The 70,590-nt window shown below is 38.4% G+C and overlaps 6 protein-coding genes across 8 annotated transcripts in view; 3 read left to right on the plus strand and 3 right to left on the minus strand.

Moving 5' to 3' along the window:
• Positions 1 to 1,959: 1,959 nt before the first annotated feature.
• Positions 1,960 to 19,123, plus strand: usp53b (ubiquitin specific peptidase 53b). The gene is made up of 15 exons (XM_069666146.1): positions 1,960 to 2,118; positions 2,648 to 2,740; positions 2,938 to 3,072; positions 3,587 to 3,700; positions 3,946 to 4,028; positions 4,914 to 5,019; positions 8,937 to 9,083; positions 9,606 to 9,755; positions 9,861 to 10,029; positions 13,047 to 13,169; positions 13,325 to 14,039; positions 15,506 to 15,567; positions 17,582 to 17,660; positions 17,748 to 18,562; positions 18,987 to 19,123. The coding sequence occupies exons 1-15, from the start codon at positions 1,975 to 1,977 to the stop codon at positions 19,061 to 19,063; spliced, it is 3,012 nt and encodes a 1,003-aa protein (XP_069522247.1). The 5' UTR covers positions 1,960 to 1,974; the 3' UTR covers positions 19,064 to 19,123.
• A 3,374-nt stretch (positions 19,124 to 22,497) lies between these two features.
• fabp2 (fatty acid binding protein 2, intestinal) lies at positions 22,498 to 24,191 on the minus strand. The gene is made up of 4 exons (XM_069666150.1): positions 24,101 to 24,191; positions 23,435 to 23,607; positions 22,932 to 23,039; positions 22,498 to 22,684 (listed from the first exon to the last, which is right to left on the minus strand). The coding sequence occupies exons 1-4, from the start codon at positions 24,165 to 24,167 to the stop codon at positions 22,634 to 22,636; spliced, it is 399 nt and encodes a 132-aa protein (XP_069522251.1). The 5' UTR covers positions 24,168 to 24,191; the 3' UTR covers positions 22,498 to 22,633.
• Positions 24,192 to 27,263: 3,072 nt separating this feature from the next.
• gucy1b1 (guanylate cyclase 1 soluble subunit beta 1) lies at positions 27,264 to 40,632 on the minus strand. The gene is made up of 13 exons (XM_069665813.1): positions 40,529 to 40,632; positions 40,137 to 40,210; positions 38,251 to 38,351; positions 37,988 to 38,106; positions 37,216 to 37,413; positions 35,903 to 36,133; positions 35,240 to 35,356; positions 34,533 to 34,666; positions 33,519 to 33,716; positions 31,808 to 32,045; positions 30,948 to 31,088; positions 29,458 to 29,612; positions 27,264 to 29,186 (listed from the first exon to the last, which is right to left on the minus strand). The coding sequence occupies exons 1-13, from the start codon at positions 40,529 to 40,531 to the stop codon at positions 29,039 to 29,041; spliced, it is 1,857 nt and encodes a 618-aa protein (XP_069521914.1). The 5' UTR covers positions 40,532 to 40,632; the 3' UTR covers positions 27,264 to 29,038.
• Positions 40,633 to 41,591: 959 nt separating this feature from the next.
• On the minus strand, positions 41,592 to 51,676 carry gucy1a1 (guanylate cyclase 1 soluble subunit alpha 1). The gene is made up of 8 exons (XM_069665812.1): positions 51,437 to 51,676; positions 51,150 to 51,217; positions 50,184 to 50,272; positions 49,375 to 50,090; positions 46,700 to 47,185; positions 44,815 to 44,958; positions 43,189 to 43,343; positions 41,592 to 42,863 (listed from the first exon to the last, which is right to left on the minus strand). Exons 1-8 carry the CDS (start codon positions 51,674 to 51,676, stop codon positions 42,725 to 42,727), a joined length of 2,037 nt encoding a protein of 678 aa, XP_069521913.1. The 3' UTR covers positions 41,592 to 42,724.
• A 7,942-nt stretch (positions 51,677 to 59,618) lies between these two features.
• On the plus strand, positions 59,619 to 63,637 carry ufsp2 (ufm1-specific peptidase 2). Of its 2 annotated transcripts, none has more exons than XM_069666249.1 (12): positions 59,619 to 59,696; positions 59,915 to 60,005; positions 60,451 to 60,634; positions 60,725 to 60,791; positions 61,121 to 61,275; positions 61,353 to 61,545; positions 61,658 to 61,804; positions 61,933 to 62,097; positions 62,184 to 62,308; positions 62,404 to 62,480; positions 63,025 to 63,149; positions 63,252 to 63,637. In XM_069666249.1, exons 1-12 carry the CDS (start codon positions 59,694 to 59,696, stop codon positions 63,336 to 63,338), a joined length of 1,419 nt encoding a protein of 472 aa, XP_069522350.1. In that variant the 5' UTR covers positions 59,619 to 59,693; the 3' UTR covers positions 63,339 to 63,637. The 2 variants fall into 2 exon arrangements, with proteins under 2 accessions (XP_069522350.1, XP_069522351.1); XM_069666250.1 differs by having other exon boundaries at positions 62,184 to 62,282; positions 62,408 to 62,480.
• A 2,246-nt stretch (positions 63,638 to 65,883) lies between these two features.
• The window catches only part of cfap97 (cilia and flagella associated protein 97), a 6,123-nt gene continuing 1,416 nt past the window's right edge, over positions 65,884 to 70,590 (plus strand). For both annotated transcript variants that reach the window (XM_069666232.1, XM_069666233.1), the window contains exons 1-4: positions 65,884 to 65,939; positions 66,435 to 67,408; positions 67,833 to 68,113; positions 70,350 to 70,512. In XM_069666232.1, coding sequence (XP_069522333.1) covers positions 66,445 to 67,408; positions 67,833 to 68,113; positions 70,350 to 70,512 — 1,408 coding nt within the window. In that variant the 5' untranslated portion in view covers positions 65,884 to 65,939; positions 66,435 to 66,444. The remainder of the gene's footprint in view (positions 65,940 to 66,434; positions 67,409 to 67,832; positions 68,114 to 70,349; positions 70,513 to 70,590) is intronic.

Consider the following 70,590-nt stretch of genomic DNA (forward strand, 5'->3'; position numbering starts at 1 on the left):
ATGTATGGTCATTTTGTTCCTCGCTGTAACATTCTGTAGATCATTGAATAAGTGATGAAGCAATTGTAACAAAAACTAAAATCTAAATGTATCCGAACATCTATAAGTCGTCCATTTTATTTGAATGTAATCATGTTTTCAGACCAGAAGTTAAGCCAGTTGGCTCTTCTCTGTAAAGTGTGTAAAATATTAAAAGATGTTGTCATATTCTTGCATCAGCCCGTCTGCTGGTCACAACGCAGACTGATGTCAAGACATACAACAGTATTTATTATTTCTGGCTTGAGAATGAACTCCAGTGAAATTTTATTTTAAATCAGAGTTTATCTGCTATATTCTGCCGTTCTCCTCAGAAGGGCTTAATTTAATGTGGAAAAGCTTTGCGCTGAACACAGATTTGTATGCCTTTTGTATATTTCAAGATGCTGGACATTTACTTTGTCAAGCTTTAAATGGCTGTTCTGCTTTTCAGGCTTGCTAGCTGCTCTGAGGACTTCTACTGTGTGTCGATACATTTATAATTTACCTCATCACTACTGTCCGTCCTCAGATATTGCCCAGTTGTTATTCAATGTCCAGTAGCACACTGCTGAGGCTGCCCTGTGGCTGATCCTGACGATGCTTTCCACGAACCGCTGGGGAGGTGCGTGGGGATGAGATGGATGGAGCCCATGGCCAGACCAACGCACCAGCTCCCACCTCCCAGCATGTCCAGCCGCAGCAAGTCTCCCCCCAACTCTGGAGAAGGTAGATAACATGATTCATCTGGAACAGAACCCAAACAGCCATTTGGATTAGTGATGTAATTAAAAGGTGTCCAAGATGAAATGGACTTTCATCCAGGGTTGTATATTATTCCTCTATAAAAAAATCATGAGCAAACGAGGTTTGAGAGAGAGGGTCAGAGTTCAACTTTTACTTATAAGATCAATTCAATTTTAAATGACACATAGTTAAATGTTTGGAATACTAAATATACACAACATATAATAACATTATTTAATAATTTCAAGGTTACACATGGGGTGTGAATTGCTTTAACACACCATTTTTACTCTTTTTATATTTTGTTGAAATAAATCTCATGTAACTATAGGATCCTAACTTTTACTTAATGTGTGTATATTTTATTCTAACTTTGAGTTTGGATTATTTCTAACTGGAATGACCATAACATATTAAGCACATTTATTACAGACAGTATATCATTTTAGTGTTTGCTCCTTTTTCCAGCTCTTGCAGATACGAGTCATTACCTCGCAACAATTGTTTAACTTTATATGTTAATGCAAAGCTTAAACCTTGAGCTTTGAGATAAAACCGAGAAGGAAACTGCCCGCCAAAACTACCTGATGCTGTGTTTAAGGGAGCCCACTTAGAGAATACATTCATTAAAATTTTACATTTTAGCATGGTGTTTAGATTATCATTTTTCAGCATGCTTCTGCTTGCTAAAACTAAATCAGTTCGTTTCGCTGCAGTTTAGAAAAATTAAAAATTCCTTGAAGTTTTTTATGTTTATAAAGATTTTTAATGCATAGAAAAACATCTTGGTGAGGTTTTTTATCCTAAGATCCAAGGAAGAATAAATTAGTTTTTATTTTTCAAAGAAAATAATACATATAATCTCATGTGATCTCATATAGATTCTGTGGTTTTCATTTAAGTTATGTATTCTCACATTCTTTAAAATATACATTTTGTGTCCTGATGTTTATCACAACCCTTTCTGAAACTTTACCTATCCTAACATTACAGATGTATTTATTCTAAGATAAAACTGGTAATTTTAATTATATGTGAATAATGTATGAACAGTCAGAATGAACTGCCATGGCCATTCTAGTATTCATTGAATTCTGGTAGTTTAGATGTTACAGACAACACAGGCAGCACCGTCTCACTGAATACCTCACAGGCGAAACATGTCAAATCCTGATGATTTTTCTTTCCTCAGTTGCAGGCTCTAACTCCATGGCATGGGTGAAGATGTTTAAGAAACCCGGAGGAGGCCTGAAGAAATCCTACCAGCCTGGGAGCATGCTGTCTCTCGCGCTCACCAAAGGCCTGCTGAATGAGCCCGGCCAAAATAGCTGCTTCCTGAACAGCGCTGTTCAGGTGAGAACCATTTTCTATCAGCTCTAAATAACTGACAAAAACTCTGCTGAAAGTGTCACAAACCAATCTTTCTATTGGTGAACATTTAAGGAAACATTATATTAACATTAGTCAGCAGAATGAAGCAATGTGGTAGAATCCCTGTTTTTCCATGCGCCCAAAACTTCTGAATAAAACATCAGTTTGTAGCTGGTACCTTTTTTTTTTTTCAAACTCTTTGTACTGGCATTGTCTCAATGACGTGTGTGAGCTGGGCATGTTTATTTTATGTGTGGGTTAGTGAGGGATGCTGGGACTCCACATGAACCAGCAAACCAAAAATAATGAGCTGAAAATGATTTTAAAGCTGAAAAAAGCGACAGAGTTAATTTTCAGTGGGTGTGTCGGTGCTACCAAACCCTTCATATTACACAAAGGCATTTAAAGGATATTCTCTTCAACTGGAGCTTCTGAAAGTCTTAAATAAAAAATAAATTGGTTTGAGTTCATGTCAGTCTTTTGCTGAGTGGCTGTTGTTTAACCCTCGCAGGTGCTTTGGCAGCTGGACATTTTCCGGAGGAGTTTGAGACAGCTCTCAGGTCACTTCTGTCTCGGTGATGCCTGCATTTTCTGCGCTTTGAAGGTTTGTACTGATTCTGTACTTTGAACTCAATCTGGCATTATTTATAGGATTATAGAATAATACTGGCAATCCATGTATATTTTATGCCTTTGATGCTATAACAGCTGCATATGGAAGTAGAAAATAGTGTTGAAACAAAGGTAATTTACAAATTCTTTTCTTGAGGGCAGCAACTAATTACTGTCTGTCTTCCTCAGAGTATCTTCAGCCAGTTCCAGCAGAGCAGAGAGCGAGTGCTTCCCTCCGACAGCCTGCGAAACGCTCTAGCTGAAACATTCAAAGATGAGCAACGCTTCCAGCTCGGCCTGATGGATGATGCTGCTGAGTGCTTTGTACGTTGACACGGTGCCTTTGGCTTTTAATCAAAGTAATATTCAATGGAAGACCTTTTCAGAGTAACTTTGTATTAAACAATGTTATGGTGCTTCTTCCTCTGTGACACTGAAGGTAAAGAGAAGCAGAGGCTACTGACATTATTGTTCTTTTTAAACTATATTTTAAGTACATACAGGAATTTTTGCCTCTTGCTTCTTAAACCATAGGCATGTTTATTTGACGTAATTTATTAGATTTGCCTTTTGTTTGTTAAATGTTTTTTGTTGTGCTCCATCATCTTAAATTTTCTTATAGTCCTGTATAATGTTCTATGTTGTTTAGATTGAGCTCATTGTAAAAAAATCCAGTAGTTTTAATGTGAAATTCAGTGAGCATAAGTGTTATAGAATTACATTTTTTAAGGTGTGGACAGACAGAATCGGAAATGTTTGTGTTTATAACTGCAATAGTCCCGTGCAGCATGTGTGTTTGCATATATTCAGTGTGTTTCTGCTCTTATTTCTAATACAGGAGAACATCCTGGAGCGAATTCATTTGCACATTGTTTCAGACGCTGCGACTGATGCTTGTTCATCCAAGTCCTGCATCACCCATCAGAAGTTCGCAATGATGCTTTATGAGCAGGTAACTGTTGTCATTTTATCTGCTATTATAAACCACAGTACTGAACTTAGATGGGTATTCATGTAAAGTACACGGGCACACAAATCCGATGTACATTTTTTACAGTAGAGAGAGTATTATTGTATGTAGAATAATAGTAATAAACAAAAAGCTTCCCACACTAAATGTAAGAGTTGATGTCAATGAAAATGAAATGCAAACAAAAGCTGTAACCTGTAAAATAATGTGCATCATGTCTTTTACAGTTTGTGTGTCGCTGTTGTGGCGCATCTTCAGACCCACATCCATTCACCGAACTCGTACATTACGTCTCAACCACTGCTTTATGGTAAGTACTTGATTTACTGCCATGGCTTAAAAATTTGGGAAACAAAAATCAGGCCAGAGTGCTAATCCTGATTTAAATGTCAAAGTATTAAGTAAGGTTACTAGATAATTATTTGATTGCAATTTTAAGCATCTTAGATCAATTTCCTTCCTGTCTTTTAACAGATCAGATCAGAGCTTGAGTCTCTCATTTTTGTGTTTTTGCTACATACAATATGAACTAATTCCCAAAGTATAAAGATGACCTTATACTTGTTTGGTTTCCTTTTAAGTTCTAATTTGTGGCTACTTTTTTCTTTTGTGCAACAAGTTCACCACGCAGGCCCAGCTCATTTTCTGCATACATGTTTGCTTCAGTCCTGTCAAAGCAAAGAGTGAATAAATAAGGATAATCTGCACAGTGCAAAAAGTTATTGGGTTTTCATTAAATGGTATCAAAGCTCATTGGAGGATGATCGTCAGCAGGATCAACTATATTCATTTTTATACAGCTGTTCAAAACATATAGATATTTAAAAAATAACTTTATAAATCTTAATAAAACTGTGGTGCATAATATAATGTACACTCAGTGTCCCTTTTATGAGGTACACCTGTCAGATTAAATGCTATACCACACAGAACACATACATACTTTCTACATGTAGAATTTGTGGCAGATCTATTTAACTGGATTCCATAAAATGAATCAGTATGCCTTATAAAGTGGCCAGGAAATCTACACTACAATTCACAACATGTCAGTGTGATAACTGGAACACAGTTTCTGTTTTTGTCAAACGTTGAATATACAAAGACTGTCGTTGTGAAGTCTATCCACAGAGTTAAAGATATAATATGTGGGACAGTGTTCTACTTTCTACACAGTCTCTGTTTTTGTTCACAGCCAACAGGTTGACCGCATGATGGGGAAGAGCGAGCGGCTCAGGTCAGACATGTTTGGAGAATTGCTGCAGGCAGCAAACAACACAGGTGACCTCCGAAGCTGCCCGGTATGTGATTAATTGTTCTTGTGCGATTTAATGTGACGCTTTTCTCAATAAGTGAAACATCTTTAAAAAGCGGTGGCTCGGTAACTTTCCCTGTTCTGCTGTTTTCTCAGAACATTTGTCTTAACTGAACCATTTAGTAAATGCTGATTCTTTAAAGTCAGCTATAACTGAATAATTTAGCTTAACAGTTAGCATGCCACTGTAAATTGGACACAAACTTGAATCTTGCAGCTACGCAGAGTACACTCTGTACTTTGTGCTGTGACACTGCACTTGAAGCGGCCGGGAGGAGACGGTGCCAGACTACTGTTAGGATATAAATAGCAGTAAGGGCATATCCAGTTTTTCTCTCATCTGTATTTTCTAATGCTGTCTTCCTCTACGGCGTGCATCAGTGTGGTGAAGCTGAGTGCTGTTTTACTTTAACTCATTATGTCCGACAAGCTGTGAGCTACATACAGAGTTAATGATACTGATGTGAGGATAACACATAGTCTCTGGCTCTTTTCCATCTTTGTATTTGTTGTAATTGTAAGATTTTAAAGTGATAAAGTCTCATGAGTTGGAGAGCTGAGACAAAGCAACAACCCATTGCTCTGACCTTTCGAGAAATATCCTAATTTATTTATGACTGAGACATAAACATAAAGGATAAGTATGCTTTATAAAAGAACACATTTATTTCACTTTAATCTCAGTGGGTTCAATCAGAGATGTAAAGGAGAATACTTGAGGACTTGGGAAAAGACAGCCGCGGTGCTAGCACAATCCAACACTAGGCTGTGTAAATGTGATGCAGATTAATGTGGTTTGGTTGTGGTGAAGTTATAGTGTTCCAAAGATGGCCTACTTTAAGCAACCTTGAGGAACTTTTTTTTGCGTCGACTTTGGCTGCACATGTGGAGATAGCAGCATGTTACCTCTATGCCCATCCTGTCCTGTACATGCTGTTATAATATATTCATACTAACTGGCTAACATAGCACTCAGATTGATACTTTGCTGTAAACGAAGGCACTTCTGGTCTGTGAGATGTAAATCCCTTTGTCTCACACTGACCTAGTGGCAGTGGTTGTAGGCATTAAAAATAACCAGAAAGAAATAAGTCATTTTCTAGCTGATTTTATGGTTTGCTTTTGTCGGTCATATTGAAGCACCCGTAATAAAACTAAGTGTGTTTCATAACCAGTTCAAAACTCATCAAATTATATATAAAGCACATCTAAGATGATGTAGATAACCCAGTGAAAAATAATGATGTAGTAATAGTTACATGAACCAGTGCGGACCCTCAGGTCCTCTGGCAGGGTCGGTTAGTTGTGCCAAAGATAGTGAAACCTTCAATTTAATACAGAAGCCTTATTTTATTTTACTGTTTTTGTTCATATTGATATTATTACACTTTTTTATGTCTTATTATCAGCTTGTTTATCATGTGTGAAACGACTTTGAACTGAACTAAGCTGTTTAAAAGGTGCTAAACAAAGTTTAATGGATTGGGTGATTAAAGGTTGGAATTTAAATCAGGCTACCACACTCTAAAAAATAATACACTGGCTCAACTTAAAAAAATTAAGGTAACAATTTGCATGGATCTTTTTAAGTACTTTCAACTAAGCCATTATTGAGTAAATCCCACGAGAGTTAGTCTAGTACAATCAACATGACATTTCTTGTCCTCAACAAGGTTAAATAAGTTGAACCAACTGAATTCTAATTAAAACGTTTTGATGTTTTTAAGTAGTCAAATTATTCAATTTAAGTTATTCCTACTCATTTATTTTGCCTTTATTCTGCTCATAAAAGTCCATTTGTTTGCCCTTTTTTTGTGTACTAGTAACTTAATTTACCTAAGTTAAAATAAATTACACATAGAAATTCCTGTTTTATGAGCAAACCGTTTATTAGAAAACTTAAACAGTAAATGATTTTCATCATTTTGAACAAAAACACATGCCCACTTCCAATAATAATTAGACAAAAAAAAATTAACCACACCCGAATGAGTGTTAACTTAAATCGTGTACACAAGCTCCAAAAACTTGTGAAGTTACACATATGGCTGCTGTTCCCTCAAGCACAATCTTTGCACTGGCTGGATCAGATGTTGTGGCACCTCTGTTAATGACAATCTTCATCACTTCATCGGTATTATCTCCTCCACCATCCTGGCGTAAGTAGGTCAGAGAAAATGTTAGTATTTATAGGTCATAATATTTAAAAATGGCAGTAAAACAGAGACTATACTATGAAATTAAGTTTTCAATTTACCTACCAACTGATCTTTAAAGAGATCTTCCTCCTTTTCTCTGAGATACACCACTAAGCCTCGGATAGCCACCTCTCTCCTTCTTTCCACAGAATCATCCTGTGAATAAGAAAAATAAAAAATGTTCAGTTGAACCTCAATGAAGATGAGCTTTTTATAATAACATCACTAGGAAAGAGAGTGAAGGATGATGTTTCCAATGCCTGACCTATACCAATTACCTATCTCAACTGTATATGTTAGATTGATCATTTTAAAGATTGCAATCATGAAATAACAAAAGAAAAATAATTTCACAATTAATTTGTGCTCTGCTTCTAATGAATAATAATTAATTTAATGTACGTTAATTGCCAATTAACATCATTCTCCAAAACAAAACAAAACAAAACAAAACAAAACAAAACAGAAAGACTCAGCTAGCTAGCACAAACAAACGTTAGCTTAAAGTCTACCACATTACAATAGCTTAATGAACAGTTAACTGAAAACCTGCTTTTAGTATTGTGTAAAAAACGATTCCTTGCACTGTGTGTTTAAACAGTCAGTCATTAAGTGTTGCAAATTAAACAAAGCAAAAAGTGCTCACCCAGTAACGTTAAATTAGATTGAAATGATGCAACCTCTGTTTCTCTCCCTCCACTTTCTTGCAGCAGGCGTGGCCTTTGGGGAAAACAAGTGCGGGCAAATCCAGTCTTACTCAGCTTTTAAAGGATGCTTAATAGATTTACAAGTTGCACTAACTAAATATTGTCTCTTGCTGAGTGGACACAGAAATGTCCATTCGAAATGAATATATTACTGAGTTAAGACAGATTTCTATATTCTCAGTTTGACAAACTTCTTAAAATAAGTTATTAACTGAATAAAACATGTATATGTAACAAACTTACCTTTTTTATGTAGAAAAGGCTCTTGATTTCAAGCTTTACAAACTAACCCCATGAATCATTTTTCTCAGTGCAGTCACATTGAGAATGGTTGATTAAACTTACACCCACCTTCCTCTCCACTCAGACTTATGTACAGGAATCCCAATAAGCATGATTATATGAAAATAATGGTTACATTTTTAATTGTATATTGTAAACTGCTGACTGGTACATTGACCATAACCCGTTCTTACTACTGCTGCCTTTTAACCTTCTAAAGACCCAACGCACAATGCAGCAGCATGGCCATTGCTAAACGTGTTGGGAGGGAACTCATTTTGGTTGATTATTTGAACATAAGGAGGCGAGCCTTTAAAACGGCTAAATCCCCACAAAATAAAATGCCACATTAGACAGTGTAAAGAATGGGTCTATTGAAGTTGGGAATGCTGCTTGGGTTGCGGTGACCACTGAGGGTCATGTGGTAGGTGAATTATAAGTATTGGGACGAGGGCACAAGGGGAGGGGTTTCTTCACTGAGCGCTTATCCTTATCATTGGGGCGCAAGTATCTTGTGTTTAATTCAAATACAATGTATACAACATAAGGATCAAGGACATTCGGCCTGGCTTGTAGCAAAATCCAACTCTTTCTAAGAATGTGCCGTTTTTAGCCCGTAGGTTGACGCTAGGTAGCGTTACCTCTCACCACTTACTATTCTATATGTTTGTTGGTATTTAAATGGAGCTTCATATGTTTTTATTTTTATTTTGCAGAGCAACTGTGGTCAAAGTATCAAGATCCGCCGTGTGCTCATGAACTGTCCAGAGATCGTCACAATTGGATTTGTATGGGATGCTGAGCAGTCTGATCTTACAGATGATGTCATTCGGTCACTTGGCCCACGTTTGAACCTGTGTGGGGTAAGAGCTGAAGCACACCTTGCCAGACAACAAAAATAAATTAATTATGTCTGGGGGTGGCACGATTTCAATTCTGAATTTATCAGGCCTGTTTTGGGATATCCAAACAGAATATGCTGCTCACATGCATGCATCTATATGCTTCTATTTGCTATATTATGTTTATAATATCCACTGTTCCTGAAAAGGACTCGTATCAAATATTCATCTTGTCACATTAATAATAATGGTGGAAAATGAGGTTATAATTCAATTGTGCCCACTCAAATAGCGAACAGTGCAAATCAATACCCCAGATAGACACCCCTATCTGTCTGCATCACTCGGCTACAGAGAGGAGTGCCAGTTCTGATGTTAGAGAATTGCTCTAAAACTTCCATAAATCTCTACATGATTGCTGTGACCTAAAAAAAAAAGTATTTTATAGGTCATCAAAAACACACATTTTACGCACATAGGATTTGACATCTACCAGTGAGCAGTATGTGGAGATCAAACTTATCTCAATTTGCCCTCTTTCAGCTTTTCAACCGTGTCACTGATGAAAATGCCAAACGGAGTGAGCTACATCTGGTGGGGATGATCTGCTTTTCCAGTAAACATTACTCAGCCTTTGCCTATCACACCAAATCTTCAAAATGGATGTTTTTTGATGATGCTACTGTAAAGGAGGTCAGGAACTCTGCTATTAATCGGCTTTATCCCAGTTCAAAAGTGTATTACCTGTTACTGTGGGTCAAAGGCTCATACAGTATGTCATGCTTTCCTTTTGCTCAGATTGGATCCAAATGGAAAGATGTCGCCTCTAAATGTATCAGGGGACATTTCCAGCCACTTCTTTTGTTTTACACCAACCCTGAGGGCTCTCCAGTTTCTAATGAAGATGCGCCAAGACAAACCAGCATGTGTCCTCGGTACAAAGCCCAAGTAAATGGTGACACGACAGGTGAGACAATCCTCCAGGTATCAGCACATCTAACCTTCACTTGTGAGACGCTTTTTAAGATGTAAGTGTAAATTCAGGCATCAAAATAAAAACAGTATGTACTATTATAGAGATAAATTTCACAATGTATATGTTGTAATACGTTTACTTCTATTTTAAACATTATCATAGATAAGATGTGAACTTGCCTTTTAAACTATAGTTAAAGTTTTTCCTCTTAAAATTGGTAGAGGTAAAAGTGCAATAATCACATTTGCCGCCATTTTTTTTTTTTTTACTAATATCAGGAACCTTTGTCATGCATTATTGCTTACTAACATAAATCAAACATAAACCTCACTAATGATTATTCTACTTAGACCCAGTTAGTTGCCAAAATAATTACACAACACTCTGGTCTGCTTTTGAGCCCAATTATAGGGTCTTTTTTTTTTTTTGAGGCAACGGATGAATTATTTTATTATTTTTAATTAAAGCTCAGTCAATATAGTCATCTTGCACAATAAGATGTAAAGTCATGACTAAAGCTGAAGTTTGTTCAAATGTTTTTATAAGCATATGTGTCCAAGTGGATGAACTCGTTATCCCTTTCGATTTCCCGCGACTTTGCATGTGTAGCTTGGTCCAGAGTACCCCAAGATTATCAAATAATAATTAAACACATACATATACTTTAAACATCTATATGTATACTTATATTTTTACATCATTATCATAGTAAACACAACTAAAATTTGTAAGGTGCCAAAAAACTATTTCTAATATGCCAATACATTTTGCCACCAAAAAAAATGTATAAAGTTATAAAGTCTCACTGTAACATGGTGCCAAAAGTGTGAAGTAGCATTATGCTGCTGCTATCTTAGACAGACTTAAGGCTATACAATGGTTTAAGTGAATACAGCTGTACACACATGATCACAAAATTCAAAAGGTGCACATAAACCTTGTACTCATCTACAAATAAAGAATATATGGGTTATCTATTGGATTCGTACAATTTGTTACTTTTTTCCATTAATAGAGGCAAGTTGCTACCAGACGGCAATCACAGTAATTAAGATAATCCTTTGTGATGAGTCAGGTAACTTGAGGTGAAATGAAACTGCTACATAGTGTATCCTGTATCAGCAAATAATAAGAGGGATCAGAGTGTTTCTCAATTTCACTTTGTCTATTAATTTCCTTTCCATGAATTTAAATCTATTATAGTATCTGAACATTTTCCATAAAGTATCACTAAGTAAAATTAAATTAAAAAAACACTGTCAGTACGACAACAAACAAATTCACTCTGCAAATTACAGTTACGATTTGAATTGGGATTTAGAGAGTGCTGTTAAACCGTGGGTAGAAAGATTGTCCTGCCCTGTGTGCTGGCTTGAACTTGACATGAGGATGATGCCTCTGTTGCACGCAGATTACCACCCACGCCTCCCTCCCTAATCCCTACTCCTGTGGCCAAGCGCACTCATGCTTCTGCTCCACAGTTCTCACTCCTCCCTTAGACGTTTTCCATGTTGGCATCCATTAATTTATCCGCTTGGTGTTTTGGCAATGGCACCTTTGCCTGTTTAGATGGATTGTTTTGCTTTAGTGTGTTACCCAGACTCTTTGACTGGCATGGGACTGGATTCTTGTTTCTATGAAAATATGTGTAAGTTATTCTTTTGTTCCTTTTTGAGTGAGATATGGCTATGGTTTCTTTTTAAAGAGTAAGTGTTGAATGCATTATCTACTGTTATATCTTTGGTTAATTGGTTTATGTTGTGGTTTAGTGAAGCCATGTTATTTGCCCTGTAGTTCATAGTGGTGGTAGCTATCATGTATCATCGTTTATCCTAGCTACTATTACATTCAACATGCAAAAATAACTGTCCTGCAATGTTATACTTGCATTAGTAAGCCTGAGAGTCACAGTAGAGCTTGTGGTTACATGGCGAAGTGTGTATTGGTAAATTACATGGCAGTTGTGTAAGGTGTACTAAAATTAGTATTTGTTCAATATCAGCATTAAGCTACATGATCAAATCTGGAAATCCACGCTTACTCACTCCTGTTACTCTTCTCTGTTGTAACATTGACTTGCACACGGTTTTATGCATTTTTTTAAAGAAGTGTTTTCAGTGAGATTATTTATTATATTGTTATAAATCTTCCTTTAGTGCAGTATTAATAGAATAAGGACACAAATAAAAAGCAGGAAACAATGCTGTAAAAAGTTGTCCAGGAGGAGTTGAGTGTATGTTAGTTGTTGGGTAAATGTGTTATGTGGTGGCAGATGTTCACAGCATTTCTGTTTTTCACAGTGACCTGCTTGCTGCAGTTAAAGAAACACGCCACAGGGTTGGCAAATGTGGCAGCAGTAGTGTATTTTAAGCTAATGATCCACTGGAATCTGTCCTTTTTTTAGGTCTCTTGCAGTGCTGCATTTGAATTTGTAGTAACAGAGGAAGAGTCAGATTCACCTTGCTGGATAGACTTGACCTGCGTTTCTATAGCAGGAACTTTGCCCAGGGACTAGGGACTTCTGGGGGGCTTTGGATCATTTCTACTGCAGGGACCAGGATCTAAAAAAAGTCCCAGGAACTGCTCTGGTGATCGTACTTTCCAAAAGTCGGGATTTGTGGGGGCCTTGAGCGCTGAACATTTTTGATTATTGAAGCACAGGTGTAGCTTTTAAACAAGTCATTGGGCTAATTCGCCTCATCTTCACATCTTTCCTTAAAAAAAACCTTATACTTACTGGAAACACGGCTATTGTCAGAAAGCCAGAGAGCTGACCCTGTCACTTTAAGCTAAATACCTCAGTTTCAAAACCCTGCCAATTTAATTTGAGCCCAGCACGTGTTATTAGTCATTAATACCCAGTGATGCTTTATGCATTTAAAGGAACTTGGGGCTAAGTATTAATTTTCTTTTTCCTTGACTGCTGTCACCAGTCAGAAAAGGTTACTTAAGAGCACCAAAAAGTCTGAACAATTACTCATCTGCCAATGTGTTATTTTTTTCCTCAGTGAAACATCCACTTGGAAGTCCCAAGAAATTCCAGGAGCCTTTTACAGAACATTTGAAGAGGCCAAGTGACACATCAAAAAAGGATAGGGGGCATCGGAGAATGGACCCATCGCAACACAAAGGTAAAGCATTGTGCCTGCACCATAGGTGTAAGAGAAACTCTAAAAATAAAGAGGCAAAAAAAGACAAATGGGGCAAGCCAATGTTGCTAACAACTGTAGGTCAGTACATGTTTGAAATGGTCATTCTACCAATAATCCATGTCAACTCTCTCTAGAAATGGCACATGCAAGATCTTCATCTCCAGAAAATGGTCCTAGGCCTACGATGGACCAAAAATCAAAAACACATCCACGCACTGAGAAGTCATCAAACCATTCAAGCAGAGGATCTCAGGAGCCACGTGGAAACTCCTTTGGTACACAAGGTGCTGGGCACAGTCGGAAGAATAACACATCTCCAAGTCGCTACGATCAGGACAGCTGTCAGGAGCCATGGGAAAAAGGTGGAAATGAAGGGAGCCACAATAAATCCAAGTCCACGTGGAGACCCATTCGGGAGGTCTTAAATGTGGACACTGTACTGAACGAACTGGAACAGCGTCGTCAACAGCAACATGACAGCCCGCGGCACAGTAAGCCTTCATCCCAGGAAAGAGTGCACAGTGAACAGAGCCGAGACCGGGAATATGTAAGAACCAGAGAGGATCGTAAGAAATGTTTAATGACAATTTATGAGGACGAGCAGCGTCATGAGACTGAGAGCCACAGCTCTGTGGAGTCAGAGAGCAGGGCCAACCAACAGAGAGGCAGCAGACTTAAGGGTGGCCCCAAGACGCTGCTGCGTAGTGATACCTGGACCATCCAGAGGACAGAGTCTGGCTATGAGAGCAGTGATAGACTCAGCAGTGGCTCGACCAACCCAGACTCGCCTGGCGTTGATTGCTTTGTTGTTAAAGACCAGAGAACAACTCCAGAGGCACATTTGCAAAGGTAAGAAACAACTGTGGGTTGAAGTGTTTGATTGAAATTTTCATAAAAAATGAAGCTCTCGTATTCTATACCTTTAAAGATAATTAACATGCAGGAAGCAATTTTATATGCTTACGAAACTGTATACTTACATTATTATTTAAGTTGGTAAGTAAGAGTATTCACCTACCTCATTGAAAGCACTACAAAAGTGTTATATTTTCCTTGAAAGCCCCTGTAAACCCATAACCACAATAACATTCTAATTATGTAATTTAAGGTCTTGTGTACAGTACTTAGCATCTTTATTTGAAAATAGTTGTAATACAGGCTTTTGTAAACTTCCCTGATATTGGTTTTGAATTGGGTGTGGTTGTGCAAATAAATATAAGTGGTCCCGTGAAGGAATCATAAACTATTTGGCCGTTTACACCAAGATTGATCGTCCTTCTCCGCTGAATATTGACAAAAGCGAGTGTTGTCTGTCAACCACAGTTGTCTATTTTCGGCAGGCGAGGTTTAGTGCAGGTTGTTGTTAATCTATTTTTGTCAAGGGTTGTTGAACATTGGCAGAGGGAGTTTAGCTCCATAAAAATACGACACTAGCTCAAGATACAGAGCCATCATTAAGCATTAAAGTCTTAGCTTTGAGAACAAATTCTCAGCCAACGTGTTTGCAATCTACTCTACTCACAGCTAATATGGATAGAACAGCATTTTGTAACTCACCGTTCACTGATCAACTAAAATAAATACTTCCTCTGATTCTGAATTAGGCTGTTATAACATATAAATTTAGACAACACTGATTGTCCATTGCGGTATAGCTGTATACAGAGCCAAGAAAACCAAAACGCCCAGGCTTGAGAAATTATCTAAACAGAAAGCTTTTATTAGATAAAATTAAAATATAATGAATAGTTATCAATGTTTATTAAGTTACGTTTTTTTGAGGAGACTCTTAACTTTGATATCATTTATACATTCTAAGTATTTTAAACCAAATTTCCAGAAGATTTAAATGGATGTAATTGGAATTGTCCAAAGATAGGGTAAAAAAATAAATCACTGGAAGATATCAGAAGTTTTATTGGTAATCAAGCTGGGAGTTATAACTCTTGAATTTGATGTACTTTATGTGACAAAGAGGGCAGGGTACTAGGGAGTACAGGTAATAATAGTGCTCTCAACTTAACTTTATACATTGTTGTCTAATCATCGTAATTAAAAATCTAAATTTAACTCCAAATTTAATGGAAGACTTTCATTTCAAATCTTAAATTAACCACCGTCACCGAATAAAAACGTAGCTAGCACCAACATCTAAACTGTCCTCAAGGCCTTTTAAAACAACAATAATTAATACAATGATTAAACAAGCTTTAAAAGACCTTGAAAGTTTGTCAGTTGTTTCTGTTTGAGTAATTTTGAGAACATAATTGATTGATAAAATGCTGAGAATAATTTCAGTGTTTTATTTTTTTTAGTCAGCTGCACCAAAAAGGAGGCGATGCCAAATCAAGTGTAACGTCCTCACCATCACATAATGGTAAGTTCCAAGACTTTATTACCTTCCTTTCCATTTTCCAGAAGCAGTAAATATTTAGCTTGTGATAAGTTCAGTTTGTGTAAAAATACCTCAACAAATTGGTTAGCGTTTCTACTGGTAATGTGTCTTTCTTGAGTATTAAGCTCAGTTAATGTCCAGTTTAGATGATATAATCATCTCACACTTTAAACGCTAATGTTTAAAAAAAGATAAGAAAGAGAAAGAATGAGACACACCCAACAAAAATAGCATGACATGAAAATGACAACTTGACGAAGAGCGTAAAGGAAAGAAAACACGTCACTGCTCGGGGTCGGTTACAACTCTTATTTAATCTGCAAATACTTCCAGGAATAGATTTACAAGGAAGTAAGAATTAAGTCCTGCAGTCCAACAGATTGGTAAACACAAAACATACTGTACACACTGGGTTGTTTCAAGTCAGTGTTCATGTAAAAGCTACACAATTTGAATTTAAAGAGTCAGAAAGGTTACTTTTCTCTTTATGTAAGTAGGTTCCAGTCACAAGAAAGCCAAACTCTCCACGGGAGGAGTTTGTTTTTCTCTTTTCCTTTATTTCTGTTTGTGTAACAGATGAAATGTGAGCTGCCTCTGACACCAGTAAAGTCAGCATAATTGACGATTGATTCATGTCTGAGTTGTTTTATGAGCTTGGATTGGTTTCTTTCACCTCTTCACCCAGTCAGCCAAGCACAGGCAGTAATCTGATGATAATCCCACAAAGCTCATTGAGATAGCACAGCTGGACATAACTGCTGGCATTGTCATAAATATCTTCCTTTTTCATTCAGTACTCGGAGTGTGTTACACTTTATTGAGGCTATGAGCATCTTGAGCCAGTGTTTCCAACCAACAGCTACAGCTTTTATCCTTGCATGGACCTCTCCAGGGCAACAGCAAAGAAAAAAAAATGACACATCTATTTTTAAAGGGAAGGAATTCAGCACCACGCTGCGCTGGTGCTCAGAGCGCGTGTGCTGACTGGTTTATCCAGCTGTGAGAGATTTAACAGTCTGCTGCTGCCCCCCTGTGTCCCGAGAAGACAATGGTTTCATGGCCGGGTGTGTAGATGACTTTGTCTGCTTGGTCTTTTGATGAGTTTTGCTTTGCTGTACACATGTGCATCTGTTTGCCTGGTTCATAATTAGGGAAAGGATAAGGAGGAAGTGAACAAAGTGGTGGAGCTCTGCTATTTAAGCAAAATAATTCATACTACACATACAATGCTGACTGCTCTACTCTTGGTAAAGAAAAACACATTTAGATATTACAGGAACATGAAGTTAGCAGCTCACTTGCCCAGGGGAAGAACAACTTCAGGTGGATGTAATGATAGCTTTATCTCTAAAACATAAGCCACTAATTATTGCGTTTATTGACAGACAGATATAAGCCCGTCTTGCTTTTGTTGGGTTACGTTGCAGTGTCAGTGGTTGTTGCTAATGCTGGTGTAGCAAAGATTTCCTGCCAATTAATCATGCTTTCATTTTCACCTCACTTTTCACCTGAAATAACGTGTGTATGCCAGCTTTAATCTTGGAATTCTGAGAATCTCAATTTTGAGATTAAAGTCTAAAACCTGCAATTTAGTTGCTTTTTCACTTCATTCTCAGGATTTTGATTTAAACCTCAAAATTCGGCAAAAACAAGTTATTAATCTCAGCACTCAGGCTCTAATCTTGTTCTTCGTATCTATTGTTTTATGCCCAATGTCTTTCATTTGTTGTTTTCCTAATACTTTCCTATATAGCACTGCACATTAGCAGTTTCGCACATTTACACATGCTCTACTTAAATTAACTCTGCAGAGAAGAAAAGGTCAGAAGACAAAAATACATCAGGCTACTTTTTGCTCTAATTACAGGATGTGAAAAGCTACTTGTCACAATAGAGCAGACATATCCACAGCAGGACTGCTAAACAGCTTTGTAATACTTATGTATTTTTCAGCGTCTCATTTGCTTTCATTTTTTTAATCTTCTTTGTATTATAGGTAAACATCAACCCAAACCTCAGGGAAAGAACCACGACCAAGTTTCACATTCCCATCTAAAGTGCAGTCCAAGTTCAAGGTAAAATAAACTATATTCAACTTGTTGTAATGAATAAAATTTACATTATATTTAATGATCATTCTCTACAACACTTCTCTCTAGTAGACGGAAATCAAAGTACACTTCTAGTACCTCCAGAAAAGCAGCGTCTTCAGAGAGGGACTCCAATGCTTCAGATAACCGGCAGAGTGAGCAGCACAGTGGAGAAAGTACAGCCCTGAGGCACATCACAAAAACCAGCAGCTCAGAATGGAACAGCTCCGATGATCTGGCTCTCTCTGAGCCCGAGGACAGAGAAAACTCTTACCGCTCTAGCAACAGTGAGTCCGTCACCTCCGAATCCCAGTGTCCTCACATGACTCTTCCATACCACCCTCCCAGCAATGTGACTGCAGAGCCTCTCCAACCGAACAATCAGCGCCAGCCGGGCACAACAGGGTCGCCTCACCTCCGACCAACCCAGCGTATCCCTCCTCACCAGGGTGAAACAAGCCACGCAGTGTTTCGTCCAAGGATGCTTCAAGAAACCTTTCCGTCAAGCCCTCGTCTTTCCTCCACATCGTTTGTCAGTCCTCACAGGAAGCCTGACATGTCAGGCCTCAGAACCCTCTCAGATGCAAGCTCCAAGTCGGGCTCGGACCCAGAGAGGAGCACCCCGTCATCATGTGACAGTGAGGAAAGACTAACCAGGTGCAGGGGCGAACAGGCAGTGCCAGCTCAAGAGGTTTCTCTGACAACGTACTTCAATGTGGATAACTGTATGACGGAAACATACCGTCTCAAGTACCACAACCAGAGGCCTCTTGTCCTCTCTGCCACAGTGCCACGGACAGTGGTCGTGACTGAGCGCAGAGATACCAGCCACACACTCCCACCTGACACACACTCACAAGATGTGCCAAAAGCAAGACCTGAAACAAGTAAGCCTCTCTCGCAAACCTCAGTTCAACCACCTGAGACTTAATCATACTGTTTATGCTGTAGCTTTTCCTTTCATATCTGGTTGTTCTCGGCCATTGAGGACAATGTTGCAAATCAATCAGCAGGACAATGGTAGGGCATGAATAGATTTTCATGATTTCTACATTATTATTATAAACTGCCTTGATTTGTCAGGTGCATTCCTGTCTGACATTTTTAAAACCCTTATTTTACCGTATAAACCACAATATCATCTTATAAAACGACATAAAATATTTTTTGTATTTTTCCCACTCCTACCGGACACTTTTTGAAAAAGACAAAATGATACAAATGTTTTCTTTCTTTATGTGTAAATGTACACAGGGTGAACCATAAAACATAATTTAGATTTTCATTTCTTTTTGTTTTGTTTCTTTACAGGCCATAATAGCAATAAACCCACTGCAAAATGGAACCCAGTGACAGCCAAAGGACTGGATGAACGTGGTTTTTTATGAGTGTTACTTGGTGAAGTTTGTTTACATGGATGAGCAGCGGTCAGTAGAGTACCAACTGGATGCCAAAGAGTTTACAGAATGGAAATATGTCCTGAAGCCAGACATCTCTAAACTAAGTGGAATATGTTTATGCAAGCTTGTCACATGAGTCAAAGCTATTTCTAAATGCTGTTGCATTTTGTTTGATGGATTATCAACTCTCGTGTATACTGTCTTCCATTATCCCGCAGTATTGCTGAAAGCAGGTTTTGTTTCAACCAAACTGTTTTCAGTTTGCACAAAGGTGTTTATTTTTGTATCTGTAAAGCAGTTCTGCCGAAGCGTTGCAGAATTGAAGATCTACCGATATATTGCAAGAAAGGCATGAGAGTTTACGGTGAGCCACAGTTGGATGAAGTGCACTGTGGTCTGTACAGTTATTATACCAAGATGAAAGTAGGAGGTGTGATGAAAAATCCCAGCATGTTGACATAAAAAGATGTTGAAGATACTTAATATGATGTCATTTTAAACAACAAAATAAAACCTACAGACCGAACGTTTGCAGCAGCAGATTTAAGGTTGTTCATTTAATACAAACTGTCAAAGGAGTAATATCAAGGCAGCCAAATTAAATTTATGCATGTTGAGGGCTTAAGTTCACCAGGGAAGAGACATTGCAACATTTCCGTATATTCAGTTACCGATTTGTTTTAACTGTTATCATTTATCAGTTCTTTTACAACGTGTGTGTTAATGAGTGACTGAGAGCTGCCCCGTAGCAGCCAACCTCATTGGCTGCAGAAATGTGTTCACAGAGATCTTTGTTCTTCTTTTTTTATTTCTCATGTTTTCATTTTGCTGGAACATTATCAGCAGATTTCATGCCACCATGCATAAATAAGTATAGCTCTATGTGACAGTCGAGCACTCTAATATTCAAACTATAATGTTCTGAAGTGGGGGCAGCCCTCGGTTTATTTAATAGGTCACTATATACTGTACGACCATATCTCCTAGTGTACTCTACCTTCGATTGTGCTGGTTCTTGTAAACCTTTTTTTGTAACTCGCAGTGATGTCAAAATGTATTTTTTCAGTCTTCCTTTTAAAGTAGACGGATTTAAACAGGTCTGTATTTGCAGGTATTTTCATAATGACGCCAATATAATTAATATGCCTATCTGGTATTGACCATACAACACAACAATTATTCTTGTTCATAGGACTAATGTTCTGAAACCTGCATGTGGCCTTTACGAAGTCTCACTAGCTCTGTGTACAGCATAAGCATGAGCATGATAATACTGGACAGAAATTCTATTGGATTTAACTTATTTGTATTAAATTCATTAAATAGTGATTTTTAATTATAGTTTTGGAAACTCTTCTCTTGCCCATGCAAGGACACATACTTTTGATTATGCATCCATTGTATATATAAACATATGATGCAAACAGTACGCTGGAAAACAACCAACTGTCCAAAATATACTATGCATTGACTCGAAATTACTTTAAGATTTCTTTAAAAAAACAGGTTTTGGTACTTTTAAGGCTTTGTATTATGTACATCAGACATTCCCGAGAACATATACAAATCAGTGTTGTTCAAATATTGATACTAACTTTCTCTTGTGCTCACTAGATTGCCAAGTCTTTTCCTAAACACCCTGCCACTTATTTTGTTTCCACTCAGCACTTTTGTCTATCCACGATAACCTTTATCCAGGTATTTCTCTGACTATTCCAACCGGACACATTTAATCTCTAAATTTGCTGTGTTTGTGTGTGTTGTGCTTGTGCTGTCTGACACCAAAAGACGGTGTGAAATTAATGTTATCACACTTAACGGATGATTTAAGCATCTGCTTGCATTGGTCATGGTTTATTTATTGACACTGTTTGAATTGAAGAAAATGAAGGCATACAATGAAACTGACCTATAAGGAATTTATTTAATGAAGTAGTCTAATCTCTCAAATAAGAGAAAGATGCCTTTACACAAGTTGATTGTGCTTGAGTAATAATAAAACACTCATTGTACTCTAATTTTAAATATATCTTATATATTCACTGGATATCCAAACTGCTAAACTATTGGATTAGATGAGGTTCAGTCTAAGTATATGAATCAGATTAGCTTCATGTTGTCTCCCTGCAAATTGGTTTTGTAGATTCTTACGTGACTAATGGTTCTATCATTTATTCACAGTATCTGTCCTGTTATTCAAGTATTTTTGTTATCTGTAAAAATAGGAATTTGTTGTTTTTACTCGAGCTGTATTTTAGATTCTGAATTTTGTGTCTTCAGTTGTATCGAGAGTGCCTTGACATTTTCTGTGGGACGTGTTCTTTGTTAGCGAAACCACAATGATGGATGAGGGCGATGAATGAAAGGGATTGGAGGATGTCATGCAAAACTTTTAAATATGCAATGCTAAAAGTGACATATCTGACCAACATTGTACTGTATGTGTGTGTGTGTGTGTGTGTGTGTGAGAGAGAGAGAGAGAGACCGGGGAGGGGAAGGGGGCTCAGGGCTTAGGATTCGTGCCAGGGCCAGTATTCCAGAAGTATCCCTAAATGCCCTTTCAGACTTGGAAGCTACGACCACAGTGGTAAGCGGCAAAACTCTCCATTGACATGCTCAAATGTCAGCTGCAGAGTTGTGTGCTTGAAGTAGCGAGTGCATCCCACCTCATGTACGACAAAGCTTCCCAGTTTGAAAGAATGTATAATACCTGAATTTCTTTCAGTGCTAACTTTACTATTATCAAATATGCATGCATGCCTGTGTGTTTGTGAGCGGGTTCGGAGAAAAAAGAAATTGGTTTTCCTCTTGCATCCATGATCCGTCACAGTAAGGCTTTATATACTCAGTAGGCCTGTTTGACAAAAGGTCTTTTTGTCCTGTGTCACATAATGTCGCAGCTGGCATTGCATCAATCCATATCTTTTATCTTGTGCTGAATACACGGGGACAGATCCCAATTAGACTGTCCTGCATCAACACTCAAGAACAATAGAGAACTCAACGCATTATGTCACTGATTTTATCCGATGCGTTACTGGCTGATGTGGCCTGGTGTGCAGGAACTGTATCCTTTGTGTCATACACCTCCGTGTGTGGTTAGGATTCAGCCTGACATTACTGTTGAATTGAGTTGTTGGTGCTTCAGTGAATGCTTCATGACTTGTGTAAGTACAGATCAATTTAAAGAAACATATGAAATCTGTCTACACTTTATATTTTTGTACATTATATATATTTTATTTTTATTCATTGTTGAATAAAGTTTAAATTATTGTATCACTCTTAAAATCAGTCAATTCACTGTGTATGTTTTTTGTTTTTGTTTTTTTACATCACACAAGAGAGAAAAACAGAAACAGCGAGTTACAGAATGACTTTATTACTGCAGGTATCAAAATGTGCATTTCAAAACTGTTTCAAAACCTGTACAGGCATTACAAGTAGTGCATATGTCAAAGGTTATATTGGTGTAGATAGTTGATAATTCAACACAATACTGTATGTAATCCTGAAGTCTCAAATGTCACTTTTAAAGTTCCAATTGATCGTTTTGGTCTAAAACTTCTTGAAAATCCTCTTTGCGTCCACACCTTCATAGTTGTAGCTCTGTTGGTAAAAGATATATGATACCGTTATTATATAGCTTCATAGTTTCTGCATTCGGCTGAATTATCAAAAGGATTTACTCCTTAACTCATAATGGAATCTGATTTTGAGTGATATACATAACTCAAGATTTACAGAAGGAGTAAGTGCTTGAATATCAGATAAACATGGTAAAAGAGCCTGTATCAAAGCTATGCAAATGGAAAATTGTGATTTTTTTGTTGCCTTGCATAAATGTTCACCCTACCTGTATGAGTTCATCTCCTTGGACGATCCTGGTTGTTGTCAGTTGCTTTCCATTGTCCTTTCTGACGAAAACCCCCTTCAACATGTCTCCCTCCATGATCCATGAGCCCTGCAGGGTCAAACATGAAATGTACTCATGGCATGAATAATACATGGAAAGGGTTTTGCAGAAGTGTGAGGGCAGGCAGTACTGGTTGACAGATTTATGAGAGTGAAATCAACTTTGCACACGGATTACAACAATAAAAGTCACACCTTAATATTTGGATTGTTTTCATAGCTAACAAGTGAACACTTTCTCGCAGCCTAAAGGTTCAAAGTCTAAAGTAATTGAAGCTTGTGCTTAGTATATAGCCTAGGCCTAAACAAATGACCAGAACTAAACAAAATTGCTAAATTAAGATAAAATAATCTAGAAAATGTTTTGTCTCTGAATAATTTTAAGAGTAATGAATGAATGTTTTGTGTAAAAAATGTGCCCCAATAGATGCAACGTTAACTTACTGATAGTTCTGTTCCATCTGCAAGGCTGTACTCAAAGGTGACCCCCAGGGTGAAGTCCATTTCCAGGGTGCGGAAATTACTGCTCTCCTTGACATGAAACTTGTCTCCAGTCTGTTCAAGGGTTATCTTGAGGTTGTCGTGAGCAGCCAGCTTCCTCTTCACCATGTTAATTCCTATCAACAGACACATTGAATATGTTCAATAGACTCTGAACAATCAGAGGAAGGGTGGCAGGATTTAATCACTTTTCATGCACAGGTAGTTCCTTTGTTTGTTGTGTGTGCAGAGGGTGAGTAGTTACATAAGCCAAATAACATGCTCAGTGTGTCATTGTGCTACAGAGTGTTTAAGTGACACCGAAGCTCCAGTATTTTATTCAGTTTTCTATCAGAGTGTTAAGAAAAACGTATCCTTTAACTGACATAATGATTGGACAGATTAAAATAACATTTATACTTATAATCTATCTTCATTAGACATGTCTGGCTGATGAGCTGCTCTGACTCAAGCTCTTTAAACGTCCTCATTGGTCATTATTTTATTTTCATCCTTTACACAGAGTAGCCATGGCAACAATGTATTTTTTTTTAAACAATCCATTAAAGTCCACTTATAATATGCAACACAGTACCATTAACATGTTATCAGCAGTTTGACTTCACTCACCCATTTGTTCCATGAATTTCTCATAGTTGTCATTGCGATCGATTTTCCAGTTGCCGTTGAAGGTCATGGTGGCGGTGAGGGTGAACAGGACGACTCTGCAGCAAGGAGTGACTTACTCAAAGTCTGCCGCTCCTTTTAAACCACACACCCCTCTTATCTCGTCATCCATCAGGATGCTGATGTGGCTGTTTAAAGCTCACTTTTTTTTTCTCAAGGCAATATCCACCACTTCCGCTGGTTGGGCAATGCCAGGGTTCTAGAGAGAAACGTGCCATATCCCGATAAACTATGGCATGAGATACTTTTTGAATGGTTAACATCCTGTCATATGTCTATTTCTGTTTACAAAGGGCGTTGGTCTTACTGTAGTCTAAGCACATCCCCAGTATTCAGTGCATTTCAACTGCTGTAAGTAGACGTGCAGCAACAACTAAAATCTATTTTTATATTCAACTTCAAGCACTATAATGTTTTTAAGTCAAGGTTGTGCCTCTGTACCTGAAGATAAGACAAAAGAAACCTAAACTACACAACTTGTTGAAGCAGATGCAAATAAAATACCTGCAAACTTTAAAATTGACTGTAAATCTGATGACACTTGCTAAACCTCTTATCACTCAGCAAAGACACTAGATGCACTAGATTCTTTGTATAAACAGCGTTGATCACTTTAGTTGATAATGCATTTACAATGATACCTTTGACCTTAATAGTGCTATTGTTGATGAAGCAGACCTTTGATATTTAAAGTTAATATTAAACAAACACAAGTGTCCTCATTTGGGAGCTATTATAAGTTATCAAGATACACTAAGCTGATTATGACTTTTATGGTCTCTTTAATAGACACAATGCTTTTTTTATAGTTTCTGAAACTATTACTATGAAAATATTCTGTATGCTGTATCCAAGGTCCATTTAGGGTGACACAAAATGAAGCTCTATTTACTAAATCAAAACTACTGGAGTGTAAAATATATCAACAAAAAATGCATTTCTCGGAAATTGGCAGAGAGGAAAAGCGGAATAAGTGCACATATGTACACCCGAAACCTCCCTGCAAAGTCTCACAAAAGAATAAAAGCTGCACTACATGTCAGCTATCTTTCTTATCTGTATCTTCTCATCTTACTTTGTGGCAGAAGAGACCTTTGCCTGACCTTTTCTTCCCTTTCAATGAATCTGACTCTTATCATTCCAAAGAACTTTCTGCTATCTCTGCTGTGATTATATTGACAGGTAATCTTAAAACACACTTGACTGAGCCCTGCTGAAACTAATGTTTAACACAATCATATTCCACTAAGTTTTATTGTAGTTGTAGTATCAACTGATACAGTAAATGAAAAATAATAACAGGGTGTAAAACGAAGATTACAGTAACTCAAACTCTGTTTGATCTTTGATGTATACTAGGAAAGCTGTTCCACGCATGGGATGTGACATTTTACAAACTGTGATGTTATGCGGCGAGAACAAGAGGTATGCCGGTTTGACCTGACAGGATAAATCTGCATGGGGAATACAGCATACATGTTTCACCTTCATGAACAGCACTGAAGGTCTCTAGAGCAAGGCCCAGAGATGCTCTGTTACCATTACACAAGACTCTGGTTTAAATCAAAAATACATTACATGGCTTTTAGCATCACTTTATTGGTTATCTGATTATTGAAGGAATCATTTTAAGACAACAAAGGTACTTTTAAGGCTCACCATGGTCAGGCTCCTGGTTTCAATTTAGAGTGGATTATTACTTAACAACCTGTGGACAGCCAGATGTCTTCAGAAAAAAAGCAGCTAACTTAAGCTGTCGAGTTCTGAAAAGAATCTGCCTGAAAAAGAGAGCATAACTCTAAAAAAGTAGAAGTAGAGTTTTGTTCAATAAGCGTTATCCGTGGCTGTATCATTTGACAACATTTGCAACATGGCTTTGTGGCCATCAAACGTCAGAGGCTGGCAAATAGACTCCAAGCGACCACCATAAAGGTATTTTTTTTTTTTTACAGTTAACATTAATGCCTCCATTCCATTTAGATGTCATTATTTGTGTGAACAAAAATGAGCCACAGCCATCTGCGTTTTCCTTGTTTGGCGCAATAGTTATTACCAGAGTTCTTCTTCCTAACTTGTAAGCAAACATTTGTCTAGCTTACCCATTCGGCCGAGCAAAATTGCCTTGCATTTATTTTGAGTTTGGTCCTGGCCACCCAGTGAATATCTAGTTATCTTTCCTTCTAACAGGTTTCCTTGCTAACATCATTAGCTAATCAACATACACTGTTTACTTCTTTAGTTTGCCGTTAGGTTCTACAAGCTAGCTTATCCCCAGTTTGTTTCTTTCGTACGTTTCCTCCTCAGGTAGCCGGCGGGCCGCCATCTTTGTTTTGATTCGGACACTTGAAACAGGATAAATGGGTGAAAACTCTTTTTATTTTTCAGCCGACGTCGACGGACATAGTTTCATTAAATTACCTTTTTGGTTTTCCTAACATCACCAGGTAACTGTTTTGTAGATAAACTGGTGGTTAGCTATGTGACTCGGATTTAGTGCCCGAAAGGCACAAAGTGAGGCTACTAGTATTTAGCAAACATTTTCGTTTAGAAACTGTTTCCCACTGCGGTTAATGCAGGTTACTAAGGCTTGGGGATATAGTAAATGCTTATTCGTTAAGCTTTAACCATGAGTTAAAAGATGCTCCAAAAGTCAAAATGAACAATGAAGAAATACAGGGACCAAACCATATTGAGCCAAAAAATGTGGTAGTTTAGCGCCACAAGTTAGCCTTTTCATATTCCAATCCGCGGGCACTCATATTCTTGTAGGATATGTCTTTACGCATGACCAATAAAGGCTTTCTGTAAGAAAAAATAATGACATGACCTGTTTTAGGTATTGCACTACTTCTTAACAGAAAAGAAGTTTAATCCTGACAATTTTTGCAATCAGGACCACCAACAAGTGGATGAAATGGTGTTCCCCTTGAAGTTCACAAAATTAAGGACACAGAAAAAACAATAAACAGAGATAGAATAATGAACAAAAAAACCCCAGAAACATTGAACAAAAATATAATAAAGATTAATGGCCCAGATATCATCCATATATAGTATATCAAAAAATTGAGATTACACTACAATAAAATAGTTTCCACCCACGCTGTTGGTAATTCCAATGTTTATTTTAGGTAATATGTAAAATGTCAAATTAAAAACAGCAAGTGAGACAGAACTGCACAGCAACATGGAGGAGACATGAAGTTTCAGATGCTTTGTCCACAAGGATTTTAGTCCTCCGACTGGCCACTAGAGAGAGCTCTTTACCCAAAAATCTACTGAACCTATCTGTCAGCGTTTTAAGATATCTACCACAACAGTGCCTTCCATGAGAGTGAAGATAATGCTTTAATTTCCTCAATTTACAAGGGAATATCGAATAACTCTTATCAAGACACTTTTCAAGACTATTTTATTAGTTAGTTTCCAACTGAAACATAGTTAAAATAGAACAATCATGTCTTACAAGCCCAGAACTTCACTTATACAGTACAAGAGGCACCTGTTTGTTTCTTTCACAGGAAGCTGCATGGCTGGAGAGTACATATTGTGAGGTTTCATAATAATAACTCTTGAAAAATAGGGTGAAAAAAGTGTGTTACATTTCCCGAGTTAAATTTATCCAACACATACAGCACATTGTTTAACCCATAGAGGCACAAACAGTAGTTCCATCCAAACTTAAGTGTACTTGTTTTAGCGTAGCGTTTTTTTACTGTATTTTCTATCTGTATATTCTGTTTTCTAAAGCTCATAATTATTACATTTTATAATGAAAAAGAAGAATAAATACCATTTACAATGTTAACAATAAATATATAGACCATTAAGGATATCTCAACACTTTTAGTAGAATTGAAAATCAGTATTATTTTAAAGAAGCACACAAAATGTGAATGTGCTCTAAGTAGAGGTGCAATAAATATATAAAATAAAGTAATTTGTGATACCCTATTTTAATGATTAGATTCTTTATAATTCAGTGATGGATACATGATGGTAAGGGTTTACTAAAGGCTCAACATGTATTATTTGTGACTTTAAAGAAAATAACTAAATGTTAAATCTTTCTTGGAATGTGATTAAATCCTTATATGAATTTAGTCAGCACATTAAATGTTGTGCAAAAGAACAGGTGAGCATGGTGATATAAATCTATAAATACAACATCTATAATATCTAAATTCTTATATCTTTTACAGTCTTGATAGCAGTGAAACATTTTCAGTGTAAAACTTAATAACTCTCACATTCAATGAACAAAAACAGCTCCCTCATCGTTACAGTAATGTAATGGCACTAACATGATATTAAGCTCTAGTATAAATCAAGATTTTTTTTACCCCTTAAAAGTGAAAATGACAATGGTTATTATTTGGAATAGAGTTCAGACTTTAAATACTCTGGCTGGCTTTAGAACATTTATGACAAAATTAGCAGCTAAAAACATTAGAGATAGGTGGATTTCTTTTGCTTATAAAAAACCTTTAGTGATGTTTTATACAATAACTATGAGAATACTCTGTTCAAAAATGTATCAAATTTAAATGTACCATATACTGTATCACTAATCTGTAGGCCTACTATGCGTGAAAATGTTCACATACGTATGTGTCTATGCTAAAAAGAAATACAGTGAGGTAATAACAGATCACGGTAAAGCAGAAACAAGCAGGGAGAACAACGTTACAGATTCAAATTCACTTTTAAACTGCTGTGCTAATAATAGCTTAATAAAAATATCTGGTTGTCTGAAGATAGATCATTTTTATTTAACCTGATTCCTGCCTACAAGTGCACAATTTAAACAAAAGTTTGACTACAATGAAGCTTCGATTAGATTACACTCGATGACACGTTTTTAAGTTGGATCTGAATTTGTTAAGCTTTAACCGTGGCAGACTCTGTGTCTGTGGGCTTCCTGGATAAAAACCACACCTTCATCGGTTCCTTCTTTCCTTTCATGGTGATGGGGCCCCGATACTCCAAATGAAACTGAGGGTCAGCGTTCTCAGCAGACTGCAAACACCTGCAATAAAAGGTCAACGTAGTCTCAAATTACTTGTGCTGCTATACTTAAGGGGACTTCCTCTATGATATCATTTTTGTGTCAGCAAAGAACATCAAATCAACTGACCAAAACAATACATCCCCTGGTTTATATTTATACGACTTCCACATTTTCCTTTTATGTCTAACAGTAGTAGTTTGTTGACCAGTTGCAAGTCTCTGTAAATACTGTTTCAAAACCCCTAACCCTCTCCACAGGGTTAAAAAAACACAGAGGCACTTATACTTACCGGTAAGTATATTCAGAGACGTTTATTTTCCCCTTTTCACCAGTAGTTTCTGTACGACTTGTGAGGTTTACAGTATTTCCAAAAAGGCAATATCTGGGCATCCTCTGGCCAATCACTCCAGTCACCACTTCTCCTGTGTGGATCCCAATAGTGATCTGAAAGGAGAGGAGAGTGATAAATGAGGCTGCTTTACACAATCTACTGTAATTCTACTGTATGTCAGTTATAATTAATCCCAAGTTAATTAATATGCTACACATATTGCTATATCCTGGTGAATATTGGCAAAAGCAGGCTTAAATATTTATTATATCCACAGCACTGATAATTAGTTATCTTGGTTTTGTTTATTATCTAAAGAGGCTGATTTATCTACTTCAATGAGAACAGAAAATGCACCAATTTGAGAGTAATGTTAAGTCAAGGAAAAGGTGAAATATTTGTGCTCTACAGAGAGAGATTGAACTCTCCAGCTGAATGCTTCTCTTTGTCTGTTGGCACCAATTCTCAAAGCTATCGACTAAAGAGGTGCAACATTTGGTGGGTGTATAAACTTTGCCAGAAATCACTCCATGCACAAAATTAGATGTATTTTCTTAGGTTTGCAATAAGCTGGCAATTCCAAAAGTAGCTCTAGGCAATCTACAGACTAATATTTATACTCCATCTTGTAGGCACTTCTGTGCTTGTTGTCTTCAGAGCATGAACACGCTGTGAGTGTCTGGGATAAATGGGAATCTATTTTTAGACACAAGATCGTGAGATGACTTGAGTCTGTTTCTGCAACTAAAACGGGCTCCTCTTCAGCCAGTGCCATGTCCACAGAATAAACAGCCTTTTGTTAAGCAGACATCATTTTCCAAACTTAAGTCCTAACGGTCAGTGATACAATAACAATCTCCAACAGTCAGTTAAACAAACGTCTGCTGTTTTTTATCCAACTTTTCACAACCTATTACCTCAGCTTGGAAATATGTCCAGATGTATAGATACGATTATCGTAAAATCAATCAGCAGAAAAACTTTGAGAGGTAAAATGTTGATCATATTAGATGTAATGCTAGTTAGCAGCATGTCAGCTGCAGAAGAGGTATTTTGATAAACAGATTTCGGAAGCAATATTACAAAACTAAAAGTGCTATAATTATGTGTGCGACATTAGCATATGCATTGCTACAAAGTCCAATAAGTGAAGTAAAAGTCTGAACAGTTTATGAAAATTACAATAAAGACATACAGCCATTTGGAACACTAAACTACTGCCAATTAAGTTTAATATTCACACACACACACACACACGCACCATCTGCTAATATAAAAATATCGTGGGATTTTTTTGTATCCTCACATATAGTAGGTGTTTTTATACAAATTTAAAGCATATGATATGAACATAGAACTGATTTGGCTCTTTCTAGTTTTTAGTTGTACAATGTATACAGATAGATAAGTATTTTGACTTTTATCATGCAAAATATCAATATGTTTACCTGAACTGGTTCATCGTCCACTTTGACTTGTCCAGCGATCTCCAGCATATCAAGAGCGAGGTGGCAAATTGACTTGGCATGGTGTGTGCACGGCTCCGGTAGCCCGCTCACTGTCATGTACTTGTCACCTACTGTTTCCACCTGTATATAGAGAAATAGTGAATTATATCATAACTTCTTTTACTTTACATTTGGTTCATGCTAAATCATCTGTTCCCACTGTGCTAAATAGAGTTTTTTTAATAAATGTACTGTGCAGCTAGAAATAAACTGAAACACCCTGAAATAAACACTTAAACACTTACATCAGCTTTAAGAAATTCAGGGCCCCTTTGAGTCCTGCTAAAACCCTAAGACCACCTAGCCATTCAGCTTGTAGTGTAAATATTACTTCTTTTGGTGACCCAGTGCCTGAAGCCGATCCCCTGGAAGTGCCGAGGTCTGTTTGACTTCTTAAAGTGCATTCTTGTCTGAAAGCCTGGAGTGTAAATCTGCTGCGCGAGGCCTATAAAGCGCTGCAGTCCCTCTGTAAAACTACACCGTGTTTAGAAGTTAGTACTACTCTTCTTATGGTGAAAAACTCAAGTCATTTGATATAAATACTCTGTCTGACTTGAATGTGCATGATTGCATAACATTATTCAAGAGAGTCGATGTACTTCACTGGTGCTTTTAAGCTGAAGAACCATTAAGGACATAGAAGTTTAAAGCTATCAAATTCTTAATTTTAGATCATAGACTTGAGGGTTTTTGTGTGCACTTTGATCATGCTGCACTGATTATTCTCTTTTTATTCCTTAACTGTGAGAAACATGCACAAATGCACGATATATTGTCATGGTGAAATTCTCGCCTCTAACCTTGTATACATAAGGGTTGTTCCGAGAGTCCGTCAAGATGTCAAAACGTGTGTAAACATCATTGAGCAGGTTGACTATCTTGATGGCTCCCTCGGCCGAGGCGTGCTTGCTGCAGAAGGCATTGAATCCTACGATGCCACTAAAGAGGATGGTCAGGTTGTCGTAGCGTTTTGCTGGGACAGGCCGTTTGTGTCGCAGCTCGTTGGCAACAGACGGCGGCAGAACAGAATAGAGCAATCTAGAAGGAAGGAGAGAAATGTACATTTTAAGCAAAAGCAGTTACGGTGTGGTCGAGCGGCAGAGTAATGGGCTCCGGCTGCCAGACACAAGTCCACCCTTTGGATCAGCATTTTATTTGCTCACCCACCACCTTTTGGAAATTTTGCTTTGCAGGCTAGACTAGGCTGGGAGGGTGGTGTTTCTATGGTAACCGGTTAGATCATGGCTGCCTGTTAAAAGCATAATACCTTCCATGATGCACCATTATTTGAGGACACATGATACATGCAAAACAGATAATGGTCACCATGCAAAAATCTATGTACAGTATAATTACCCAGTACATGAGGCTATGCATATTTATCTATAAAAACAACCACCAGATCCTGGGATGGGCTTCTCTCCTAGTAAAGTACATGCCTGAACTTCAGGAAAAAGTAAGCATAAATGTGTGTTTTCACTTTTATAAAATATAGTGTACAGCTCTCAAAAAGCAAAGACAGAGCAGTAGTAGTTCTGCTTAATATTTAGGAGGAGCAATGAATTGTAATCAACGTTTGGAGCCTGAGGCATTTTAAGGCCGGGGAATGGCAAGAATAATAATGTAGGGATCCACCGACAGGGTGAGAGTCTGTTCCTTTGAGAATACAGAGCTACTGCTGCAGTCTTACAGACCACACTCCACCTCTGTGCTCCTCTCCAGCTGTGCCAAATTACTATGACAGGCCCTCCTCTAAAAGCCACAGTCCAAACCAAGTGGGTGTCTTCACCATAACAGAGACTGAGGGGTAGCTTCGCCCAATTAAACTTAGGAGAAATTAGGGGGCTTATGTAGCCTCAATATAACTGTATATTGTATAACTGAATCTGACACCTTTAAGCGTCCTTTTGCATTTTTAGCATTGTTTGTCTGCTTGGAAAAACTATTTGTTAATATCACTAAAAGACAGACTAATTAACAGAAAAAAGCAGTATTATGATACCTTGTTCAAGTGACTTTACTCACAACCTAAAGATAATGACAGGGCCAGAATGTATCCTGTAATGACACATTATTATGACTGTAATACACAATTCTATCAATAATTACTAAAGGGAAACATTTGTAAAGAAAATTTGTATTTAGGGTTGCAGCAGTTTCCGCACACCATATTATGAAAGGATTCTCATACATTTACTTTTTTTCCCTTACAGCATGATACTGGAATATTTATTACACTATTTCTAAGACTGTGAAATTTAGGGATAACAACATGATTCACAAATTAGGAAAAAGTTACACCACGGGGTTGGTAACTGGCTCACTATTGACTTGCACATTAGTACACAGTACACATTAGCTATTGCATTAATGCCATAGCTAAAGTAGAAGATTGCTAATGTGTGTAATAATCCCTATACTGAGATGGTCACAAGAAAAGTTTTGAGTATGAGAACCTATTAACAAAAACATGAGACTGCACCTAACACCAGATTTTAAATTTAGTCAAACCTGTCTGTCTTTTTCTTCTCATCCTCCAGGGCCCGGAGTGTGTGCTGCAGACGATCTGTCAAGATCTCCAGCTCTTGGGTCAGCTTGTACTCCTCACGAAACTGCTCGCCCAGCAGCACCAGGTCACGCGTGGCGTCGTGTAGCGGGATGTCGCTCAGGTATAGCCCCCTCCGTGTCAGATCATCCAGGTTCATAACACTAGAAAAACAGAGAACAGAGAGGAGTCAACATTGAGATACTCTTACAGTGAAGTTCACAGCGGAAGAAAATGTTTGATTTGTATCTGTGGGTAGAAGTAAAACTGCAGACTTTTTTTTGCTCATATCAAGAGTCAGCATAATTTAAACTGAAGATTATGTATGCACCACCAGCACTGAGATAACCATGGTTCTTTCAGCGCTGAGCCTTCTGTCACCAGGTACGTGTTCCTCTTGTGCGGTGAGGTCAGACACGGTGTTGTACGAGTGTTTTCTGGTCAGGTGAAAGGCTTTTCTGTCTCAGCTCCTGTTATTTCCTGTCAGCCAGCAACCTTTTGAGAAAAGAGTCTTCGATCCGTGAGGACAAGATCTCTTTCCTGCATCCGATATTTCAATAGAAATGTCTGATTGGTTATACAAGGGCCACAGAGGCTAATGGAGGTCACAACAGAAGAACCCATGTAATTACAAGCTCACAGGTTTCAGTGTTTCGCTGTGTTTTTTCTTGATCTTACCGAAAGCATCTAAGCAGAATACATTTGAGATAAGTAGTTAATGAGATGGTTCATGCAAATATATAGTCTTATGATTATTTATGAAGTTGTATGATTTGTATATATAGTGAGTTTTTATTTCTGTATGCATAGAACAGCACTGATGATGTCATTCATCTGAAATAAATCGGCACCTTACAATTTGGAATTCCTGGATCTTTGCCAGAAGATGGTGTACTCCCCAAAGACAATCAGTGTTCAGGTTTGTGTGTGTGTGTATCCAGTCTGTGCTGCTGTCAGGGCAGACTGCACCATGGGTTTACCTGGGTGAGCAAAGAAAAAGGATGTTCTCCGCCTCTGGCAAGTAAATCATCTGTCCTTTCAATCTGAGACAGCTGATCTCCACCCCCGTCAGCTCGTCCTCATTCTCCACGGTCTCTACATTCAGCAGGCCCTCCTGTCAGGATTACATCACACTTATGAATATTTCATTACATGTTCTCCTCTAAAGCTGCCACAAAACTGGGCACCAGTTCAGCTCACTCTTTATTTAAAAATCTGTATGTTACACGCATCATCGACCACCGTTGAGAATGTGTTCAGATTGTGTAGGTGAGAAACTTTCTTTTCTTTGTATCACGGCTTAAGCAGCATTATTAAGTTTGTTTGTTTTTCTGCCCATTTAAACCCTTTGCTACATTAAAACTCAGCAACATAAAATGCTACATATCTGTATCTGTAATTGATTCATTGTTTACATCCTCATGTATCTTGGCATGTAAACAATTTCATCCTAGGTGTTGATGAAAGAGTTAAAATGTTATGCATCAGCTCAAAATATTAGTTGGCTCATAAAGATTATTATAGAAGATACCACACTTTGTCAAGTACAATCAAACCATGTATTGATCATTGAGACTTTGATGTCATTTTGTGCTATTTTTACCTTCTGGAATGCTAATAAAATACATTTATTGATGGCATAAGACAATAACGCTGTGACAAAAACTGACTTCTGTGTCATATTTACCTTGCTTCGCAGAACAAAGACGGTGTTGATGTGGGAGAGGATGCCATGAAAACTGAAGTCAATGTGAGGACGGACCAAGGAAAAAACTGAAGGGAGGATACAGGTACCGGGCTGGAGCTGGGGAACAACATGAAATAGATATATATTAGTTACATGGCATTAGAGAGTAGTGCATGTTATCTATGAAATTAACCACAGCTGCATTTTGACGTTCTGAGACAATAGGAAAGTAAGGCTGCAAGTTATGATTAGTTTCATTATTAATTATCTGATTATTTTAACAGTTAAAAGATTAACCATTTACTCTAGAGAAATTTTGAATTATTGTGATTTGTGAAATGCTCATCAAAAGTATTTTCAAACTTTCTTTTGTCCAAAAAAAAGTCAAAAAACCCCCAAACTCTTTATAAGCTATCATACATGACAAGGAAGAGATGCAAATCCTTATTTGTCAGACCATGAAACCAGCAATAATGACAGTTTTGCTTGAAAACGTCTTCAACTATTACTCGGTTAGCAAAACAGTTGGCAATACATTTTCTTCTAATCGACTTACCATTTCTACTCTAAATACTAAAGTCCCACTTTAACATAATAAGGTGCTGACCTGATGAAACTGTCCATGCTGCTTGTAAAACAGACTTTTGCGTACATGATACACACCTGTGGCAGGACTCGATAAATAGCGTTCCCACACTGTGTGAGCATCAGGTCTTTGTCAAACATCAGGTGGAACGGGAAGGCCTTGCAGAATGTGTACGGGCTGATCCGGGTCTCCTGTGTGCCGTTCTCCTCGTAGCCGTCCAGGTCCTCGTAGAACGCCTCCTCCTCCGAGTCCTTCTCCTCAATCAGGAACTTGATGTGGTCGCACTCCTCGCTTTTCGGTTGGATCATCTGCATCAGACAAATTTAATAATAATCAAATATTGATGATATTTTTGCAAAATGGACATTATTAAGAAACAATTAAGTTAAACTTGCCTAAACTTTGAGATGTTGTGGCATCAATACAATCTGTTTTTAATGGAATATTTCACCAAAGCAATATTAGTGTCATTAACATAATCCTATTAATAATATAGACCTCATGCTAATTATTATGGAATTAAGACAGTATAAAAAGACATTATTCAGTGGGTTTATGGGCATAAGGCATGCTGACGTCAAGCTGCCGTCTCTGCACCCTGTTGCCACAGCAACAGAGGCTAATATTTCGAGAAATTGGGTGTCACATTTGGAGTGTCCTCCATTTTCTGTTCTTTCATTACACACAATTGCTGAAAAATATAATCCTGTATGAACAATACGATTAGATTTGAGAGAAAAGGATGTTTGCTTTTGGAACGAAGAGGAAACTCCAGCCAAAGTGCAGGGAGGATGTCTTAGAGGAACAACATGTTACAGTTATTGGTGCAGATTTCAGGCTGGGGATTGTGGGCTGCACATTAACATACAAATTAAAACACAGATTTAATTAGCACGGTTGGGTAAATGAGCCAGGGTCAAGCATATGGATCTCTCATCAGAGATAATTATCTGATAGGCATACAGTCAAAGGCCAACTTAAATCCATCCACAGCCAGACAAACTTTAAAAAAAAAACAGGCAAGAAGAAACCTCCCTGAAAGACTCCCAAGCTAGACACTCTATAACTTGGATCTAAAAATATCCTGTGACTCACAGACATTAGCCAAAAAGTCAGTGCTGAACTGCAGTCGTCTCAGCGCAGCACTGCTCCTGTTTGTGTATTTTCAGACTTTCTGGTCTTCACATTATAACCTTTGACCTTTAGTAATATTCTGAGACACACACATCCTGACAGGAAACAGAACAAGGACTAAAAGGCTTAATTGCATGTTGAACAGAATGAATTAGAGACTAAAAGTCATCTTCGTTCAGCTTAAGTAGCAGTGAGTGAGCCATTAGAGCTGAGGCTTCAGTGTGCACAAACAAGGAACAAAAACAGCAGAGCAGACCTTCATCTCTATCTCTGTTCCATGGATCTGTTGAGCGACAGTTTTAATGATGCCGATCACAATGTCTTGCAGGCCCTCTCTCTCTGAGTAGTAGTGAAGAATCAGGTTGTTGCCCTTCTCTGCATCGGTGCAGCGGAACGAGGGAGCTCTCATCCCGGGGTAAATGGTACCCAGGTGGTCGTGTAGAGCATCCAGGTTCTGAAAATTGATATCAAGATGAAATATGCAACATTTAATCACAGCTAAGTTAATTAAAAGCTGACTGAAGCATAATGGTGCAGACGTGCAGTACATTATTTATGAACCATTGAAGACATAAAGCTCTTTTCGCACTACTCATCACTAATGATAAGGGACTTGTGACAGACAGATTGAAAAATGAACTCTCAAAATTAAAGCAGTGGAGGCTGAGATACCCTGACTTTTAAGGTGCCTTCAAATGGGGTTGTGTGAAGTGTTTCACAGTTCATTTTTGGTGGATGATAAGTTACTGTATTGTTATTTTTTTAGATAGAGTCGGCCTCCAAATGACCTAATTTTTTCCTGTTATTATGCATTTCCTGAATGATGTTACCTGCACACCGGCAAGTATTTTTGTGTTGTTATCTCCCCTGCTCACATCTATCAAACTCTACACTCTGAGCTAATGACGCAGGATTTCTAAAACATGTTCAAAGTCTCAGGCCCAAACTGACATGACCTCTTTATAGGAGTAGGATTTAAGTCAATGTTACCGTCTGACTCCCCCACAGAGAAAAAGCAGAAAACGTACCTGCAGAAATTCCCGCACATTTGATCCTAACACTCGCAAGATGGTGTCGTATCCTGACTCCTGGCAAAATTCAAAAAACATCTTTCCAAACATCTGCAAGATGTCTCCTGCATCGATCTCTGAAATACAGAAAGCATCTTGTCAGTATCTCAGCTTGTGATACAAAATCCTTTGTTATAAAACTGCATTTGCATCATGCACCAAATAGAGTATTGTGTTCTTTTTATTCCAATAATTGCAAAAAGAAACATGCCTTCACTTACTGAGAACTTTACTTGCAGCAGCAACAAGATCGTATGTTTTGCCGTCTTCATAAATGATTCTTACAAGGAACTGACCCTCAATGTCAAGCTGAGCCTCCCTCCTGAAAACGAGAAGTCATTCATGAGCTACAGCAAATTAAAAGTAAACAGTCAATGTAATGACTTGTTCAGGCAGCCAATGGCTTTGCTTTTCTGTAAATGCTTTTATATTGTTGCTTCAATCACAGAGGGACTCCTGTTTACATGGAGGATTTTACAGCCGTCTTAATTTACATTAGAGGGACATAAAAAACGTTCCATATTTCTCTGAAGTTGTCGTCTAGTTTTAGAAATACACTGTTGAACAATTCCAGATAATCCGCTTCTTGCAGATCTAGTCCGAGCTTAGAATCTGACTTTGTTATTTAGACATTTGCCGATCCAAGTTTTTAACAAAATTGGCCGAAAACTTAATGAGGTTCTGATTACGACTGTTTAGCTGAGAAAACAGAAATGATTTACAGACCTGACCAGCAGGCCGTTTTATCACAATGTGTTACAGCTGAAAAAACATACCAAGCCTTTAAATATTTAGTAAGAAAATACAAATTTTTGAACAATTCCAATCATCAAAGTCAGAAAACAGACCAAACATGATAAATTGTGTAATAGATAACAATGAGTTACATTAGCAGAGATAACAAAAGATGCTGCAGAGAGCTCCAGTATTTCTTTTGGTGCCTTTATAATAACCTCTTTGGGAGCACTTACACATGGCAGCGGCTGCTGTGTTGATTTGTGTGTGTGTGTAATTCTTCTTGTTTGGGCAGGGTCAAGTCTAGGGCAGTTACTACACATGAAAAATAAACTGAGGTTGAGCCAAACAACGTGCTGAAAAACCGATGTGTTACCATTAAAGAGGAAGGCTGGAATTAGGACGGGGTTAACTACTCTCTGTGTTTGATTCAAAGCTACAGTGGTTTGCAGAATGCAATTACCGGTATGTTGCTGTATGACAGTGGTGGCATGTAATTAAATTAGTGAATCTTACTCAAGTACTGTAAATATAGGTTCAAGTTTTGAGGCTTGAGATTTTTTCTTGAAATTTGGGGCTTTTAAGAACCTGCAGGGTTTACATTGTACAGTGCTGGAGATTGTACATACTTTATACAAACACATTAAAAATATAACTAATGAATACATAACAAAATGAATCGTATTAACACAAAACAGTTGAGTGAATAGATATATTTTTAAGCAATTACTTAAAATAAATTCAATACGTATCAAATTTTTGTGTTTTAAGTTTTCTGGGGGATGAGGTTTTTGGAATCCTGAACAGTAACAGCTCTGTGAGTGGTATCATACTATACATGTACTTTCTGCATATTCCAGAGGAAACAATTTAACTTTTTACTCCATTTAACTGCTAGACCTAGAGGTTATTTATATTATAATACTTTATTTCTCTTCAAAAACAAATCATACAACCATTTTAGGATATGATACATTGTCTAGGTTAAAACTGCCCAAAATATAGCCATAGATATTAGTTTAGATATTAGTTTCCTGCATAATAAATGTGTTTACTTGGGATACATTTCAGTACACCAATACAGCATTATTGTTATCATCAAGTAAATGCTTACAATTATTAGAGCTCCTAATAAAAAGTTAAGTTGTAGTGTGACAGAACTGAAAATATGATGATATTATAACAACTTTAATCTGAGTGGTAGTATGAGTCTGAAGAGGATGAAGGTTAATCATTACAGTAAAAGCACATGCGTAACAATGTGTGAGCTGACAGAGCTGTATACAGTAGCTCTGTGTTGTATCTGTTTGGCCACACTGTAACCTGCGGTACCAACAGGGCCAAATAGTAAACACATGATCCAGAAACTCACTTGATATCTTCCCACACTTCCGGGCCGTAGTTCCTTAAAACGAGGAGCTCCAAGGCGTGATTCACAAAACCATACTGTACATTTATGGAAAAACACACGAGCAATTGAATGTTATTTCACGAAGAATGACATAAATTGCGGCTTAATATCTATATGCATGTTTATATCTGATATAAAGCATACGCAGAACATATCTTGAACCAAATATACATGTAGGCTACATTCTGTTCACTCGTTCGTATAAACAGTTCACTATAAGCAGGAAATTATTCAATAACGGCTACATTACGGTCTCCTAACAGGAAGCGTCAAACGCAAAAACAGCACGTCACACGACAAAGCAGTCTATTTTACCAGCAATAAAACAGGATACAAAGTCATCAAATACCCACCATGTTAGCAGCCGCTCTTCTATTTTCCTATTTTTAAGCAAAAACCGTTGAATCCTATTCAACCTTCATCGTTTGGTACAGATGCTGAGTGACACTGCGGCCATGCCCCCTTTTTTTCCTCACTTATTAACTGACAGCAAATCTGGCCAATAGCAGATAAGATAGCGTCTTACGTAAGCCATTCTTGACCAATGAGAACGCAGCTGCGTTGTTGACCAACTGATGCTGGTGAGGCTGAAATCACCGCAGGCAGCTACAAGGTTTTGCTACTTAGAGAAACGTTTTACGCTATGAACTTTGCAAACTAATATTATCTGAGCGCTGAATTCATTCATATTTTAAAGATTTAATTTGAAAATAATTCTCTGTAATATATCATCACGTTGAAGAAGTAGACCTACTTTGGTCCTCTACTTCAGTAAAGTTCCAATAGACTACAACAACAACGCTGCCTCTATTCAAAATTTTACAAAAATTAACAAAAGTACATAAGTATTATTAGTTAATTTTACTTCAAATAGTACTCATTACGCAAAATGAATATCAGAAGGGAATAGGCCTATATTTTTACTGCATTTATATTTTTGCTGCTTTAACATGTAAATAGCATTTTGATGTTGTTGCAGATCAAAATGGAGCTAATTTCTACAGCTTTTAAGCTATATGGGTTATATAATTGTCTTCAATATACAATAGCCTATCAATACACTGATCATGTATTGGGGGTTTTTTCTGCAAAAGTTTTATCTCCAAAGTAACTAAAGCTGACAGACAATTATTTGGTGTCCATAAAAAGTATGATAATGCTCTGAAATGTCCTGAATCAGAACTATAAATAAGCATTAAATAAAGGTGCTTAAGTTTTACAACATCCAAAATTGTAATTACATACAGAAGTAGTACACAACTTAAGTAAATAAACTAAGTAACTTTTCTCTACTGCATACCACATATAGGTTTTGTTTCAATAACCTGATTTAACACCGCAAATGTCACTGCAGAATATTACATTTTCCAGACTACGTAAGCCATTTAAGTATGTTAATATCAATATTTATTGCGCTTTGATTACATTACAATAATGATAAAAACACATCATTATGAGTGGTAGTTTATAACATTCATTGGATTCTCGTTGTGTCATATTCCTGTTGTATAGCAAAGGAGTGCGATGAAACCAAAGTTATAAATATATTATAAACATGTGTACAGTGGAAAAAAGTAAAAAATACATTTACATTACTTATATTAGGAAAATGCAATCTTGGAATGCTTCATGTCTAATAAATGGAAGTCTAAGTTACATGTTGTTACAAATATATACTTAGCTTGAACCACAAACATCTGGAAGAAATTATGAACACATAAATTCATATTAAACCATTACAAAGAAACAGAAAGCAGGTAAAAATAACAAATAACTACTTTTTAACATCTGTGATCCTGTCTGTATAGTCTCCATAAGGCACCTGAATCTGCTCTGCATACATCATTCAAATAGAGGGCTGAATATTTTTCTAATTTGACTCAGTTTTCCACATTATTTGTCATGATAATCATTTTTAATCTCGATTCTTCTGTTGTACCAACATACCATGGTGCTTTAGTACCTGGTCTGGACAGATGTGAATGAACCAGTCTGATATTTACAGAAAACAATCTTGATTAAATTAACCACTCTATTTAGCGACATCACATTGGAGGACCAACATCCAAAATTGATTTCTGTATCATGTCTACATTATGCAAGATGATTATATTCAAAAGTCTTTACAGCTAACCAGACGCTACTGACTTGCTTTGAAAAAGTGCCACATTTACTGATGGTTTTCCATATTTAAAGCTTATAAATGTAAGAATGAAGAAAACAGTCTCAAAATCTTCCATTAACAGTATACGGGAGCTTTGGACAGACACTTTTTTGTATCATATGAGTTTTCAGAGATGACTCATTCTGGAAGAAAAATGAAGGAAGTGTATCTCCGCTACATCTGCACAAATGGATAATTGCACAGAGACGAGACTCATGTTTGACAGCAAACTGACATCTCTGTAATGAAGCAGCTGCAAGAGTTTGACTGAAGACAGCATCATCAATATCTAAACAACCCAAGCCAAAATACACAAAGTGTTCACACTGTGTTCACCGGATACATTTATGTTTTAACATTTTTGTGGCTCTGCCGCAGCTCGACTTTATTTCAGAGTGAGTTCTGAAGTTTTGAAGGAGGCCTCCAAAAAGTAACAAACACCAGGGATGTCCTCGGGGAAGTTGGCCGGAAGCTCCTGTCTGCTCCTGGGAACGAACACAAACTCTGGGCGATCCTTCAGCAATCTGGGACAAAGAACACACAAATAAAACATGAATCTAAAAACAGCGTGGCAAATTATTTGACACATGAGGAAACACAGAGCTCGTCTGAAAGTTAAGTTTCCTGTCGAGAGCACTTTTGGGGTTTTTTTCTCTTCAGTAACCACTTCTGGAAACAAATGATACCATACAGCATCGGCTCATTGAAATCTGCCAACTGTATATACAAGCTGTTTGACATGAACTTGTTTTCTGTGTTTGAGTCAAATAACAGTTGTTGAAGAATGTAAAGATTAAGTTAGTAATTTAAAAGATTTATTATCATCCTGGATCTGCTGTGTTTCTTCACCTGTGGGTTGTTGGGCTGATGTTGATTTTTCTAGGTTGGCTGCCGGATTCAAACTTGTTGGCCAGCGTGACATTGTTCCCAAAAAGGCAGTAACGTGGCATCTTCACCCCAACTACACCAGCCAGCACTGAACCAGTGTGGAGGCCGATACGCATCTGGGGAAAAATACAACATCCAGTGTGATTCAGGTTAGTTCATGTCTTTTATCATTAATAGTGCTATAAGGCTTCAGCTCCACTATATATGATTGTAGTGTTGGTACTGTTTTTTTATTCTGTTCCACGTAATGTAACAAATCTGCTGTTAAACATTTTTTCTAATGTCAACAAATCCCATGAGAAGTAAAATAAATAATTCATTGCCTCTTCACACAGTCTCACATAAACACGGCCCAGCTGTTGTAAATACTCACTCAGCAAAGATTCCAACACTGAAAATAGTCCATAACAAATACATGACTTTCTCCTTTTTAGAGGTGCAGTTAGTGACCATTAGAATGGAGGAATTATTCTCTGTTTTGTTTGTATCATGCTTCGAAATCATGACGCACATAAACGTGAAACATAATACCTATTCCAGCCAATTCTTGGTGACTTTGGCAAAACTTTCCCTTTTTTCCCTTACTTTCATCACTTTGTATAAAATAGTTTTGACTCGGCTCTTGTGCGTTACATAAGACAAATCTCTAATTCGTAAATAGTCAACAGATCATAGTGTTTAAAATGAATTATTACAGTTATTGATTTGGTAGTTTTACAAAAAGTATTTGTCATATTAGAGTAACATGCTGAAGTTTTAATGTTGATAATTAATTTTGATAAAGACCAGAACTTGGTCTTAAATGAAAAAAGAAAGAATCATACTACTTTGATTCTGATTGGTTAATCACGGCATTCGGAGGTCTGCTATTTCTCGATAACAGACTGTTGTTATGAAGAACAGACCGTTGCTAGGGATGCAGCTCTAATCACACAATCTGGAGGACGAACGGTAACCTTGTCAATCTGCCGAAAAAAGTCAGGTCAATTTGACGTTGGTCTGTGTACAGACGGAAAAAAGAAAAGAGACAGCAGAGAGAAAGCAATAAAGGTTAAACGATGCAAAAACTGTAGGCTACGACAGAGAGATCTACAAAACTGAAGACGGCACATGAAGTAAACAAACAGAACACAGTACAGGATACTGTTGGTTTTAAGATGGTGAATGGTAGAGAAAATGTCAACAGACTCATACAGTGATGAGACAGAAAACCTCAGCCAGGTGCTGCGCTGATTTCTGCGGTCTGGTTCACCATGTCATACTTCACCATCAGTGTAAATGTTAACCGTTGCTATGGACGCACACAGCTCTCACTGTGAGTGTTAATGAGTATTTTTAAACTTAAATATACCTTACTTATTAATCAAAACCTGTTTTTTATGCAGGGTCCTGTGAATGTCATATAACATATGAACTTTACTTTAATGAAGGCAAGTATACTTTTTCAGTAGTGATCATTTCTTTTCAAATGGGAGGCTTTTATTTTCAAATGAAAATGTCAAGAGAGTCTCCAGAAGAAAACGCTGTTGGAAGTGTCATCATCAGATGGAAAAATAAGTATAACACTGAGCAGTACTTGACCCTCACCTGTATCCGTTCTCCCGTTGGCGTCATAACATCGTCTGAAAGCTCCATCATCTTTAAGGCCATTAGTGCGATCCGAACAGCGTGCGTCTCGCTCTCCTTGTGTAATCCACCAGCTACACAATATGCGTCACCAATGGTCTCCACCTGAATACAGCAGATTGTCATGAAAATGATTTCTAACCTGAGAAAGAACAAAGGGTTTCAAAAGCCGGTTGTGCACCTACTCAAAGTCACGGACTTCCTTATCAGTGAAACTATACACAATGAAATTTTAAACTTTATTAAAAACGTCAAGAATATACCCCTCGAGTGAAGTGGATATTCATCAAAATCTCTTTACAATCTGACGTGCTCTTCATCTTGAAGTAGCAGACAAAGGGCTGAAAACTGGAGCAATAAAACTTATATTGTAATAGAGCTTGATCCCTGGTCATATGAAAAAGTCTAAAAGTGTCTTTTTCTTCTTCTTCTTGTAAATGTGGACCTGAGAGCACTCAGCGGCTCTGTGGCAGAGACAAAGTGAAACTATTTTTAGGCCCATATACTTGTGGAGTGGAAACAGGGTCCTGAAGGAACCTCTGACTTCCTAGCGTTTTACGAGGTATTTGTCAAACATGCAGCTCTTTCTGTTATGCTTCCTGGACACTTTGATTACATTGTCCAACCTCCCTGTAGATAAGCAGCCTTTGGCAGACACCAGGCTAGTTGGTTGAGCTATAGTCTCCAAGTGTGTATAAAAGCTCTTCAAGAGGTCCTGTCTTTTATTGTTCAAACATAAAAACACGTGAAGGAATACGAAACTAATTATTTGGCATCATCAACCCTATGCTCATACCTTTTGTGGTCAATTATTTGTCAAAAGACAGAACCTGTTTTTCAGTCTGTTACCTCCTGGAGTCACATATTTTTTCATACTTAGCGTTTTGATGTTTGTTTACTTCGTCCGGTGTTTTAAGCATTGAAAAATCAAAGTCAATTTAGGTGTTTTAAGGGAGCCACAGGCAGGGCCATTGCTTATCTATCATACACAACATGTCCTTTAAAACACTTTAGGGAAGCTTTGAGGCAGACTGTGGGGTTTTTCAAACACAAAAAATATCCAAAGATAAAACACTGATATCATAAAAAGAGATTTCCCACATGGAGGTGCAGAGATGGCTTTGGAACATAATTTTAAGATACAAGGATTAAATTAAGATTAAAGAACTTGTTTAAAACTGTTATAATAATAGATGTTCTAATCTTTAAATTAAAAAATGTAAGCAGAAAGTACTTTGTACAGAACTCAAAAATCAATTTCAAAGTTATCATTCAAAACATGATCACTTTCTGGAAGGTTAAATGTGACATTTACACTTAACAAGAAAATAAGAAAAAATAATTTTACAAAATATCGAGATTGTCTGCCTGCTGATGGTGCCAGTTTCTTTATTGATAGAGGACAGTGGAAAGTGTTGGAAACTGGGGGGGGGGGGGGGTGAGGGATGACACGGGTCAAAGGGCCGAGGGTGGGAGTTGAACTGGGGCCATCGCATCGAGGACTGTAGCCTCTGTACAGTCGCCAATTTAACCGCTGAGCCTGTGGTGCCAGCTTCTTGTTGTTTGGTACCAAAACCGTGAATGCTTTGATTACATTTTAACATTTTGTGACAATACTGTGTGTGCCCAACTGTCTAATGTGAGAAATATCCCAGCTACAAAATACTTATTGAAATATAGGCATGATACCATAAAGTTATAGCTCCTAGAAATTGGTCGAAATAATCCCCCGTTTCCAAACCTTACAACATTTATATCCAACAATGAGTGGGAGAGGCAAATACCGAAGTTGCAAGAGCAATGAAAGACAGATTTTTGACTTTGCTCTTATTTTTCTTTAACCTACCTTATAAACATCGAGCTCTCCACAGTGGTGGTCGAATCTGGTGTACAGCTCGTTGAGCATGGTGATCACTTGCATCGGGGTGCAGCGTGAGCAAACAGCCGTGAAGCCCACAATGTCAGAGAAGAGCATCGTGACTCGTTCAAACTTCTTGGCCTGGACAGTTTGGCCCTGCCACAGCTGCTGCGCCACAGTGCCGGGGAAGATGGAGAAGAGGAGGTCCACTGTTTTCTTCTTCTCCTCCTCCAGTGCCTGGTGAGCGTGCTCCAAGGCTGCCTTTGCCTTCCCCAGACGTTTCTTCAAACCGTCCTGTGCTTTGGCCTGTTCACCAACCAGCACCACGTCCCGCAGTGCGTTATGAATGGGGATGTCTGACAGGTAGAGGCCGCGGCCTGTCAGCTCCTCCAGCTTGTCCACACAAGGAGAGCCCAAGAACAAGATGGCGTTGGACTCTGAAACGTAGATCATCTGACCTTTAAGGTCCATGAGCTGAAAGAAAATAACAGATCACAAGAGAAGTTTACTTTTCTGAATTTGTAAAACTTCTCATGTATGTAAAGGACTTGACTCTCCTCATAGAGTCATTTACTTTGTTTGGTGAAAGAAGATTAATGAGGACGACTGCGTAAGCTACCAGCCAGAGAAAAAGTCTTTTACTTATTTGTGGGACAAATTTCCCACAGCCAAACAAACAAAAATAATGTTTTTCTCTCAGTGGCAGCTGTGTATTTTTAATATAAACATACAATGTATACATGTAGAAACTCTCACAATGCAGACATTTAAGCATTGAAATAAAGAAAAGCAATCTGGTCATTGGGTTATATTTATGAAAGGGCAGCTGTATGCAGCCATCTGTCAGCGGCTACAGTAAACAAAGAAAAAAAGGTTTGTTTATGTTCCAGTGGAACAGGAACGCATTAAACAAACAAAAAAAACATCTAACCCGAGTACAGCTTTAAAAGCCATGGTCAAAATATCTCAACTACTATTGAAAGGATTGCCATGACATATCAATAAGACATTATCGTTTCCCAGAGCAGGGAACATTGGTGAGGTTTTCACTGGTGCCACCACGAGTGATTGAGAGTGACAAGTCTGGAGGCTCGATCGCCCTTAAAATATGGAAGAGAAATTCGTCTTTAAGAGCTTGAATGATCAACATTATTATTTAAATGCCTCCACTATCAATTGCATATCACATGATACCAGCTGAACATCATCAGTGTTTAGTGCTCGCCCAAATCTCCGTTGAGAGAGGGCCGTGAATGACACGTACCGGGAAACTTAAAATAACCAGGCTTCTCATCACAGCTGTCCGCTGTAATCTCTCAAGGGAAAAGCTGATAACAATCCTGTTTCCAATGCACCAGCTGACTCACAAATACATGTATGATAAGACTGAACAAGCTACATGCTATTATGTGAAGAAATATCAATTCAATAATACTAGAACTTTAATCCCCAAAAGGCTGGAGCGCAGACTTTTTGGACGGCCAGTTGGTTCCATACATCTCACAGCAACACAGATGATTTGTTTCATCTTTTGCATGAAAAAATCCCTGAAAGGTACCAACAACACAAACACGGCCGAGAGGTTCAGCTGAGTGACTGACAGCTGCGTTGATGTCTAGCAGACAGCCAGCAGTAAAAACCTGTTACTCAAAGAGACCATGCCCCTAATTAAGCTTTACCTAAGCCTTATCATAATTAAAACAGGTGAGTTATATAAAAATGTACAGTTGTTATAGATAAAGAAAAGAGCTACAGATAACAAAACCATTTTACCATGGGCCCTAATGGGGATTTTTTTTAATTTGGAACCAGCCTCAGGTGGACACTCGAGGAACTGTAGTTTTTTGCATCTCCTCATTGGCTTCATTTTTCAACAGCAGAGGTTGAGGCTTGATTTAAACCCATCTTTGCCTGCAACTGAAATTTAGAATTTCCTTGCAGGAATTGTTCTCTGGTTTTTGCTTAGACAAGACCAGAGAATAAGTCTTTGGGTACAGGGGACAACTGATTTTTTCCCCATATCTTTCATTGTATTTAGGGAAAAAACATTAGTCCCATGTGCCCAACGAATAAATATAGTGTGATAAGAAAATGGCTGTTTCTCAGAATTAGAAAAATCAAGTATTCGGTATGAGCTCGTATTAGGTTCAATATTAAGGATATGCACTGAAACTGTCTCTAACGATGGACAAAAGTATAATTTGTCCCATGATAGTGGACTACACTCTTTCTTTGTAATCACCTACTTACGTTTTTCATATGATTTTAATTCCGCTCTGTGTCTATTAACAGTCAAACTAGTGTTATGGTAAGTTAAAGCATCTCTGGCTGAATGTCAGTCGTCCTTACACCGAGGCCATGTTTACTTATGGATACTTTCTTTATTCCTGTCGTGGCGACTGAATGCCGTGCACGCTCTCATAAATAGCACAAGCATGGCTGTGCCTTTGATGGATAAAATGGTTTGACATTTGCTTCTGATCTCCACTGGGGGTATAATGTTGATATCTACCTTAGGCCAAGTGCACCCAAGTAGTACACCACTAACAAGCTCCACCGCGTATAAATAGCCTGATTTTTGTGACCGGAAGACCTTTTCCTTTTCATTAGTCAGTGACGTCACTCTTCAAGTCTAGTTATACCTCGCAGATATGAGGACGTACCTTCCCTGTGTTGTCGGTGGAGGAGCTTCCATGCTTGATTCGGATGATAAACTGCGTGTTCAGCATGGTCAGTATACCCTGAAAGGTACATTTGATCTGTGGTGAGACAATGGAGAAGTGTTCTAGGAAGGTAGAAGACCGCCTCAGTCCGTCCTTCCTGCTCAGTCTCTTCCTGAGCCCGTGTCCCATTTGTACCAGAACCAGGTCCGGGTCCAGGATCAGATGGAAGGGGAAGATGGTGGAGAACAGAGAGGTAGGAAGGGTCCCCGCTGAGGTCGCCCGCAGAGGGCTGGGGCTCAGGTTTTTAGCATCCTTAACTACCACTGTGTACAGAAGACTGGGCTGTGGGCTGGACTGCAGGATGCTGTCTTTAGCAGTGGGGGGGTCCATCAACACATCCACAGTGGTGTGATACAGCAGGCGGGCAGCAGCTTTGATGACTCCCGGGAAAAAGAGCTCAGTGGTCGGGCGGGGGTTGAAGAAATAGACAGTAAGCAGACCCAGATCTTTGTCTAAGCACAAGACCGAAGGTTCGTTTAAACAACCCTCTCTGTCCGGATTGGGCAGCGAGCTGCTCTGTTTCAACAAGACGTTGAAGCTGTTGAGGAAGTCGTGGAGAGCGCCCCCCACCACCCTCAAAATGTGTCCGTCCTCCTCATAGCACATGTTGAAGAGCTCCTCGCCGAGAGCGACTCTCAAAGCTTCCATCTGGATTTCTGTCGGGTACATAAAAAGGAAACAGTTAAACCCAAATCATTTAAAAGAATAAAAGGCATATTTGATCATTTTAGTTTCAGATTTAGTATTACCTGTTTTGGTTGAGTACATGTTCATCATTTCCACTAAATGCTCTGGGTCATCTTTGCAGCTTTGATACTCTGTACAGCAAATTATAGGACTGGAAAAACAACAAATGTCTAAGTCAGGCTCATAAAACCAGTGCTCAGTGGACCTTGTTTTGTTCAGTTACTGAAAAACATCAAAGCAGAGTAACTCCCTTTTAACTTCATTATATTTTGTCATTAATACATTGTTTTTCCCCAATTAAAAAAAGGAAGAAAATGCCTGCAGAATATCTCAAAGCTGTAGTTTTCCGATGTCTCGTTTTGCTTTTCTGACAAACCGGCCAAAGTTTAACATCATTTATGATCATTAAAAAAAGCCTCTTTTGATAAGCTGCAACAAATCTATGTTGAATTGCTGATTACCTTTATTGTCCAGCTTAGTAAAAAATGCACATACTGTTAAATACGTACAAAATATGTCATAAGCAATTGTGCAACTTTAAAGGAGGGAAAGGGTTATATAAATGTTTGCTTGAAAAATGGCTGATAACATCGTTTGTTTATCACATCTGCCCTTGACTTTGACCGATAAACATTTTTTTTGCCCTACTTCAGACTGTGATTTTTCTTAGAGAAGTAAGGAGAATGTTTCATTGCTTGCCTGACATCGTCTATAGTGTTTTTCAGCAGATTTGGGAGGATTTCTCCTGGTCTCCATAGCAGCCTGAGTCTGCATCACCTTATTGTTATCATCAGGATTTTCAGTCTAGCAGTGAGGGTAAAGTAAGATACATTTGTGAGGCATCTTGAGCTTAACAGAGGGCCAAATGAGACAGTCCTTTTGCATTATTATTTTTAGGAAAACATGCTGTAGTATTTGGCCTACAGGCCCATAATTTGCAGCAGCAGCAGTAGTATTTGTAGCAGAAGTAGTGTCATATTTATTAATGTCTTGGTGGCAGCTGTATTTAAAAAACACACACGTGTTACCTTTCAGAGTCCCTGCTGTGATCTGACAGCCTCATCATTCGTTGGAGGGCAGTATGCAGCCTTTGGAACTGTGTGACAAAGTGATGAGTTAAAGGTCACCGTCTGGCGAGACTTAACAGCAGCTTTAATTACAGGAGCGCAGGATTACCATATGTTTATGTGTAAGTGAAAAGACAGTGCGTGTGCGTTCAGGCAGACGTGCCACAAATTAAACTGCAGGTACAAATCTCTGTTAAACATGTTGTAGGTGCATGAGGTGAATATCAATAAGTCTATGTTTAACTTACGTCAGGGCATGCCAATTTACGGATGCTCTCCCCAAGTGTATGCAGGTTAACTTTGGCTCTGCTGCTCTTCTGTTGAGGTAGATCCTCGCCTGGTTTTCCATGCACGTCCTTAGAAATTGGCAATAAATCCGCGGCGTCAGTGGAGCGCTCCTCAAAGTCTCCGCGCTGATTATTTTGGGCGCTGCTGGAGAACGGACACTCTCCTGATATCTTCAGCTCTTTCAGCTTCGCGCAGAACATCTTCCTCGCTGAAATCTCTCCTCTCGCTCTTCTCTCTTATCTACTCTCGGAGGAGGGGGCAGACAGTGTTGGTCGAGCAGCTGCTGCGGTCTCTGGGAGAAATTCCATCATCTGCTGGTGCTGTGCTCATCCAGGGTGCCTTCCTCTTCCTCCTGCTCGACGCGCTGATTCAAATGATGAGCACCAAAAAGCTGAGCGACCACATACAATATTCATTGAAAACTGCACGCGCAATTGATGGCAGGGAACTAACGGTGCCAAAAGCCAATGAGAAAGTGGAGAAAAAAGAGCAGTAGGCCAATCCATGCGCAAATGAGAGCTGGTGCAGCTCAACAACCTATCAGCAAGGAGAAATTATTTCCAGCCGACTCCTCGCATGCAATGCACTTTTTTATTTAGATCAGCCTTTGGTCTGGGTCCCATCATACCGAAGTAGTCCCAGTATAGACAAATAATCATGTTTTCTCAACATAGGAAGTGGATGCCTGTGGTGCCCAATGCTGTGATTGTATCTTCCACACTATATTCCATCAGAATACCAATAGATTTGATTCCTTTTTCTTTTTTTCTTTTTTTTACTATTTAACCAAATTGTTATGCATTCAACATCCTTGCTGCATTTCCCTCATGACCTACCCGCTTGTCTGATGTTAAAGATTAGAAGTGACAAGGTTCCCCCACCGCTTTTAAGCACAACAGACCAAACAACACGTCCTCAGGGTCTTCTTTGAGAGGGGGCAGAACAATCCCCTGCAGCATTGCTTCTTAAAGAGAGATCCAGGTAACCCAAAGGGGACCCTCCAAAAATTCATTTAAATGAGTTTAGGTAGGACTGCCTGGTAGGACCAGCTCATTCAGCCAGTAGCCTATTCAAGATCTTCTCAAACAAGGTTTACATCATAAGGCCCAAATTCTGAAAAGTGAGACCTATACACACCCCTTATCTTTAAAATGTGTTTGGTTTTTGTCATTTGAGGTAGGCTGTTATTGTCATTTTGAATGGCTGCTACTGACAATTACTTTAATTGTCAGGTTTTGTCAAATAATGTTTTAATCAATAAAAGTGGCAGAAAACTGCCCATCACTGATTCCCAGAATCCTCAGTGACACTGTCAGATTGCTCTAAAGGTGACACAAAGCAGAATTACACCCATATTAACCATAAGAGTCAGTTACAGATCCTTGGAAGCACAACTGCACATGAGTAAAATGTATAAAGGTCTTTGTTTCTCCAGAAGGAGCTGTATAAAATCAGATAAATTGCCTTAAGTGATGTCACAGGAGTCAGGGTTTAGGGTTAGGTTGTCGTTTTTTTTCATCTGGGACGCTGACATTAGCTTACGAGACCTCTGTGACTAGCTTGCCGTCGCCTACTCAGGCTGGCTGCTCTTGGCTTAATTAGCCACTAGCATTACACGATCTACAGGCCGTTGGCAGTTGAGTGGTATTGTGGGTGTCGTAGGCATCAGGTTTTAACAAGGCACGAGAATGCAGGACAAAAATAATTGTTCGCTTCTGCTGCTTAAATTTTGATTTAATCTGCCAAAGAACCGAACATTGTTATTGGAGTGCAATGCTAAATCTGTGTTGGACTCTTTTCAATAAACACTACATTTTCTGACAATCGAAAACATTCGAATAGATGGCTAATAATGCCAACTCTTGTTTGTACATATTTACTTGTATTTTATAACCAAACTGGTATTATTTTTATAGATGTAATTCATAACTGTGTGCTTGGGATGAATTCAGTGTGATTACTTATTGCTGTATTCTGCATGTGCAAAATGAAGTGATGGATGATATTTCTCATCTGTGCTTTGTGGTCGTATTGCTTTGCGTAGCTATATATAACAAAGGGTGGTTGTAATCACAATTCAGTTGGTCATTTTTTCATTTAACTGCATGTTTGTGTCTTTACATGTTACTGTATGGTGTTACAGCTGCTCCTGCAAGACAGGTCTGTTAAAACTTCTGCTGAAGTTGTTTTGCTGTTTGGTCCGCTAACACTGGAACTTTTACAGGAACAATAGTTAATTTGCTTTATCATCATAAATTCTCCCTTCTTATCCGGGTGAGTTTAAGTGCAACAAGAAGTGAATCAGATTAGTTTTATTAAAGACCGCTCGGGGTTCAGTGATGATTACACATGTTGGGTGATCATTTATAAAACTTGTGTCAAAAATAGATTTTATTGGCCCAGATGAGAGCGCAGCGCTGCTGATGGCCTTGTTTGGTCTGAAAAGAGGATTTTCATAGTCTAACATAATAAATCCATTTCAGAGCTTAAATAATGAACAACCTTGTCATTTGTGAGTTTTCTCAGCTCGAGTAGGATAACTCTGAACGAGCCCGCTGCTTACGTTGGTCATCTATGAAGAACAAGACCCAGGATGTTGCTACCAGAGGATAACACAAAGTTTATAGGTTAGAGATTAAAGGGAAAACCTTTTATTAGGCTCCAGGGTGGCCAGCCTCAGAGCTCGTCATTGGTCAGCTGTTGCTTTCTCTGTGCAGGTTACTGAATCCTGAATACGAAGGGTTTAGAAAACTGGGACTCCAACTGAAATATTTTACCCTGTGACAAAGTTTTTTGTTGATAGGTTTTAAATAATAACTTCATAAATCTGTTGTATAAAACATTGTAAATATAAGACTCATGCAAATCAGGAATATGTCATTATGACATTGTAAAATCTATTCAAATAATGCCCCTCACAAGAAGAGAGGTATGGAAACTAACTCTGTCCTATGTTCTGCATTAGGCTGTTGGAGCAGTGTAATACACTCAAATATAGTGAACCTACCGTTTTGAAACCGTTTTGTTCTCAGGGACGAAGCTGTTTCACCCGAACATAAATACGTGGCAGAAGGTCAAGAATGATCGCAGTTATTAAATATTTTTAAATTCAACAGTAACTGATTGATGTTTTTTGCAGGTTACTAATATGTCCTTTGTCATAGTGAAACACAAAAAACTCACATACAAACCATGTTTTGCTCAACACATATTCATGTAAGCTGTCTTCACTCTGTTTAAAACATTTTTTTAAATAAGCTTTTGGTTGAACCTAATCTCTATTTACAGATTCTACATAGAAATGCTAACAATCCGTGATCAAAAATTCAACTTCAGATAAACTCCCTCGACACGGTGTCATGAAAGCTGTTTAACGTTCAAACAAGTATTTTAAAAGTAGTTTTCTTCTCCTCTTGAGGACAGACCTGACAAAGCTTCATTTTTACTTTTTACAAATCTGGATCATGATGTTGAAATTTCAACAAAGGCAAGACCTGTTAAAGTAAATCACAAGTTTATTTTTCTGTTAACAATGCAGCATGCGGAAAAGGAAGTCTTGACTGGGCCTGGATGTTCGAATGTTTTGCTCATTATTAATCCCCTGAGACGCTTCAGTTGGTTGATTACAAGCAGATCATTCAAATCAGGTGTGTTAGAGTACGGAGAAACCTAAAACATGCCAGAAGGTAGCTCTCCAGGAGCAGGGTTGAGAACCCTGCTATAGCCAATGGGATCCGAGATTGGGTTAAAACCTGATTGCTGCCTTTTGTAGATATTCACGCTCTGTGTAGCAGAATGTACTTCTTACACTTCATAGGAGTGATTTAGTGGAGGTCAACTAAATCAGTCATAACAAGAACTTCAGTTTCATGTGAAAATCTAAATCTTATTTTAATGCACACTCTTTCTAATGATTTGACAACTGGCCCGACGCAGTAAATGTTTGCTTGTTCTACATGACAGACGCACTCATGAACTCATCCATCATTGCTTTTCCCTCCAAGAAGCGAATGTAAATGAGCTGCAGTGACGTCTTGAAGCAGATCTCGCAGGCGATCCTCAGGTCTTAGCGGTCCATCTGCCTCCACAGTGGTGACAGCTGCTGTCTCCTCCTCTCACCACGACCCAGAGGAGACGGCACCACCTGCACCAGCATGAGCAAACCTCTCTGTCATGATCATCTACAACACGGACCTTCTGATCCGAGCCAAGCTGAGACTGTTTCTTATAGTAGTGTTTTCTCAGGGGTGAAGAAGCTGGAGGAGAAGACGATGATTTCTGAAAATGAGGAGCATTGACCCACGCAGGAGGTGGGACTGAATATCAGGCCGATTCTTGAGGGTGCTTTATGTTGTCTGTGCAGCACGACCGAATGTGAATATGTAGGGAGAGAGGAGGCAGGTCTCATCCAGTGTAAGGAAACATGAAGAGGCTGTTAAACTGCATGCAAGATAATAAATATTAACTTAAGAGAGTTACTTTTGTTGCAGGATGTTGAGAGATGGAGGTTCGAGCCCAGGGAGATCAGATGACTTGGAGGATGGAGGACCGGGCTGGTGGCTAGTTGTGCTAAGCAGAGGACCCAGAGAGTGTGGGAAGCTCGGCTTAGCAGGAGTCAAAGAAAAAGGAGCCAACGCATGGCTGAAGGAGCAGGGTTGACAGGACGGCCAGAAAATGAGTAATATATTTTGGCAAAGGTAAAAACAAAATCCAACAAAAAAAGGCAGGAAAAGCAAACTGACGAGCAAGAACAATGATCTGCAAATGTCTTTGTAGGAGTCTTGATAAGGGGATCAGATAGAGCAGGTGGGGCTCTGCTCTGACTCCAGCACACCTGAATCCACTCGAGCAATCACACTTTTAAACACACTCATAAAATAAGGAGAGACTGCAGGCTAGACAGAGATCTAGGGCATGACACAGGCTTTGTCTTAGACAGTTTTCTGTTAATCTATTAACATTGTCCTGGAGTGAACCCATGAACGATGCAGAATGACATTAGGCCAACATCCAGAGCTCATGCTTCAGGAGCAGATCAGTGGTGTAACACTGAGGTCATTTACATCCAGGGACAGAACATGTGTTTGTTACATCTAAAGAGGTCCACTCTTTACACTTAATTACCCTGCAAATTCCCTGTTGTTTTGACATTTTTTATATAATGGTAAAAATAACTATATTAACCAGCAGCAAGCATTGTTAATGGCCACTCTTTACCTTAGAACCTTACATACACAAAAACACATGCACTTACCGCTATCTGTGTTTAAAATAACCCCCCAAAAATGTGTCTTGTTTAGTTTATCCTCATATCTTGTTTTTGTTTTTCTTTGTCTTCTTTGTCGTCTCTTTCCTTGTCCTGTCTCATAGGTATAATCCTGTTACCACTTGTATTAAAATTATAAGGTATACACCACATGCTAATTATTCTGTATCATCTTGGCAACAATACAAACTCACACAAAAATCAGCTCAAGATACTTGAAATGATTTAAAATGTTAGATCTAAAATAAAAATACAAAGAAAACATACAAAACCGGCTGCACGGTGGTGCAGTGGTTAGCGTTGTTGCCTCACAGCTGGAAGGTCACTGGTTCAAACCCCGGTTTGAAGGTGGGCCTTTCTGCGCGGAGTTTACATGTTCTCCTCGTGCATGCGTGGGTTCCCTCCGGGGTTTCTGGCTTCCTCCCACAGTCCAAAGACATGCTTGTAAGGTTAATTGGTGACTCTAAATTGCCCATAGGAGTGGGTGTGAGTGCGAAAGGTTGTTTGTCTCTATGTGTCAGCCCTGTGATTGACTGGCGACCAGTCCGGGGTGTACCCCGCCCTTCGCCCAAATGACAGCTGGGATAGGCTCCAGCAGGATAAGCAGTATAGATGATGGATGGAGAAAACACAAGGTAAATGTTGATTATAAAAGTTGTAGTTGAGTTGTCCCAGAAGAAGGTCCACTCTCACTTTGCTGTTAAGCTTTCACAAATGTTATTCTTATACATTCAAAGCACTTGCATATTCTAACATCCTGATATCTGTCATTGTGTCACACACATTTCACACAGCCAAATAAATCCACATATAAACTTTGCTTATGTTCATGTGATGAATGTGTATTTGTAATGCAAGTTTCCATAGTGCCTGCTGTATATTCAGTCCCTGCACACACTCCAAAGATCCTAATACTGTGTTTATGATAAGCTGAGAGATAGCTAATCTCATCGCAAATCAAGGCAGCACACTGAGTCCACAGGAACAGTTACAATGTATATCATAGTCTGACTGCATCAGCTCAGATTGCAACATTCAGGCACATAAAGACCTTTAGTAGATACTTAGAATAAATCTTCTTTGGTAATGTTGCATTTAAGCACTCTCGTGGGTTTAACAGTGAGTATTTTGAGCTCCAAACTAATGTAGACATCAGACACACGGTAGGTAAAAAACAATGCAGCCGTTTAACAAGTACGCTCATGAGTGCTAACACTCCAAGCCAGTCATGTTCATCGGGCCTGTTAAGTGTGTTTAGTGAAATGTTAACTGACTACCTGCTCAATACAGACGTTGATTCTAAATGTGTGTATGCGAGGGACCATTTCAGCTCATTTTCCAAGTATTCCTAACAAACCCTTGATGAAAAAACACCACCAACCTAAAACTGACCTCATTTCATTTCTGCTTCCGGGCATGTGCTTTATTTAACTTTGCAATAATGAAGAGGTGCAGTGAATACGTTTGAACACATTGAAGTATAACAGGGCTGTAGAAGTGAATCCATTTCAGCAGGTCCCGTCTTTCACAGACCTTCATGTAGTTTCTTCTTTATTCAAACACAGAATTTGTGGAAAAGCAGTAAATCTAAACTGTTGTCTTGTCGTTTATTTAAGAGCAAAGAGCTTTGGTGGTGCCACAAGCAATGATAGTAAGTTCCCACTTCTGCATGCATGACAGCTACATACAATATCTCTAACTGTGTGTCCACCCTTGCTGCCTGGCCGAGCATGCATGGCTGCCATGTAAAAGCCTGGGGCTGACATGCAAAGCACCACAAAACTTATTTCATTGTTTTGCTGTGTAATAATTGTGAGTCTTTGTGTTCTATATCTTCATGAAACAGTGAAAAAAAACACAAATAAAAAGCAGAACAGAACGATTAAAATATAATAACGTTGAGACATGTTATCTAGTGTTGCATAAGATGGGTGACATGAGCACTGATGCTGGAATAATTAGATAAAGTATGCATCAGTCAGTCCTAGTAAAGCAGAACCAGCATCACTCGGAGATTTTATAGTAAGCTCATTAGCAGTGAGCTGAATAACTGACTGGGGAGTTTCTGAAGCTGTTGGGCATATACAGTTGTAGGTTTTATTAATTATTACATTTTTTACCACAAATGTAGGCTTTTCAATTGCATTACATTCTGTCTGTGTAATTCTTTCCCTCTGCCTTCATAATGCATCAAACAATACCCATTGTCTTTGTGTTGTAAATGAACAGACTGACATTTTTACATTGATGGGAGAAGTAGGCTTGTCACAGATCTGTTACACCATATGTGTTAGTATAAAAATAGACTTTAAAAAAGTAAAAGTAAAAGCACTCAAAACACAGAATTTCAGAATAATATGTATCACTGGATAATAATTTGTGATGCATTGATGTGCAAGCATAATTTATGAAGCAGCTCATTAAGATGGAGCTCATATGAAGTACTTTGTACACCGCACTGTGTTATTATATTTATATGACCACATTAGAATTTATTAGTTGATTTACATCTTGTATTAATAACCCGAATCTTCAAAAGTAACTATCAATTAAGCTGGTAAACTAATTTTAGCGAATTAAAACTTGTTTTTCACATGTTGTTGTTCACAACTGCCTCAAATTTTAGTTAAATATGCCCAAGTTGAAAAGAAAGGTTTAAAAGAGACAACTTCAACTATTGATAATTTTCGGTACAAATAATAGACACTTTTCTGCTTCATCGTTAGGGTTTACAAGCACAAGCCAAGGTTTGTAATACTGCTGATAGTGACGTATCAGACAATTCAATTTTACGAGTTACCATGAATGCAACAAAACTGGGCGGGGCCACTGTTGTCCAATAGAATGCAGCCGTCAGAGACACGTTGAATATTTCCTACAACAGACATGTCAGCCTCCAGCGCATAGAAAACAGAAGACAGCTCAGAGATTTTACATTAATTAACTCAAAGATGGTAAGTTAATTCATAAAATATATAAACAAAACGTTCACGTCCATTTATATTCACCTTACATTACCCTCAGAATTTCGCTGTCTCATGGATAAGGGTCTAGCTAACAGCTGACAGCAGCTTCATCGGTTGGCAGTCAATAGTACCACAATGATTATCTAACTATTCACGTTATAAACTCTGTCAACTTCAGGCTAACACCTTCTCTTGTGTCATCTTAGGGTGTTCCTGACTCACAGTCCTCAGACACAGGGATCATCCTTCGTGTCAGAGGACCGCTGGAGTTGAAATGTCAGCTGGACACCACAGATGGTATGTCCGGGGACGTTTTTCTGCAATATGAGTAACGTTGTTGTTAACAAATGTGGATACTAAAAAGACGTAATGCTGTGCCTGAAACAAAGACCTGACTTTAGTGTCCTCATTGGTAGCTATAGCCCTGGTTTGATTAATGTAAAGTCTTTTGGATAAGCAGTTTTAGCAGACATACCTGCAACGAGGTGGAGAGCAGGGCCATTGATCCGTAACATCACATTGATTTCAGTGTTGCTATGGTGTGAAAAACTTCAGAAAAGAAACAGGAAGAGAGGATTGTAAAGCTACGTTAAAGCTTACAGCTTACTTAAGGCCTTACGCTGGTTTCTGTATGTTTACATAAAAAAAATATAGCAATAAAATAGTACCTTCAGGGTATACATTTTAAGTGACCACAGTGTATTAATGTTAAAGGAGTAATATTGTTTGTCTCTTCTTTCAGCGCTGCTCATGCAGAAAGTCATCTCTGGAACATTTGAGACACTTCGCGCTCAGGTGAAATCTGAATCCCTTGTTCTGACCGTCTGTGACAGTCCTGTTTTTATCTGGCCAAACAGAGGTTTTCATGCGACACCTGTAGAAATAACTCCAAACACACCGTGTGAGGATTTACAACAGTGGATACAGTAAGTTCACTTTTTCATACTTATAGAGGATCCTGATCCTTTTTTTGTTTTTGTTTACAGAATTGTATTACAAGCCTGTATTTGTTTCAGGACAGATGAACAAGAGAGTTCTGGAAAGAGATCTGGGAAAAAGAAAAACAAAAAAAGCTCGACAGCGGTATGTACATGTTTAGTATAGGGAGAGAGTTGGAAGTTCTGACTTTTTTAACATTCTTTACTAATACGGGAATTAAGTCCTGAAATAGAGCAAAACACTTATATTTTCCCCTTATAAACTATAAGTATCTGCCACCATGACAATGTTTGTGTAGACATTGCAGATGTAAGCTAAGTAGGGCTGTAATGATTATTTTCATCATTTAATATGATCAGATTATTTTTGATCGCAACATTTGTGTGAAGAGAAACTCATAAAATCATGTGTGCTCTGATGTTGTTCACTGCCTGTGTGTTTGTCTTTAATGTGAATTCACATGTGTCATTCAGACTGCCATTAATCTACACCTGATGATGGAGGTGACAACGAAAGGCCCTCTTTCAGCCCCAATCCTCAGCAGAACAGTCCAGAAATCCCACTTCCTGTCTACAACTCTTCCCATGGACTGTGTCATCCGCACCACAAGCAAAGACACAATCAAAGAGTATGTTTTCCCCGTTGTATAAGTGTAAACTTGTCATGTACCAGTTATCACTGAAGTGTTTTGCTCTGCCGTTGCAGTGCCTTTGAACGTCTGTTGGAGGCGCTAACTGATCAGCTGTGTAAGATGGAGAAAGTGATGCTGCAGCACATGAAGGGGACAACGGTGCTGGTACCTGAGCCGCTGCACTTCCTGCTTCCCGAGCCGAAAGGGCTGGTGACCGTGGTTTACCCAGCAGGAGTGCCTGACAGTCAGCTGGAGACACAACGGAGGGTAAGAACCGCACATTCCTCTGATATATTAAGTGTCAGGTGTTTATAATCCCATGATTATAGAGATGAATGCAACTTTGAAATGTTATTAAACTCAAACTCTGTTTAAGTAGGAATTGCATCAACAGTTTGAGCTACCAGATGACTGGCCCTATTTTAGAAGAGCCAATGCTTACCACTTTCCCAATGAGCCCTACAAAGATGGGTACCTCCGAAACCCTCACCTGGTCCTCACACATCCCAGCCTGGACACTGGAAAGGTACGGCCAATCACCAAATTAAAATAGTCACACTTTATCTCCTGTTTTAAAGACAGATTTAGATTTTAGAGATATTTTGCATATACTGTAGCCTTTTCTCTTTTTTGATGTGTGTGTGTTTTCACAAGGTGTACTTGGTCCAGGGGATCTACAGCTATCACCACTACATGCAGGACCACATGGATGACAACGGCTGGGGCTGTGCTTATCGCTCCCTGCAGACAATCTGCTCCTGGTTCCAGCAGCAGGGCTACACAGAGCGGCCTGTGCCCACACACAAGGAGATCCAACAGGTACACTGCTGGTCCTAATGATATAAAACACTCACTACAACACAATATACTTTTTACAAATGTTTATTTATTTTTTCTTTTTCTAGGCTTTGGTGGACGTTGGAGACAAACAGGGGTCCTTTGTTGGATCACGTCAGTGGATCGGCTCTATCGAGGTTCAGGCTGTGCTGAACCAGCTGCTTGAGGTCACTTCTAAGATCATGTTTGTGAGGTGTGTTGTGCGATCGCATGCGTGTATGGGTTGCACCTTGTGTGATTATTTTGATTTATGATTATATTAAATATTGATAAATGTGTCCTCTTTAGTCAGGGTTCTGAGTTGGGATCTAAAGGGAGAGAACTGGCGAACCACTTCCTCACTGAAGGGACTCCGATCATGATAGGTGAGCAGGACGTCTACACTACTTCAGACCTGTTCCTTAGCCATGTACAAGCCCTTTAATTAAACTTAAACCTGCTGTTAGGAGTTTAACTGGTTATTGAACAGTATTGATTCAATACCTATGCCACTTTATTACCTACAGAGCAAACCAGACCGCTAAAAGACTGGCTATATCTATATAGTTATTCTCAGTGCCTGTCACTGCTATCAGTTGGTCGGATTCCAACAAAGCAACTTACTGCATGCAGACCGAAAAAAACCTTCCCTGACATTTTCCCCAGCAACGTTGTGCAGTGAGCCATTTTAAAGGAAGCAGGAGGAGACTTTTCTATAGATAATACTAATTCAGCATGTACAAGACAGGATCAGCAAAGAGATAAGACACACCACTGTGCCCACAGCGGCTGCAAAGCCATTTGAAATAGCTTACAAAAACATTTGTGCATATATTTTATCTAATAATTTTCTATAATACTATAGAATCTCTACTCTTAAATACTATACCTTACGTAGATGATTTAATTAAGTGTATCTGTGTGTTGCAGGAGGAGGAGTTTTAGCTCACACTATTCTGGGTGTGGCATGGAGCGAGACCACCGGGCAGATCCGCTATCTCATCTTAGACCCACATTACACCGGAGCAGAGGACTTACAGGTTATCACAGACAAGGTAACTGTCACAAACATCTACAGCAGCTGCATTTCCCTCTGTTGAATATACATTTTTATGTACAGTCCAGTGTTGATTGTGTGTGTATGTTATCTTTCTCAGGGCTGGTGTGGCTGGAAAGGACCAGATTTTTGGGATCAAACTGCGTATTATAATCTGTGTCTGCCTCAGAGGCCGAAGGTCATCTAAGCTCACAAATAAAGATGGATGTAATTTTGTAAAAGATATTAATCACATTTCTTTACTTCCTTTATTTAATATGAAAAGGGTGGTGAATTACCTTTACTACACGGGCTTAAGTCATTCAGAAATACAGTGCATCATCGTAAACAAAGTCACTGCTAGACCAACTAATCCACTGAGTGAGACAAACAAGGCTGAATCCCGCCAGAATCAAAGTCCTGGAACCTGCTGTAAAACACATTATCATTATTGTACCATGGCTGATTTTACAAATAATTAAACTGAACAATATTCTGTATTTTACAGTGTCCTCAAATTTTCTTTTCCTTTTTTTTTGTTTTTACAGTCTAATATTCTTTTTGGCCATTTTCAGGCAAAAGGGCCATATGTTCTGTGGTTCTAGCTTTGCAAATGGAGGATTATTTTCATACTTTTTTTGGTCATATTTGACCAAAAGGACAAAAAATGACCCAAAAAATGACAACATTTTATAAATGAATACCTTTGACTCATTTGGTTAGATAGAAATACATTTAAAGTCTTTATCTTGAGCTCTGTGAATTTATAATACCTTTTCAGTTATTGTCTGACTTTTTATAAGCTAAAATATCCATTAGTTGCACCTCTATTACAGACAACCAAAGAGCACAGGACAAGAACATCCACAGGTCAGTTGTTAATGGAAAACTTAATTAAAGGATTGATGTTTTGTATTCATTTGCAAACTTGAATTATGACTTGAATTATGAATTAAAAGTGTAGAGAACTCTTTACATTTGCTATTGAATACATTACTGTGAAATTACATTAATCCCTATTTTGCTGAGGACCTCCAGGACTAATTTATAGGACCCTGTAGTGCAGCTTAGCCCCCCTCTGAGAACGATCTGTGGAGAGAAGGAGCTGCCCCTGAATGCAGCCTGATCTGTACTCAAACAGCCCATTATTGGAAAAACATTCAGTCCCTGTAATCGAGTTTTCACAACTAGTCAGTTGTCGGAGTCAAATGGAGGCTTTTCCTTTCCTCAGTAGTCGTATTAAAATGTATATTTTATTTTAAGTCTTAAGAGCTCAGACTTTTCGGGTTATTTGGCAGAAACATCTTGTCACTCTTTGTGATTTCTCATCCACGGGTTGATTGTTGCAAGTTTGGGACCTCTGTAGAAATACCCCCATTCAATCCCCATCTCTACCCATCCTGCATTGGCATGTAAATGTTATGACAGTGACCAGACACAAGTTTAAACGATGGATTCACCCAAGTCCTATTGTCCAAAGACATGGGCATTTCATTCGTGTGTGTCACTTCTAGGTCTGACATTGTTATTAAGAGAAAACCCCGTGACAAATTGTAATTTCAGGGGACGCGCCTTCAGATAATCCCCTTTCTTTTTATAGGGTATGCACTAAGGAGAGCAGCTACTTTGGCATAATATCCCCAAGGATAGAAACTACATGACCTCCCATCTATGTCTATACCAGCTCTGATGCATGGTTTGTTTGAGTAGTTTAAATCTTTACCTGAGTAAGTGTAGAGTAACGCTTTTTTAAAAATTGTTTTTTTTTTTTTACAGAACTTGTAAATAGTGCTGACTAGCAGTTTAGTGGATAGATTTTATTATGCTGATGCATGTCACCAAAGAGTTATTTGGTAAAAAAAAATCAAAAGCAGTTTAGTGGACAGATTTTATTATGCTGATGCATGTCACCAAAGAGTTATTTGGTAAAAAATTCAATATGAAAAAAAAAAACAAAAAACAGGAAAACCCCATTCCTTTAATATAAACTCCTTGTGTTTAAAACTTCTGGGCCAATTATCCTAGTGATTATTGCACAAAAGCAAAACTGATTCATACTCAATAACCTACAAAATATAGATTCATTTTGAAATATCAGTACAAATATTAAGATTTTAATCTTAACATTTCGTTGATTTGTTTGATTCGGGGTACAATATTTGAGCATGAAAGTTAACTCATGAGCCTATAAAGAGTTAGAGTTCCTAACTCAAGGCCTGCTGACCAATTTCTTCAGCTTTCTACTTAATTTCTTTAGTTTATGAATTTAGGTTTAACTGTGCCCCCTATGCTATGTCTTGTGCTAGTATTTCACATATGATGATTTGAAAATATGGAAAGGAAAAATCATTTGTACGAAATTTAAACTCAGTCTTAAAGCTTTTCTCTTTATACATTTGGGATGAGTTGTTTTCAACTTGTGGGTTTTTATATGAGTCCTTATGATAATGTGACCAAATTGTATTTTAATAAAAGATACACTCTTGTAGTTCTAGTTCTGCTTCTGATGTTATTGATGTTGGTATTGATTTAGATATACTGTATATAAAGTAAAAGCATCACGAAACTAGCTTGACGCACAAGACTACTTCAGGGTTCTGCGACACAGCAACCGTTGCTAGGAAGTGACGTTGCATAGTTACAAGCCACCATGTGACGCCCACAGCGGCCAGCTGCAACCCGCTAACGAACATTTTGTTATTAATGCAGTTTGTGCTTTATTATTTCGTCCTTACAAAATAATAAATCCTGTCCAAGTCAGAGAATGAATTTATAACGCGAAACACTGTTTCGTGCGACTCTTCGACAGGTAAGATACCGTTAAAGTTACCGCTGAAGTTAGCTAGCATACACGTATAGTTGGACTGTGTTTTGCTAGCTACTTTGGCTAGCTATCCAACCTAACGGATATGTCAGTGTTGTGGGTTTAAAACGTACTTTGCCTTTATGCTGCTGCATGTAAAGATTTAGGCGTTTCACCCGTTAGAAAGTGTCTTTATTGACTGTACCGCTACCTCAGCAGTTTCTGTACAAATTTCATGCTACTGTAACGTTAAGCTACATAAATATCTAGATATATTTATAATTGTCTTATTAATCAACTTTAAATAAACTTACCTTTATGTTCTTTGATAATTGGTTTTTAGCCCTTCAACCAAAAGTCATGTTCATTATAGTTTATATTTTTCTTGAGCAATTTCAAATGGGAAACTTTGACTTGTATTCTTCTTAGAGCTAGTGGTTTTCAACATATTAAAAAATCTGCACTGTTCTTTAAATTCTAAATTCTTTGACTACCTTACAGGGTCAGTGCCATGTTCAACCCTAGTGAACTAGAAGGTGAAGTGGATCATTCATTTTTTGACAGTGATTGTGATAATAGCAGCACCAGCAGAGATGCTGGAAAAAAGAAATGCCTGAAGGTGGAAAAGGAAAGCCAGCCAGCACGTGAGAAGCTACATGCAAAACAACCTGAGAATACAAAATGTGGCGTGTCCCCGAGGACTGATGGGGCAACAAAACACCTGAAGCCAGTGGAGAGCAATGGTAGCAACAGAGCTGAACAGAAAGAAAACAGCTGTCAGTCAACAGAAGAAGAGAGGAGCAGGGCGTCCAGTGAATCCTCTGTTGCCAGTACGTCAGATAATATCATCAATGAAAGCAGTGATAGTGAGGAAGACATTAATTTTCCCTCCAAAAGGCCAAATGGAACATTTATGACTTTGGCTGTGGCCAGAGAGGTAGATAATAAAGATGTGTGCAAACAGAGCCCAAATGAGACTGAAGAAGAAACATCGTCATCCAATACCAAACACACAGGCTCAAAAGGGAGAAATAAACAATCACCTAAAAGACGGGTAAGAAATCGGCGCGCAAGAAGTCCATCACCCACTTCAACCGAGGCCAGCGTTGATGCAGACTCGGAGAGCTCTTACAGCAGTGTCAAAGGGAGAAGCAGTTTAGAGCCTCCCACCCTTCCCAGACACAACAAGTCTTCTTTATCCCCAGGAGTGAGAAAGACCCGTGTGGGTTCATTAGGATCTCGGGATTTAGTTAATTACAGTACAGAGGACACAGGAGAGTCAGAGGACACAGTTACAGATGTGAGTCCCCTCTCCTCTCCTGACTCCAGCCCTCGCCAGTCATTGGACCTGATACACACAGAGGCTGAAGACGGGAGCCTTACAGAGCAGCAGCAACAGGAGGAGGAGAGTGTGCCCTCCAGTGGCCTTAGCAACATACGTCAAGATGAGGACTCCGATCAGGACAATGATGACTGTGAGTAATCTTGTGCCTTTCATGTCTGTCAAGTAGCTGTTAGGGTTTAAATAAGGACATGATTTCCCAAATAGCTTGATGTAAAGATTTTTTTATGTATGAAGAGGTAGAGAATTAAGTATTTTAAAAATAAAAGGGGCAAAAAGTGTTATATACTGTAACTACTTCTTAAGATTATAGTGTAGCTTGATGTAATTTATTGTGTAATGCTTAAACATAGTGTTTTCTATTCAGGAAGATCAGTAAATTGGACTGTTACTATAGCTAATGGTAATTTTGCTTTTTCAATTTACACTTGTTTCATTGTTTTACATGTGAAAAGAAATATATCTCACTATTTTTTGTTCACTCTTGAGCCACAGAACCATTTAAATATTGCATAAAATTCTTATAACTTGTAACAAGTGTCCTTGTCACCAATCAGGCTCCTTCAGCTCAGAGAGTCAGCTCGGAGGGAAACTGCTCTTCCACTGTCCTGGAGGCAGAAACAGGAAGAACTACTCGTTCACCAATGACGAGGTCCGAAGCATAGATCGAGAGAACCAGCGACTTCTTCGGGAGCTTTCACGGCACTCTCCAGGACCCAGACCGGGAAGTACAACAGGGAAGAAAAGCCCCGTGGCCAGTAACTCGCAGCTCGTCCGCCACTCTCACAGCGCACTCAACAGGCAGCGAGAACAACAACGCATTGAGAGGGAGAACCTGGTGAGTCCTGCCTCCTGTGTGGATCATCACAAAATATTAAACCATCATTTTGGCTTTCCGAGATAGTTCTTTAGTTATCTTTGAAATAAAGACGTGGATATGACAGACAGTTCTTATGATTTGAATTTGTTTTATTTTTAGCTGTTGCTCAGTGTTTTTGAGGTTTAGCTCATGTACACAATGTTAGACTGCATCAAATCTCCATCAGAATGGCCTTTTTTTAGGTTGTAACTAAGTAGCAAAGATGTTGGGAAGTTAACTAAAGCTTTATTTGTTATTTACACTGTAGGACAGGTGTTAATACTGGGGCCTACATGAAGCCAAACGTGTTTAAGAGTGTTTAAGTGACTCCTATGCCCTAGCAGTATACCATCATTCTTTGAAGTCCATGTTAAACCCACAGCTGAGACCTTTGGCCTGCTAAGACCCACATGGCATGTGTCTGTATTGACAGAGGCAAACTATAAGTAATATCTTGTAACAAGTCTGTGGTGTGGACAAAATGCTTAGATGTAATTTCATGTCAGTTACACCACACTTTAATCTGTATGATAGCGTCCTCACATATTTTTTATAAAATTCCATGAACCATTCCAGGTAGACGTTAACAATAATGATAAGTATTATAATGATAATGATATATAGTTTCACTTTTATCACATTTTCCATGGACTGTAAACTACAGTTTTAGCTTACCTGTTCCTGCAGGGGCAGAAAGAAACACATTTTCTAGAGATTTTGCGTGTTAACAGATTAAGTAATCAGTCACAATTGTCAAAAATTATTTAACATATTTTTGTAACTTAAGCCTGTATGATGACTATTATTTTTTATTGTCTTTTGTTTTCTTAAGTGTGCAATTTCAAAGGATACTAGTTCCATAAGCAATAGTAAGTTGGTGTCAAGATAAGAGTGGCTCCCCTGAAAGCAGACACGGATGGACTTGGACAGACGGCAGCAGGTGGCAGGCCTGCAGCAGCCCCACAGAGTGACATTATAAGACAGTTCAGCCTGTTCAGCTTTAGCCTCTCACCCCAGTATATTAACTCTACTTGACCACGCTGTGATAGAAACCCAGTGCGAGAGACAAGCAGCAGTGTTTTAAAACGATTCAGGGCATTAACACTGGCAGCCAGCAGAGTTATTGTCTCCTCTGACGTGTGTTTGAAGTGAAAACAGAAAACTTCAATATTCTCTTCACTGATATTGGCATATTTATTTCTGTTATCTTCTGATCAAAGATCTAAGATTAAACCTGATTGTTGTTTTTATCAAGGAATTTGTTCCAGTCATTTCAGGACAGACTGTTCCCTGTCTTTAGTCCATCTCTCTAGTTGTCAGGAGTGCTTTTCTGTGCCTTATCTATTCTTAGAGTGAAGTAATTGAATCTGCCGTGTGATCAGTGCTTCCACTCCACACTTTACACACTTAAGACACAAGAAGATGTAGTTTTATGTATTCAAAGATTTGTCAATTACAGCGTAAATATTAATTCAGTATCAAAGATTTTATATTAATATATAGAGCTGGATCTTTAAGAGATTTCAAAATATTCTTACTTTGAAAATGCAGTAGTTGATCAGTCTGACTGCAATAAGACGCCTGCAGTGTCTTCTAATGACCTTCAGAGGACTCTTGAACTTGCTCTTGACTGTTGAGCTTTTTGCTTGCTGCATTGCTTCATTTGGAGCTTATGCTTACTGAGGGTTTTTACACAGCATGCAGGTGGGAGTGTGACTGCATGTATGACATTCTGCAACTTGCTTACACTGTTTTGCCTCCTGCTGTTTGCTGTGAAGCACCAGATATCATACTCAGGATTTGGGGAGTGGGGACCATGGGTTGGCGCTTCATTTCTTAATCTCTGTTTATTTTGTGAACCATACAAACACTTATTAAACGCTATAATGTGTTATATATGTTGTGGATTAAAAGACAGAAAAAATGAGATCAACTTATAATAAATTATACACTGTATACTAACTACATCATTAACATAAAACTTGCACAGCTTAAACTCACAGGCATTAACGACTTTAGAAGTAGATATGAAGCATTTCTATATTGAAAGTGATGGATGACTTACCCATAAAGGCTTTCCAAGGTGTACCAAAAACTGTTATTCTAAATATATTAAATTTTACACCTGTAAACTTTACCATTGTGCCCTGACAGCTAAAACTTTTACAACATGATTTAAATCATTGCTAACAAAATTATACTGTGTTTGTTTCAGGCTTTCCTGAAGAGGCTGGAGTCTGTCAAACCAACACCTGGCCTTAAGCGCTCACAACAGCTGGCAGACTACCAGAGACATATTGGATACCTGGGAGGTCCTTCATACCCTGTGTGTATGTCCACCACGGGGACGGAGAGGTCTGCAAGCAAGACACCTTCAGGTTAGTAGCTTAAATATATTTAAATATGCCCTAAACAGTATGAAAACATGGAGATTAAATATCTGCTCCTATAAGATC

The sequence above is a fragment of the Semicossyphus pulcher genome, unplaced genomic scaffold (assembly GCF_022749685.1).
Source record: "Semicossyphus pulcher isolate SPU_LCO1_2020_fin unplaced genomic scaffold, fSemPul1.0.p SCAF_17, whole genome shotgun sequence".
Classification (NCBI taxonomy): Eukaryota; Metazoa; Chordata; class Actinopteri; order Labriformes; family Labridae; genus Semicossyphus; species Semicossyphus pulcher.

Excerpts from the sequence above, each read along its gene's own strand:
- gucy1a1 (XM_069665812.1), bottom strand. The coding sequence starts at position 51,676 with ATGTTCTGCGCGAAGCTGAAAGAGCTGAAGATATCAGGAGAGTGTCCG. Across the intron at positions 50,091-50,183 it reads CATGTACTCAACCAAAACAG|AAATCCAGATGGAAGCTTTG; the intron begins GTAATACTAAAT and ends TGTACCCGACAG. Across the intron at positions 42,864-43,188 it reads ATCAGCCCAACAACCCACAG|ATTGCTGAAGGATCGCCCAG; the intron begins GTGAAGAAACAC and ends TCTTTGTCCCAG.
- ufsp2 (XM_069666249.1), top strand. Across the intron at positions 60,635-60,724 it reads GATTTACAACAGTGGATACA|GACAGATGAACAAGAGAGTT; the intron begins GTAAGTTCACTT and ends TATTTGTTTCAG. Across the intron at positions 62,098-62,183 it reads CACACAAGGAGATCCAACAG|GCTTTGGTGGACGTTGGAGA; the intron begins GTACACTGCTGG and ends TTCTTTTTCTAG.
- usp53b (XM_069666146.1), top strand. The coding sequence starts at position 1,975 with ATGGCATGGGTGAAGATGTTTAAGAAACCCGGAGGAGGCCTGAAGAAA. Across the intron at positions 3,701-3,945 it reads CAATGATGCTTTATGAGCAG|TTTGTGTGTCGCTGTTGTGG; the intron begins GTAACTGTTGTC and ends TGTCTTTTACAG. Across the intron at positions 9,084-9,605 it reads CACGTTTGAACCTGTGTGGG|CTTTTCAACCGTGTCACTGA; the intron begins GTAAGAGCTGAA and ends GCCCTCTTTCAG.
- fabp2 (XM_069666150.1), bottom strand. The coding sequence starts at position 24,167 with ATGACCTTCAACGGCAACTGGAAAATCGATCGCAATGACAACTATGAG. Across the intron at positions 23,608-24,100 it reads GAAATTCATGGAACAAATGG|GAATTAACATGGTGAAGAGG; the intron begins GTGAGTGAAGTC and ends GTCTGTTGATAG. Across the intron at positions 22,685-22,931 it reads AAGGAGATGAACTCATACAG|AGCTACAACTATGAAGGTGT; the intron begins GTAGGGTGAACA and ends TTTTACCAACAG.
- gucy1b1 (XM_069665813.1), bottom strand. Across the intron at positions 38,352-40,136 it reads GAAGTGTGGGAAGATATCAA|GAGGGAGGCTCAGCTTGACA; the intron begins GTGAGTTTCTGG and ends TCTCGTTTTCAG. Across the intron at positions 38,107-38,250 it reads TGCTGCAAGTAAAGTTCTCA|AGATCGATGCAGGAGACATC; the intron begins GTAAGTGAAGGC and ends TCTGTATTTCAG.